The sequence below is a fragment of the Cannabis sativa genome, chromosome 7 (genome assembly GCF_029168945.1).
Source record: "Cannabis sativa cultivar Pink pepper isolate KNU-18-1 chromosome 7, ASM2916894v1, whole genome shotgun sequence".
Taxonomy (NCBI): Eukaryota; Viridiplantae; Streptophyta; class Magnoliopsida; order Rosales; family Cannabaceae; genus Cannabis; species Cannabis sativa.
Genome location: NC_083607.1, coordinates 11,408,109 through 11,476,391, shown reverse-complemented (window position 1 = coordinate 11,476,391; position 68,283 = coordinate 11,408,109). Strand labels below are relative to the sequence as shown.

Here is a 68,283-nt window from a genome sequence, read left to right as displayed (position 1 = left end):
CAAAGCACATTCAAGTATTGCACCTTCGTGGTGGTAGACTGTCCAACAGCCTACAACGCAATCTTAGGCCGACCGGCCCTCGTCGACTTTGGTGCAATAACTTCAATCCGACATCTATGCCTAAAATTCCCTACCCAGGAAGCCGGAGTCGGAACGGTGAGGGGAAATCAAGGAGAGGCCAGGCAATGTTACAATGTTGCCACCCACTTGCCAGTACTCATGGTCCGGGGGCCCCCTGAGATAGAGAAGGCTGAAGAGGACGAGTTGGATCCTCGCATAGGGTCTGAAAGGGTCGTGGAACCAATGGAGGACGTCGAAGAAATACCAGTGTGCGACGACGACTCCACAAAAGTACTCCGGATAGGGAGGAGCCTGGATCCGGAGGAAAAAGATAAAATAATAAAAACACTGAAGGGCGCCATCGACATTTTCGCGTGGCGCCAAGAAGACATGACCGGCATCAGCCCTCATGTCATCACCCATGTACTCAATGTCAACCCGGACATGCCCCCTGTACAGCAAAAGAGACGCCCGCTCGACTCGGTGAAAGCCGAGGCCTAAGAGAAAGAGGTGGACAAACTTTTGTCCAACGGCATGATCCGCGACGTATACTATCCGGAATGGCTGGCCAATCCGGTCCTGGTGCCCAAGCCGAACGGGACTTGGCGGGTTTGTATAGATTTCACAGATCTAAACAAAGCCTGCCCAAAGGACTGCTTTCCGCTGCCCAGGATCGACCAGATGGTAGACGCCACGTCCGGATTTAAGCTGTTGTCTTTCATGGATGCCTATGCTGGGTACAATCAAATAAAAATGCATACGGCAGACCAGGAGTGCACTAGCTTCAGGACCGATAAGGGGGTATACTGTTACCTAGTCATGCCTTTCGGACTGAAAAACGCCGGAGCAACCTATCAAAGAATGGTTAACCGGATGTTTAAAAGCCTCCTGGGACGAAACATGGAAGTATATGTAGACGACATGCTCCTCAAATCCAAAGCATGCAACAGCCATGCAAGCGACTTAGAGGAATGTTTCGAAGTCGTCCGGAGATACGGCATGAAGCTCAATCCGAAAAAATGCACCTTCGGGGTCAAGTCGGGGAAATTCCTGGGCTTCATAGTCAGCCAAAGGGGGATCGAGGCGAACCCGGAAAAAATCCAAGCTCTCCTAGACATGACATCCCCCAAGAAACATAAGGACGTGCAGAGTTTGACCGGAAAGGTAGCCGCACTGAGCCGCTTTATCTCACGATCCACGGACAAGTGCATACCCTTCTTCAACATACTGAAGAAATGCCAAAAGTTCGAATGGACAGATGAATGCGAGGAGGCATTCAAAAGGTTAAAAGACCACATGGCCAAACCTCCTGTCCTATCAAAACCCGTCCTCGGAGAAGACTTGTTCCTTTACTTGGCCGTCTCCGAGCATGCAGTCAGTGCTGCACTGGTCCGGGAGGAAGAAAAAATTCAGCACCCCGTGTACTATGTTAGTAAGCGCATGGTAGGGGCCGAGACAAGGTACCCGGTTATTGAAAAATTAGTATTCTGCCTCCTGATGGCATCAAGGAAGTTGAGACCATACTTCCAAGCCCATCCGATCAGAATCTTGACCAATCATCCACTCCGGCAAGTTCTCCAGAAGCCTGAAGCATCCGGAAGGCTCCTCAAGTGGGCGATGGAGCTGAGTCAGTTCGACTTACATTACGTGCCCCGGATTTCCATAAAAGGCCAAGCCTTGGCGGACTTCATCACCGAATGTAATGAAGCCGAGGCGACAGCCAATACACCGGAGCCACCAATCCCCACTTGGAGAGTATTTGTGGACGGAGCTTCTAATGAGAACGGTTCAGAAGCCGGAGTGGCTATGATATCACCTACTGGATTGCGGCTCCAGGCAGCACTCCGATTCAACTTCACAGCTTCGAATAATGAAGCCGAATATGAGGCCCTGATAACAGGGCTAAAGTTGGCTAAAGCTGTAGGAGCCAAGAGGGTGGAAGTCTACAGTGATTCTCAACTGGTCGTAAACCAAGTTTCCGGAGAATACCAAACTCGCGGCGAAAGGATGGCCGCGTACGTAACAATAGTCCGAGAACTACTCCACGAATTCACGGACTATAAAATAGAAAGAATCCCCCGAGAAAAGAACGCTCACGCGGACTGTCTGGCTAAGTTAGCCTCGGACAGCGAAATCGAAGAGCTGGGGGTAGTACCAGTGGAACGCTTGGCAGAGCCAAGCATCAAAATAAAAGAGACCACACAAACGGTTGGGCAAGAACCCAGCTGGATGGTCCCCATCATAAAGTACATAACCACAGGTGAGTTGCCCCAAGAGAGGGCACTGTCTCGAAAGATTCAGTATCAGGCTCATCGTTATGTAATGATGGACCAAATTCTCTACCGGAGAGGACTCAGCATGCCTTATTTAAGGTGTGTATCGGACCCTGAAGCTAGACAAATCATGCTGGAGGTCCATGAAGGGTTCTGTGGAGATCATACGGGGGGACCCAGCCTCTCAAAGAAAATATTGAGGCAAGGGTACTTCTGGCCAACAATGAAAAAAGATTGTATAGACTATGTCCAAAAGTGTGACTCGTGCCAAAGGTACGCGAACATACCGAGAGCTCCTCCAAATGAGATCACTTTGATGACCAGCCCCTGGCCCTTCGCGGTCTGGGGAATAGATCTCATCGGGTCTCTACCTACGGGAAAAGGAGGGGTAAAGTATGCAATAGTAGCAGTAGACTACTTCACCAAGTGGACAGAGGCTGAGCCTATGAAGACAATAACTGCTAAGAAGGCGTTAGACTTTGTTATCAAAAACATAGTGTGTCGATACGGCTTGCCCCACAAAATAGTCTCAGACAATGGAAAGCAATTTGATTGCGAGGAATTTACTGACTTCTGCAACCAACACGGAGTGGTAAAGAGCTTCTCCGCGGTAGCCCGGCCTCAAACAAACGGCCAGGCGGAAGCAGTCAATAAAATCCTAAAGGTCACCTTGAAAAAGAAGCTGCTGGCCTGTAAAAATAACTGGCCTGAAGAATTGCCAAGGGTATTGTGGGCCTACCGGACGACCCCCAGAACCACAACCGGTCACTCGCCGTTCTCAATGGCGTACGGTTGTGAAGCAATGGTCCCGGTGGAAACATTATTCCCATCCCACAGGAGGACGACTTATGATCCGGCCACCAATCAGGCCCTGCTCCAAGAGGCTCTGGATCAAGTCGAAGAACTCCGGGATGAGTCCCAAATACGGATGGCTGCTTATCAAAAGAAGGTGACCAAGTATTTTAACTCCAAGGTTAAAAACAGAAAATTCGCTATTGGGGATATGGTCCTAAGAAGGGTTTTTCCAGCCACCCAAGAACCCGGAGTGGGGGTACTTGGACCAAATTGGGAAGGACCATATGAAATCGAGGACGAAATCGGTTCTGGCACTTACAAACTGAAAAGAATGGACGGAACTACTGTCCCAAGAGCCTGGAATGCCGATCACCTCAGAAAATATTACCAGTAGCGAATTAAACTTAGATTTTGTTCAAAGGGTTTGTACCGTCCAAATGTATGCCTCCTCTATATTAAATAAAACTGAGTGCCTTAAAAACAAAGTTTCTATGCCACTCAGGGGGGTACTAGGGTATACCGCACGGACAAACAAAAACAAACTAAGTAAAATATCCTGACCCAAAGGGCAGGTCAATCTAAGTAAAATATCCTGACCCAAAGGGCAGGTCAAAAAATATGCGCAAAAATAAAGAGCATAAGTATAAAAACCCTGAGCCAAAGGACAGGTTAAAACATATAAGTGTGACAAATAAAGATCGCATATATAAAAATATCCTAGCCCAAAGGGCAGGTCATATACATGTAAATGGCCCGGGGACAGGCCTTAGAATATAACTGTCTCCCCTTCAAATAAAAGCTGTCGCCTATATGTAAATTGTTCTAAGGCAGCAGCAAATATGTACAAACAAAAAAAAAAGAGTTATAAGAAGAACGGGTAGAATCTGGGTCAATAATACGGCAGCTCAGTCAGCCCGCGGAGGAAGACGAGGTCCAATCCGTGCCTCAAGCGCAGCATCAAGCTTCTTCTTCTTTTCCCGGAATCTGGCAATCATTTCCTCGGGTTTGGGATAAAAAGTAAGCTTGATACTCTGATCATTGGTGGCCCAAGCCATGTAGACACCATCATCAAAGCGCTTCGGGCACCGGGCGCAGGAAACAGGAGAAAGGAGCTCGGCCCTCTTGGCCTTCCTGGTAGACTGATCTTTGTAATCCCTAAGCTCCTTCAACTCCGCAGCTAGAGCGGCCTTGGATTCGATATCCGACTGGTGAGTCTCCTCTAGAGACCTCACCTTGGCGGCCATTTCATCCAAAGCCTCCCTGGCCTCCCGGAGATCTCGCCTGGCCTTCTCGACAGCCTCGGTTTGAGCCCTTAGTTCCTCCTGGTGGTGGGCCTCCATCCTGTCTCTCCGCTGGGCCTCGTCCCGGATCATGGCCTCCGCCTGAGCCTCCCTCCGTTTGGCCTCCTCTTCCTTGGCCTTGGCCGCTGCCTCCTGGCGCTCGGCAGCCTCCTGGTAGATCTGCCTCTCCGCTGTGAGGTCCTGGAGGACCTTCCTGACGTCGTTCATGTCCCCAAAGTCGGACAGAGCGAAGCCATGGTTTATGATGTTCCTGGAGAGGCGGCCAGCCTCAGCAGCAAGCTGAACCATAACGAAGTATAAGGAAAAATTTCTCAAAGGAAGAAAACAAAATACAAACAACAAAAAGGAAACGCAAAAAAAATTGCAAAGTACTTACCACTGTGAGAGAATGGCTGAGGTCCTGGACCTGGAAGATGGAGTTCAGGGAAGCACAAGTGGCAAACCGCTTGGGCGCACAGCGTGTAAGCTGGGAAGCGAACTCACCGGTCATCTCCGCGGCGAAGGGAGCCAAGGTAGGCCCTAGGAGGGGGCGGAACCAGTCCGTTAAGGGGTCCAGATTGAGGTTCCACGGATCATGGTAGTCCGGGTGGTTGATGCTCGCCTCAACCTCAGCTCGCAGAATCCTCCTAAGAGCCTCCACTTCAGCATACCCCCGGGAGTACTCGTCCATAGCATAGTTGTGTTTGGCTATGCGAAGCTCCTGCCTCACCTCATCCCCCGGAATCGGGGTAAGATCAATGTGGGGAGGAGCAGGATTTTCCTCCATCGGGGAGACCCCGCCGTCTAGGCCATGGGCAGGAGTGTCGGCCCTCCGAGGCCTCTTCGGCTCGTCCTGGGCAATCATCTTGCCCTTACGCTTGCGAATCAGAGTCGCTTCAGGCTCCTCCTCGTCCTCCTCTGCTACCACTGGAGGGGCTTGAGGCTCTCCAATACCCTCAACGGCTTCCTCCGAGAAGTCCCACCCTTTCCCTTGGCCTTCTCCCGGAAGCACCTCCTCGTCATCCACTAAGTCAATGGTTTCGGGGGGAGCGCCGGAAGGAACCTTCAAGGAAGGAGCCGGGGGAGAGGGGGTGAAAGCCGGAGGAGCCACGGGAGTATGAACCCCGGCAAGCTGTTCCAGGATGGCATCCATGGAGGTACCTGTTCCAAAAAATAAGCAAGTGTTAGAAGTTCGTGAGGAACCGCTTATAAAAGATGCAGCAAATAAGCTACTCCTACCCGAACTTCCTAATTCGGCCCTAGCAAAGTCCCGAACTTTAATGCTGGCAGCATCATCTCCAAGATAACTGTCCGAGGGCCGAAACCAGCTGGACGCTATGTAAGCCGATGGACATAAGGGAATAGGTTCCGGAGGGCCGGAGCCCATCCGGGACCGACCTAGGTAATCTCCTAAGTTCGTAAAATAAAATTCCTTCAAATGATCCCCCCACCGGGTCGACGGCATCTTAAACCTACAGAGACGCTCGTCGAACCCTACGGGTCTATGACTGGTATATTCATCAACGGAAGGAACATAGCGAATTATCAAGGGAGACTTACCACCGGCACCGGAAGTGCTAGCACCGGGAGCACCCGAGTTTGGTTCGGGGGCTGAAGGCTGAGGCCGGGAAGTCTGATTCTCAGAAGAATCTTCAAGACGAAGGGGCCTCTCGGCGGAAGGACCCCCAATCTCTTCTTGAAGTATCTTGTCAAAAAATTTAGCCTCGGACTTCCCGCCAATGGCTTGGCTCCTTCGCACCACCGGACTCCCCACGCGAAGCCCTCTCCCAGAGGCGGCCTGGGCCTTAGAGTACGCCTTCTCCTGGGCCTTCCGGTAGAGATAATCTTGGTACTTCTTCTCTGCCGTAGCAATGAGCTCATCCCGGAAGGCCTTCTCCGCAACCGGTGCCCTCACATTGGGGCAGATGACCCGTGAGAGGTTGGAGTCATCCACGGATTGATGAGAAAGGATAAGTTTGGCCTTCCTACAATTCTCCGTGGTGACCAGGCCCCCGACATCAAGATCGGCGTGGTCGTAAGAGGCGAAGGCTTGGGCCCTTCGAAGGAAAGCCTGAGTGGGAAGCGTCCGCTGGTAAGGTGGGATCCGCACCCACTCCGTGAGAAGCTCCGGGTGGTCCACGGCCCTGAACCCGGACGAGAAGAAAAAGCGGTGGCGGTACTCCTTAACATGAGTCTGCCTATTATATGGAACCACCCCCTCGGTAGCAGGGTGGATCCGGAACCCATAAAAACCATCCTTAAGTTTGTCCCCTTTCTTGGGGACGGATACAAGTTCATAAAAATATAAAATTTCTGCCGGGCTGGGAGACCCCCAGCCACGGGCGGTGTAAAAAATGAATAAGCCTGAGAGCAGGCGGTAGGCTTGAGGAATAAGTTGGTATGGCGCAAGGCCGACAAATACAAGAAAATTCACAAAGTAATCTTGGAGCGGGAGCATGGCACCGGCCATCAAATGGGTCTGACTCCAAGCCCCGAAGCCGTCATAGTTGTGATTAGGCGTCTCCGAGTCACGAGGAGGCCGGTGGAAGGTCCCCGAGGTGGAGGGTTTGATCCCAGCCACATTAATAATGTTCTCCAGCTGGTGAGGACAAGTCAGGGTCGATCGAAGCTCGACCGCTTCCCAACCAGTTGCACGGGACTTGTACCCCTCCTGGGCAACGGGTCCCAAAGAAACCTCCTCCAGCGTGGCCATACTTTTCCCTTTCTTCTTAGAAGATTTTGAGCCAGAAGTAGACATTTTGTGTTCTGAGAAAAACAAAAGGGAAAGAGAAAAGCCCAGCAGTTAGGTCCCATACCAAACCCTAAATCAAGAAAAAGGGAGTGGGGGTCCCCTAACCGCTGGAAAGAGGCCCCCTCCGGACACGTGTCACCTGGGAAACTCTGGAGAGAATCCCTCAACAAGTGTCGGGTGCAATGAAATCGCAGAAAGTGGTTTCGCAAAAAGAAAAAAAAAAGAAAAGCCATCTTATGCCCTAAGCAACTGTTAAACGAAGAACACATGGCCCTCTTCAAACAGAACTGTATAACTACAGCAGGGGCATGATAAATGGCGATTCTACAACTAATGCAGTAAACATAAAAAAGAACTCGAAGAACTTAAACACTCACACACCCAGAAGCCTCTAAGTGCGAACCCAGAAAACGAATGAAGTAAATATAAGCATGTTATTATCTAAGGATGCAAGAAACTTACAGTTGATCGTTGAACTGGAGGTACTGAAGGTGGTCGAGTGAGAGTTGAGAAGCACTGGCAAAATCAAACACTGGAAAATTGAATGAAGTGTCTGGGTATTAAGACAGTTCGTGCTACTTTGAGGAATTTTCTCTCTAGGAAATTCGAGCAGAAATGGCAAGGAATGGAAAGTAACCGAAATGAAGGAAAGGTGGTGGCTTTTATAGGCAAAAGTGCATGAGGAACGGGCGTCTTCACCTACCAATCGCACGGTGGGGGAAACGCACGATTCGAATTCCCAAAGATCAACGGACCAGATCAATCTACCATTAAGGCGGTGGAAACGTTTGAGTATCCGTCTGACACCATCAATGCGCCGCATCAATCATGGGGCGCGAAACGAATCGACCTCTGCAAAAGCGAATCGCTGCATTTAATGCCACTATCAGACGCACCTCCACGCGCCCCCAGGTCGTATCAGAAGACCGAGGAGGCGACTGGGAACATTCCTGCAAAAAGCAAATCGCTGCATTAAATGACATCATTTAATTTGCCCCCACGCGCTCGAGGCTCGAGCTAGGGAAACGAAGAGTCAACCGGAGACACTTGAACAAGCCTTGGTTTATTTTTACTAAGTAAACAAGGCTTGGGGGGTAAATGTTGCTCCAGTATTCGCCCAAAATACGTGGACCAGTCGAGAGGGGACACGTGGATCAGATAGCTTGGAAAGATTTGCTAAGTCTTTTTATGCCACTAGGAAGCGCTATTAGCATGGGTCCCGGAGGAGACACCCGGAGTACAAGGTACTCCAGGAAGCTAGTATAGCATGAAGGCTCTCCGGGATGTGTCAGGTCTCTCCCGAGAAATCAAGTCGCATTTAATGCTGCATGGGAGGAAGCGTGTTGGGACTGTAACACGCAATAAAGTCTGACGGCACAACCCCCAAACAAAGAAATACACAAGAATGATCATTTAAGTCTAGCGACGGCTACTCTGCGAAGAGTCACGTCAATCACAAGACAAAAAGGACATTCTCCATAAAAACCCTACAGCACCTAGGGATTTGACCATGCATCACCCATGGTATATTCATCGGAAATGCCCAACTTTATGGATACTTACAGACACATGTGTAAGAACAATTCTAGGGATTACCCCACCAAAACACTATAAATACCCCCTCAAAGCTCATTTAATGGGGTCGAGAATCTTGGTTGCAAAAGAGCAAGAAGAGAAATAACTCACCAAGAACATTCTCTGTATTTAAGAGAAAAACATTCTCTCAAGTGTAGAATCTGTATTAAATACATCCATTAATAGCAGTGGCTCGTGGACTAAGGCTCATTAACGCCCCAACCACGTAAAAAATCTTCATCTCACTTTCTTACAGCTCCTTATTATAATTATATTTTAATAGTTGCCGAAAACCTCGGTCAACAATACAAAAGTTAATAATTAATAATAAAACAATAATTAATAAATAATACAAATTCATAATTAATAATTAATAATTAGTAAAATATTAATAAATAATAACACAATACAAATTAAAACAATAATTAATAATTAATAATAAAATGATAATTAATAATTAATAACTAATAATTAGTAAAAAATAATAAATAATAACACAATACAAATTACTACAATAATTAATACTAAAACATTAATTAATAATTAATAAAAATACAATAATTAATAAAAAAATAAAAAATAAAACAAAAATTAATAATTAATAATAAAACAATAATTAATAAATAATACTAAAACAATAATTACTAATTAATACTAAAACAATAATTAATAAAACAATAAAAATTAAAACAATAATTAATAATTAATAATAAATTAAAAATTATTACTTACCAATAATTAATTAAAAAATACTTATTAAGTCATTAAAAATAAATTAATACCTAAAACAATCACTAAATAATATAATAATAAATTAATACCTAAAACAATTACTAAATCATTAATATTAAAAAAAAAAAAATTAATATCGGGTCCGATTGGTCCGATTGGCCCGATTGGGTACCCATCGGACCCATCGGTCCAATCGGACCCATCGGTCCAATCTCCCTGCCCATACAGCATAACAGTCCGACCCAACATCGGACCCATACACGAACACCCCAATCGGACCCGACCCACACCCCAATCGGACCATCGGACCCACCCCAATCGGACCATCGGACCGATGTCACACCATCGGGCCGGTCTTCTTCCCCAGATCCAAAGCCCATTTTTCAGTCGGAATCCGAACCCCATCTTCACAGTCGGAATCCGAATCCCATTTTCACAAAAAAACCTAAATCTAACCAATAATATCTCACAAACAATCTCAAACATAAGTAATCTTTAAATCCTTTCTAAAAAAACAAAAAAAAAACATACCTTTGACATTGTCGATGTTGGCAGTTCGTCGAAGGGTGTCACGGGTCCGGCGAGCAGCGAAGAGAGAGGAAGAGAGAGGGTCCGACTGTGTGGGTTTGGTGTGGGAAGTGTGGGTTTGGTGTGGGAAGTGTGGGTTTGGTGTTGGAATGGGAAAGGGATCGGCTGGTGGGGAAGAGAGACGAAGAGAGAGGAAGAGAGCTGATTAGAAATGAGAGGGGTAGTTTAGGAAAATTGATAAAATGGTCATATATTACCAATTTTTATAACTTTGCATTTAGGAGACAAATTTTTAGGTTATTTAAGCATGAAAATTCAAATTTCCCTATGAGAATTTATATACACTTGTTATATATATTTATTTGGGGAGCATAGGACAATCTTTAATGAATGATGTAGAATTTGTGCTAAATTTGGCTAATAAATGAGCTAATATTATATTTAAGAGCATTTCTTTTGAACACTAGTGGTGCTTAATACTTTCTATATAGTGGCGTCCCACGATTAGTTAGAGATATTCTCTAAAAGTTATTTTCTTAAGTTATATGAGACTCGATACTTAATTATACTAATAGCGGTATGGCACTGAGGAGAGTGTTAAATACTAATGATGCCTTTTAGCAACTCTACTTTAATGTAAATTAACTTTATTTTTAATAAAAATATGTAAAAAAAAATCAACAAATACATTAAATTTTAATTAAAAGTGTATAAAAATCTTACTAAATATATAAATAAAATGTAAAAGTTTATTAAAACCATTCATGACTAGCAAATTAAAAAATAAAAAATAATACTTATTATGATTTAATATTTAGCGTATGCTATATTTTGTATCAAATTCTGTTTAATTTTTAGTATGTGTAAAATTTAGACAATATTATATTATTATTGGAATTTAATTTTATTAACATAATCCAAAAAATAAATAGAGCAATTTATGGTGAAATTCTTTATGTTTTAATTTTTATATACTTAATTTCATTTTTTTTTTTTTTGTGACAAAACCCCCTTATGTTTATTTCTTTTTTGTAAAATTTGACATGTCAGTTAAATATTACCGTTAAATATTAACTGGATAATCACAGTTTACACTTGTGTATATATAACAGTAAAACCTCGAAGTAAATACAATAGTAATCCAGTTGGTATTTAATGGTAATATCTAATTGAAATCTTAAATTTACAAAAAAAAAATAAACTTAAGGAGATTTTGCCACAAAAAAAAATTAAGAAAATTAAGTGTATAAAAATTAAAACATAAGAAGATTTTGCACAAATTACTCAAATAAATGTACACAATATTTGTAACACTTAATTGAAGATGCTCAAACATCCTTGGCCGGCGATGGAGACCAAAGAGCAGCCGCATTGGTGTGGATATACATAAATAAGTTCTTGACTTTTATGTTTGCCAACTACTACTTCATTTCATGGTTGCCCCACAGAATTAGGACAGAAGAAAAGAGATTATTACAAACAGATTGATGAATTTAGTAAACAAATGATGAAAATGTCAATACGTTTGAATGAGAGAAAATTCAACTAAATTCAAAGAATGAGTTGATTGAATTGAAGTGAGAAGGAACCCACATATCACCATCTGTTTCTTCAATATGTTGATGAATTAAATGCCATTAAAAATAGTATTTACAAATAATTATACAGTACAATAATATTTTAAAAGATTAATAAAAACTTTAATATTTTAAAATAATTGATTAAATATTTCCCATAATTTTTCTTTCCCACAAATATATTTTTTATGGAGTTTTTCCACAAATATCGAATGTGTACTATTTACTAAGTGAGTACCAAGCAAGCAAGCCCTCCATGCGCTCGCCCAGTATCAAGTGAGTTGTCTGTACGCTAGCTTGCTTGGTAGCAAACCCTCCACACGCTCTCTGGCCATAGTGGTTGTCTCATTGATTAGGCCCTTCCTTGACCCTCGAGGTAGGCTCCACCAATGAGGCATACTCACATACTTCAATGGTAGATGTGTCAAAAGTACGACCACACCATCTTTGAAACATGAGGAAACATAGTGGTTGTAAGAGAAATAAGGGGCATTTGGTATGAAGTGTTGCCTAGGCCGACCCTAAAAGTGTTGGGTTTTATGCCCTAAATAAAACTCTATTTTAATATAATCCATTTTATTCAATATCAATAAAGAAACAGAAGTATTTTTTCATTCATTTGTATGTTTTGGTTCATCTTATCAATTGCTTGTCTATTTGATTTATAAATTCATCCAAACCCTTTTCACATACTTGATCCTGTTTATTGTGTTGTCAACACAGTGGAAAGTAAACATGACTATGTGAATAAAGATTCCTAGATTTATCAGAACACTGGGGTTTTACTGATATGACAATCTACAACAGAGTTTACTTGCATTTGGAAAATTACTATGTTCTTTCCAGAGCATTGGTTAAAGTAAAGCTTGGGTTGGGTGCATGGAGTATGCATCGGAAGGGACCGATATTGAACTTTGACATAGATTTATTAAACTTACCGTAATATCTATTCAAGTCAATATCGCCTAGTTGATCCTAGATCAAATGATCTTAATCCTCATATGATTAGGTTCAATCTCAAGAGTGTTATTCGTGTTCTTTGATTTGTTAGTTAAGCCTACTTTTGGGTCAGGGTGATACGTACATTTTGGGAACACGGTAGTGCAATTGAGTGGGAGCGCTAACATAAATATGGAATCTATAGCTTCTATCTGGCAAATAGAAAGTAAAGGATGATTTCCTTTGAGCTTGACCAAACGAAAATAAATGGTGGAGTACTCATTTCACTTAGCTGAAATATCATTTATACGGGGTTAAGTGTTTTAAGGATAAAATACATTGTAGGGTGTTACGGTAATCTAATCCCTTTACAGTGTAGATCATCTATATAGAGGATCATTGATCAAATTAAGATTATAACAATGGATAACTAATGACGTGTCTATATGGTGGAACATATAGAGCGTTTTTTATACTGAGAGTGCAATTCTAAGTTCTATGCGTGGATTCAACGAAGAATTAATAAGTCAGTGAATTTAGGATGTAAATTCTTGATCTGCTTATTGGAAGCTCGGATATATAGACCCATGGTCCCCCCACTAGTTGAGACAATATTACTTGTAAGACTCATTTAATTGGTTTTGATTTATCAATTATAATTCTCAAATTAGACTATGTCTATTTGTGAATTTTTTCACTAAGCAAGGGCAAAATAGTAAAGAAAGAGTTTTTAGGGGCATATTTGTTAATTAAGATACTTTGTTTGGTCTAATTAATAAATATGATAAATGACAATATTATTTATAATTATTAAATAGTTGAAATTGACATTTAAATGGTTGAATTTGAAAATTGGCGTTTTTGAGAAAATGAGATACAGAAATGATAAAACAGTAAAATTGCAAAAGTGAAGCCCAAATCCACTAGCCATGGCCGGCCACCTTTGTAGGGTTTATCATTTAATATTTTCATTATTTTAATGCCAAATAATTCAAACCTAACCCTATGTGGCATGCTATAAATAGATAGTGATGGCTTCAGGAAAAAGTGACTTTTGCATCTTGTTTCCTTCAAAGAAAAACCTGAGCCTTTCACTCGAACGTAGCCGCTACTCTCCTTTCTTCTTCTTCATTGAATATTTCAAACCTCTTAGTGATAGAGTAGTGCCTACACACAGCAAGTAGTACCTCAATCATAGTGAGGAAGATCGTGAAGAAAGACATTCAACAAGAAGGACATCCGGGCTCAGATCTTGATAATACTCTGCGACAGAAAGGATACAAGGGTTAGAGATCTGAGTGGAAGGAGATATATTATTCCGCTGCACCCAATGTAAGGTTTCTCATACTTTATATGTGTTTATTTATAATCGTTTTATAAGTTCATATTTAGGGTGTTAATCAACATACTTGTGAGTAGATCTAAGATCCTGGTAAAATAATTTCTAACAACTGGCCTCAGAGCCATGGTAATTGATTTGCTTGCAAGAAATTTGGACTTAAAACGATTTGTTTGTGATTTGGATGGTATCATGTTGTTTTGTGTGTTGTATGATGATTGATTGATGTTTGTGAATTTTCGTGAACAATAATTGAAAATCTGTTTCTGGAATTATTTTATTGGATAGTTTGGGAAAAATTAAGCAATTTACTTTTTTACAGAACTCAATTTCGATTTTATTTGAATTAGTTATGAATTTTTGAAAATCGGAAAAATATGAGGGAGGTGTCACTCACCTACGCGCGGATGAGGGGCATCCCTCGGACAACACGCGCTCAGACATGATTTCGTGTCTGAAATCTCCCCTTGTGCGCGCGGAAAGGCTGCATGCAGCCTCCTGCGCCGAGGTTTCTCGGTTAGACCCCCTGTTGCACGCCCATGGACAGTATGCAATGCATACTGTCCGTACAGCTCGCAAATTTTTTCGTTTTCTTCGATTTTTCATGCTATTTCATGGAATTAACTTCTGATTTTTTGTGTAGTTTTGTATTTTGATTTTTACTTTTCAATTTTCAAATCTAATTATCAGAAATAAATGAATTTGAATTTTTAAAATTAATTTTAGATATTAGTGTAATTTGAATTTGAAAAGAGGTAAAAATCTATCTTTTTTGCTTGATTTTATATCTTATTTTTTAAATTTGATTATTTTGTCTTATTTTTAAATTTAAAGGTCAGATATTAAATATTTTCAAATTATTTTTTTTTAAATAATTTGACCTTATTTAAATCTAAAATAAGATTACTATAATCATGTAATTTTAAATAGAAATAAGATATTTTGCTAACTTTTAAATTATGTTATATTTATTTAAATTAAATTATAAAATCTGAAAAATATTTATTTTTTTTTTATTTTATATTTAATTTATAAAATAACTTTAAAAATTTAAAAGGTGGTTAGCAATTATTTTTGAAATGATATTTAAGTTAGTTGAAACCTATTTTTTCAAAAATAGTAGGTTTAATTTTTAAAATTTTTTTAATTATTTTATTTCTTTTAAAATACCGAAAATATTTTTTATTTATTAATTATTTTTGAAAATTATTATTTAAAATTAAATAATTTCTACATCCAACTATCCAATTCATTTTGTTGCAGGAGTACGTGTTTTAGCTTGTGTGTAAGTTTTGTAAAACCTATTATTGCTTGATCTAAATTGCCATGGTTAACTTGTTGACAAATCTAATGATCTGATTTTAACCCATGGTCCAATTGTCAATAGATCAAGTAAATAATTTGTAACAGGTAAATTTTACAATCTTCTTTCATCTGTGTATGACCTAGTAACATGATAGGATCCATCCAAATGTGTGTCTGTGTGAGCCTATATGTTTACTTTTGTTATAGATGCATATAGGTTATTGTTGCTAAATAAAATGTCATAGATTTTGATAGATTTTATCTAGGCCCATTTAGTTTTGGGGCCTATTCAATTAATAACAGTTGTTCATTTTAAGGTTAAATTCCTCTCTTTTAGGCCTTGTGTGAGAGTTGGGGGGCAATAGAAGTGGGTACGACATACTGAACCCAGCTCCCCCTCACATGAACTACCCCAATTGTGAAGGCCCATTTGCCTGATTTGGATAACTGTACTAGGTTAATTAAATTAGTTTAACCTAATAAAATTGATTAGCAACATAATTAATTTCATTTATTTTAAAATTAATTTAAGAAAACATAGTTTAATGAATTATATTCTAAGCTAAACTATATGTATTTTCTTGTTTTAATTAAATGTAAAATTATAACCAACTAGATTCTTTCTGAAACTTAATTTAAATTATTTCATTAAATATTCCTATTTAAGTTGAAAATTAGTTTTTTTTTTTCTAACTAATCAACTTAAATTTGAATATCTTTTGAATATTAAATTTCAAAATTAAGTTGAGGAATTACAGGAATTGGTTATTAAGATTCTTTAAATATTTTTTAAGTTGATATTTTTTTCAAATATAAACTTAAAATGGAATATTTTCAAATTAAGTGGTTACAACTTAATTTTTATATTTAATTAAATCTATTTTGAAAAATATTTAAGTTGGATATTTTAGATTCTTCTAAACAACTTAAACAAGATATTTTTTTCAAATTTATTCTATTTTAAATTTCGAATTTATTTTTCGAATTTAAATAGTAAAATGGCATCTATATTATTTATTAATTAGACCATACAAAGTCTCTTAATTAATATTAATCCCAAAACCTCTTTTCTTCAAAATTAAGCCCTTGCTTAGTGCAAATTCATAAATAAGACATAGTCTAATTTTAGAATTATAAATGATTAACTAAAATCAATTGACTGAGTCTGAAAGCAGTATTATCTCAACTAGTGAGCGGACCATGGGCCTATATAACCGAGCTTCCAATAAGTAGATCTAGAATTTACCAGGTAAATTCCTTAACTTATTAATTTCGCCTTGTGCCACTATAGATTTGGAATTAAATAGCGCGCACTCTCAATTATATAGAACGCTATAGAACGCTCTATATGTACCACGATATAGATACGTTATGATTATCCATTGTTACAATCCTAATAGTCAAAGATCCTTTGTAGATGATCTACATCGAAAAGGGACAAATTTACCGTTCTACCCTTCAATGTATTTTATCCTTAAAACACTTAGCTACCTATGAATGATATTTCAGTAAACTAATATAATTACTGAAATGAGATCTCAATCATTTATCTCTATTTAGCCAAGCTCGAAGGAAATCATCGCTTCACTTCAAAATACTTATAGAAGCTATAGATACCATATCTATGATTAGCGCTCCCACTCAATTGAACTACCATGCTCCCAATATGTAAATATTTGCTAGAACTATTTGTTAGCTTCCACGAACACCTCAAAGAATATAAACAATACAACTAAGTTGGACCTAACCATATCAGGATTAAGATCCATAGACCTAAGATCAACCATTGATATTGACTTAGAAAGATATAATGGTAAGTATATGATATCTTATCCAAGATCAATATCGGTCCCTTCCAATATATACTCCATACATTCAATACTAGTAAACTTTGCCAATACCTTAGAAATGACATAACACTTATCAAAGGTGTAAGTATACCTTATTGCCAATTATCATGTGAGTCTAAATCCAGTGAACTGACAAATCACGGGAATTAAACTTTTCAACATATAATCATGATTATATTCCACTGTGCTGATGATAGTATAATCATGAACCAATATATATTTATATATGTTCTGGACTTAATAGAATTTATACATTAAACATAATCATGAAATAAATCATATGAACCATGCAACATAAAAGCGATTTCTAATCTTTTATTAATTAGTAAATCTGAATATATTGAAATGGGTTTTATTTAGGGCAGACGACCCTGGCCACTGATGATAACGCTGGAGAGAAGAACCCGCTTGACGAGTCAGACCCCGTGGTCATCATGGCTAAATAACTTCAACTTGCAGAAAGCAACTTGACTCGACAAGATCAATTCAACGAGGTACTGCTCTCAAATAGCCCAAATAGAGGTCGTAATGAATGCCTTGACTAAAATAGTTCCTAATGTATAAGCTTCGCCAACAACTGATGCTCTAGAGAAAGTAGATCCAAAAGATCCTACAACCTCAAGCGTTCAAAAGGACAAAGGCAAAGGGATAGTTGTTGAAGAGCCAAAGAAGACTTTTTCCACCAAGCAACATAAAAAGTCTAAAGCTACAAACAAACCTTAACAAAAGAAGAAAGGAAACCATGCTTCAGGGCATATTGACCAGACTAATTCTAGAGGCAGAGTCACGCAAAAAAATAAGACTGATGCTAGAGTCCGGAAGCTTGAGTTTGAGAAGGAGAAGCGTCAACTTAGTGATTCTAGTAACCACGATGATGACATCGATGAGGTGTACCCTGTATCGGACGGTAATAGTGGAAGTCTCTCCACAACTGATCTTCTAAGAAGACTAAATGAGAAAAAAGAGAGAGATAAAGCAGAAAAATCTAGACTCCGTGGGAACAATCTGAGAAACCACATCAATGATCGCGCTCGCAGAAGAGAATCTTAAGTGACAAGAGTCAATGCTTGGAATGCAAGGTCAAGGAGTTGATGAAGATCATGGAAAAGATTTCTAGAAAACAAAGTAGCACTGTGTTAGCTTCTGAGGAAGAAGACACGGAGCCCTGTGTGAAGAGGATCATTAAAGTGCCACTGCTAGAGTGCTTCATAATACCACGGATGGAGTTGTATGACGGACGAACGGACCCCAAGGACCACTTGTCCAAATACAACCGCATTATGCAAGTCGCCAAGGCCAGTGACGATGCAAAGTGTTTATGTTTTTACTAACATTAAGCAAGTCTGCAGAGGACTAGTGGAAGAGGTTGTCTCTGGGATCAATCCACAACTTCTGAGACCCACAAGCAATGTTCAAAAAGAAGTTTATAGTAGCCAAAGAATATGAACTAGAAGCAAGTTATTTGACCAGTGCCAAGCAACAACCAAGAGAAAGTCTGAAGAAATTCATTCAACGTGATGGATGTGGCTGCTAAAACTAAAGTTGCCGATGACATGAAAATGGTGGCCTTAACATCAGGGCTGGCAACTCGATCCTTATTGTGGGGAGTCTTTAGCGCAAGAGGGCAGACACTTTGATTGAATTCTTGACAAGGGCCTAGGGATTCATAAACTTGGAAGAAGCCTACGCCCAAGCTTCCGAAGTACTTTTAGCACCTTCCACCGATGTAACAAATGCCTAAAACTTTGTAGATGACTACTCCATCCATTTACCCTCTACCAATTACTTTTACTACTCCAACGGTATATGGACCAATTACTTTCGTGAAGCCAACTGCATAGGCTAGTTTTTCTGGGTTTAGAGCTTCGTAAACTGGATACAGTGTTGCTCCCGAACAAACGAACAAAAAAGCAAAAGTAGACAAGCTAACAAACATCGACTTCCTCAGGGAAGCTCTGTATCCCATATGGCTTGCCAATCCAATTTTGGTCCCAAAGCCTAATGGGACATGGAGAATGTGTATAGATTTCACAAGTTTGAATAATGCTTGTCCTAAGGACTATTTTCTGCTTCCGCACATTGATCAAATGGTTGATGCAACCTCGGGATACCAAATTCTAACCTTCATGGATGCATACTCTAGCTACAATCAAATTAAGATGCACGTAGCTGACCAAAAACACAAAAGTTTTCAGACTGACAAGGGAATCTACTATTACAGGGTCATGCCATTTAGGATGAAGAATGCTAGAGCTACTTACCAACGAATGGTGAATAAGATTTTTAAAAATGTTCTGGGACATAATATGGAGGTTTATGTCAATGACATGCTAGTAAAATAAAAAAACCTCCAAGAGCCACCACAAAAATCTTGAAGAAGCATTTGCCATCATCTGAGAGTACGCAATGAAGCTGAACCCAATGAAATGCACTTTTAGAGTTTCTTTAGGGAAATTCTTGGGTTTCATAGTTAGTTCTTGAGGCGTAGAGGCAAACCCAAAGAAGATCAAAGCTCTTCTAGACATGCCCTAACCCAGAAAACATAAGGATGTTCAAAAATTAACTTGGAGAATAACATGTTGGAAATATTTTACCAGGATCTAGATTTACTAACAAGTATGTTTCATTGACACCCTAATATGAATTTATAAAACAATAAAATAAACACATAAGGGTTTAAGGAAACCTTACATTGGGTCCAGCAGAATATAATGACTCCTTCCGTTCAGATCTCTAGCCCTTGATTCCTTTCTGTAGCAGAGCATCACCAAGATGTGAACCTAGATCTCTTTCTCTCCTTCCTTGAGCCCGATTCTCCTTCTTGTTGATTGGATTCTTCACAGTCTTCCACACTATGATTGAGATACCACTTGATGTGTGTGGGCACTCACTCTATCACTAATGGCTGAAATTATTTAGTGTGAAGAAAGGCTTAGTGTTTCAAATTGAAGAAGAAAGAAGAAGGAAGAGGTCTCATCTAGGTTTTTAGCTTTGGAGGCATTAGAGGAAAAATTTGCATTAGTTGGATGATGAGACCATAGCCTTCCTTTTATACTATTCTTCAATAGGGTTAGGGTTGAATTATATGGATTAAAAAAGAATAAAATATTGGGCAAAAATTCAACCTTGGCCGTACAAGGTAGTGGACCAATCTCTAGTTACAATTTTGCCACTTTATTTCAACCACTTATTCTTCTTTTTAATAATACCATATTTTCCAATTCAAACCTATAATTGCCAAAACTATTTATTTAATAATTAAAATAACTATCAAATAAAATTGTCATTTATGATATTTATTAATAGACTCCATAAAGTCTCTTAATTAACAAATAAACCCCAAAACACTATTTCTTCATAATCAAGCCATAACATAGTGAAAATTTCATAAACTAGACATAGTCTAATTTTAGAATTATAATTGATTAACCAAAATCATTTAACTGAGTCTTACAAGCAGTATGGTCTCAACTAGTATGGGGACCATGGGCCTATATAACCGAGCTTCCAATAAGCAGACCTAGAACTTACAAAGTAAATTCACTGACTTATTAATTCCTTGTTGCATCCACGCATAGAACTTGGAATTGCACTCTCAGTCATATAGAACGCTCTATATGTTCCACGATATAGATACGCTATTAATTATCCATTGTTATAATCCCAATAATCAATGACCCTCTATAGATGATCTACATTACATAGGGATAAAATTACCATTACACCCTTTCAATGTATTTTATCCTTAAAACACTTGCCACCTATGAATGATATTTTAATGAATTAATATAAACACTAAAATGAGATCTCAACCATTTATCTCTATTTAGCAAGCTCGAAGAAAATCATCGTTTCACTTCTAAATACCTATAGAAGCTATAGATTCCATATCTATGATTAGCGCTCCCACTCAATTATATTATCATGTTCCCAAAATGTACGTATCACCCTGACCAAAAAGTAGGCTAAACTAACAAATCAAAGAACACAAATAACACTCTTGAGATCGAACCTAATCATGGCAGGATTAAGATCATTTGATCTAGGATCAACTAGGTGATATTGAATTGAATAGATATTACGGTAAATTTATCATATCTAATCAAAGTTCAATATTGATCCCTTCCAATGTATACTCCATACATTTGATACTAGTAAACTTTGCCAATGACCTGGAAAGGACATAACACTTATCCAAGGTGTAAGAATACCTATCGCTGATTATCATGCCAGTCTAAATCCAGTGAACTGACACATCAGGGAATTAAACTTTTGAACATATAATCATGATTATATTCCACTGTTCTGACAACACTATAATCATGTACAAAAAAATATGTTCCGGACTTAATAGAATTTATACATTAAACAATCATGAAATAAATCATGTGAACCATGCAACATAAATGTTATTTCTGATCTTTATTAATTAGTAAATCTGACTATATTGAAATGGGTTTTATTTAGGGCACAAAACCCAACATAATAGTACTTAGAAAATTCATCTCCAAATCCACAAATAAGTGTATATCATTCTTCAACGTGCTTCGAGGAAATAACAAATTTGAATGGACAGCCGAATGTGAAGTAGCCTTCCAACAATTGAAAGAACATCTAATAAAGGCTCCAATACTGTCCAAACTAGTTGATGGAGAGCCATTGTTCCTGTACCTGACAGTGTCAGATCATGCTATAAGTACCGCCTTAGTGCGAGAAGAAGGAAAAGTAAAACTTCTAGTATATTAGTAAGCAAAAAACTACCGGGCGCAGAGTCTAAATACCCGATGATTGAGAAACTTTCTTTTTGCTTACTAATTGCTTCACAGAAGTTAAAACAATACTTTCAAGCTCACGCCATAAGGGTACTGACCAACCACCCTCTTCGTCAAGTATGTTGATGAGTAAAAAGAGAGAAAAAAGATTATGTGTAATAAAATAAAATAATAATAGCAAAATAAGTAAAATAGTAAATAACTGTCTATAAAAAAATGAATGGTAGCTGCACAAAACCTGATATGAATATACATCTGGGTTTATGTGTGAATGCACAAATGTAAAAGCAACTACCAATTGATTTTTTTACGAAGATAAGGTTCACCTTGAGGAGGCACGACAAGCTACCTCTATAAATACAGTCACTGAAGCTATTAGTTAGGGAGGGACATAGATAAGAGAGGAGGAAAAAAAGGCGTGTAGTCCCATTAAACTTGTCTCATCAATCTTCAAAGAATTATCCTTTCTTTCTCTTCCTTTACACAGACTGCTTGTAAGCTTCAAAGCATAACATCATACTTGTATACAAGCTACCAACTTCATCTAAATTCAATAAATCCTCCACCTCAAATCCTTCAGAAAGACAAACTTCAAACCAGTGTGCTTCCATGCACCCTCTTTGTTTATTATGTCTTTTCTTTTCCTCTTCATCTAATTTCTCTCTACACAAGCAAAGTTACATTAATATCGTCTCTATTCACTAAAATACCTATTTACACAATAATAACAATAATACTAATCTAACGAACATGGATGAGGTTGTGTTAGCTAGATTTGGAAAGCTTCAAAAGGCCCAACACAACATGATGTAACTGCTGAGTTTGCTTCTACCACAGACACACTAAAAAGCATCTGTCAAAAGGAGTGGCTTACCTAAAGAACGTGCGATAAATGAATCTTTGATAAGGCAAGTACATACTGTTGAACAACAAACTCAGGCAACACATGATAATGTTAGAGGAATCCGAACTTCTGAGATTATTGAAAGGATTGGTGAAGAGGCGTGGTCTTCCTCAAAGTTGATCATAAAAGAAGAGTTTATTGGTCTCCTTAAAGCCAAAACGGGTAAATCATCATCATCGGTAACTTCCCTCGACTTTCATCCACCCCACCCTGTGGAAGTTGCAGTCAAACCTTACCTTCAAGGTTACATGAGTTCAGTTTTCAAAAATACAATGGCAAATTTTGCAATGCCAAAGAACGTATCATTCAATTAATTAATGATTTGGGTGTTTATGAGCATGATTTTTAATTAAGAATCTAATTTTCAAAGTCTCTCACTGATCGAGCATACTCTTGGTATACGAGTTTGCCATCATGGAGTAGTTGGAACAACACGGTCGCTCAATTTTATGCAAAGTTCTTTATGATTGAAGATAAATGGAGCATAGCTAACTTATTAGGAGAAAGAAAAATCTTTGGAGAAAGACTCGTTAATTTCGCTCAAAAGTTTTAGGAAAAAGCTCTTGAATGTGCTGAGACCATGGTTGAAAAGGATTTGGTCAAAATGTGTATCAAAAGAATGTTACATGAATATCACTTACACATTGAAAACCATGCCATATACAATTTTGCAAAGCTTATAGCTAAATCAAGAAATACTAAAGCCACTATTTTCTATTTGACCAAGTCGTCCAACTAAAATGACAAAACACATTGTTGACCATAAAACGTGGCCAATTGACAGTAAGGTCGTATTAATCTGATGTTTGCCACGTGTTACACAATTAGAGCCTGAAAAATAAAGAACACACACAATTTTATAAAGGTTCGACCCCCTTAGTTAGCGGGTAATGACCTACTCTCCTTTTAGTCATATTGATACCGAGAGACAATGCTATTCAGATCACTATAGGTGGGATCTAATATAACTTTCTTTAAGGTGACAAAGTATGAATCAGTAGGCAAATCTCTAATGAGACAGAGATGGAGCATCGAAGGTGTGTGTGTGTGTGTGTGTGTGTGTGTGTGTGAGAGAGAGAGAGAGAGAGAGAGAGAGAGAGAGAGAGAGAGGACTAGGGTTTCAGACTTAGAGCTTTATGTCTTAAATAAGACTTAGCCTTTTAGGGTTTAATTAAGGCTCTTTATATAGGAGAGCTCAAACCCTAATTAGCCAATAAAATAAGAGATATTTACATATTAAACTAATAAATACAAATGATCAAATCGCCCCTTGAAAGTAGATATTTTTGTAGCATCTTAATGGGCTATCTGTTGGGATTTATTATACCAGGATCTAGATTTACTAACAAGTATATTTCATTAACATCCTAAATATGAATTCTCTAATACGATGAAATTAAACACATAAGAGTTTAGAAAACCTTACATTCATTGCAGTAAAATAATATGACTCCTTCCGCTCAGATCTCTAACCCTTGTTCCTTTCTATCGCAGAGTATTATCAATATCTGAGCCTGGATCTCTTTCTCCCCTTCGGGTTGGTTACCACGACCATCTTCCACACTATGATTGAGTACTTGACTTGCTATGTGTGGGCATGGCACTATATCACTATGGCTCGATTAATGAAGAACAATAATGGAGGTTCGAAATCACTATAGAAGGTGTCTCTCATCTACTTGTTGTCGGAGAATGAAAACTAGGTTTAGTTTGGTTGAAGTGAATAGTTGGATGAGATGAGAGCATCATGTTCCTTTTATAGTATTTCAACTAAGGTTTAGGATTGAATTATATGCATTAAAAAGAATAAAATAATGGGAAAAAATCCATCACTAGTGGCCGGCCATACATGGGCTTTACTAGTTATAATTTTGCCACTTTATTTCAACCACTTATTCTTCTTTCAATAATACCATATCTTTCAATTTCAGTCCTATAAATATAAAAATTATTTATTTAATAATTATAATTATTAATCAAATAAAATTTTCATTTATATTATTTATTAATTAGACCATACAAAGTCTCTTAATTAACAAATAAACCCCAAAACCTCTTTTCTTCACAATTAAGCCCTTGCTTAGTGAAAATTCATAAATAAGACATAGTCTAATTTTAAAATTATAATTGATTAATTAAAATCAATTAACTAAGCTTGCAAGCAGTATTATCTCAACTAGTGTGGGGACCATGCGTCTGTATAATCAAGCTTCCAATTTATTAGAACTAGAATTTACAAAGTAAATTCTCTAACTTATTAATTTCTCCTTGCACCACTATAAATTCGGAATTACACTCTTAATTATATGGAATGCTCTATATGCACCAAGATATAGATATGTAGGATTATCCATTGTTACAGTCCAAATAGTCAAAGATCCTCTATAGAAGATTGTTGGGAATATTTTACCAGGATCTAGATTTACTAACAAGTATGTTGAATTAACATCCTAAATATGAATTCTCTAAAATAATGAAATAAACACATAAGGGTTTAAAAAAACCTTACATTGATTGCAGCGAAATATAATGACTCCTTTCGTTCAAGATCTCTAGCCCTTGATTCCTTTCTGTAGCAGAGCATTATCAAGATCTGAACCTGGATCTCTTTCTCTCCTTCGGGCTTGGTTACCACCGTCTTACTCACTATGATTGAGTACTTGACTTGCTATGTGTGGGCATGGCACTCATTCACTCAAGGTTCGAAGTAAGAAGAATAATGAAGGAGGTGAAATCTCTATAGAAGGAACTCTCTCATCTCGGTTTGGTTGAATAGTCAAGTTGACAAAAGTTTTAGTCTGAATGAGATGAGAATCATGTTCCTTTTATAGTGTTTCAACTAGGGCTTAGGGTTGAATTATATGGATTAAAAAAGAATAAAATATTTGGCAAAAAAAACATATGTGGTCGTACACTTCAAAGGGACCCAACTCTAGTTACAATTTTGCCACTTTATTTCAACCACTTATTCTTCTTTTCAATAATACTATATTTTCCAATTCAAACCTATAAATGTCAAAACTATTTATTCAATAATTATAATTAATTACTAAATAAAATTGCCATTTATGTAATTTATTAATTAGATCATACAAAGTCTCTTAATTAACAAATTGACCCCAAAACCTCTTTTCTTCACAATTAAACCCTTACTTAGTGAAAATTCTTAAATAAGACATAGTCTAACTTTAGAATTATAATTGATTAACTAAAATCAATTAACTGAGTCTACAAGCAGTATTATCTCAACTAGTGAGGGGACCATGGGCCTATATAACCGAGCTTTCAATAAGTAAATCTAGAATTCACTAAGTAAATTCTCAACTTATTAATTCCTCATTGAACCACTATAGAACTTGGAATTGAATACACTCTCAGTTATATAGAACGCTCTATATGTACCATGATATAGATACGTTATGATTATCCATTGTTACAATTCTAATAGTCAAGGATCCTCTATAGATGATCTTCACTGAATAAGGACAAATTTATAGTTCTACCCTTCAATGTATTTTATCCTTAAAACACTTAGCTACCTATAAATGATACTTCAGTAAAGTAATATAATTACTGAAATGAGGCCTCAATCATTTATCTCTATTCAGCCAAGCTCGAAGGAGATAATCGTTTCACTTCTAAATACCTATAGAAGCTATAGATTCTATATCTATGATTAGCGCTCCCACTCAATTGTACTATCATGTTCTTAAAATGTACGTATCACCCAAACCAAAAAGTAGGCTTAACTAACAAATCAAATAACGCAAATAACACTATTGAGATTGAACCTAACCATGTCAGGATTAAAATCCGTAGACCTAAGATCAACCATTGATATTGATTTAGAAAGATATAACGGTAAGTTTAGGATATCTTATCTAAGATCAATATCGGTCACTTCCAATGTATACTCCATACATCCGATACTAGTAAACTTTGCCAATGTCCTGGAAAGGACATAACACTTATCCAAGGTGTAAGTATACCTATCGCTGATTATCATGCCAGTCTAAATCTAGTTAACTAACAAATCAGGGAATTCAACTTTTGAACATATAGTCATGATTATATTCTACTGTGCTGACAACACTATAATCATGAACAAATACACATGTTCTGGACTTAATAGAATTTATACATTAAACAATCATGAAATAAATCATGTGAACCATGCAACATAAAATGTAGTTTCTGATCTTTATTAATTAATAAATCTGACTATTTTGAAATGGGTTTTATCTAGGGCACAAAACCCAACAAAGATCTACATTGAATAGGGACAAATTTACTATTCTACCCTTCAAGTTTGTCTCTGACTTGATCTAAACAGAACCATAAGTGGGTATACTCTTTCCAGGTCTGAATATGTACACATGTGTTACCCTACTGAGTGTCATGTCACGTTGTGCAAAATTTGAGATAACATTTACCTTCTAAGTCTGCATGGAAAGCTCATGTTCATACGTGGACTTCTTTGGATTTCACATTTCTCAGATGGGTGACATGCATCTGTACCCACGTGCCATCCTGGACTTGATGTAACTTCTACCTAAAGTATGCATATCTTCCATTATCGCTTCAGTATCTCCAGCATTAAATGCTCGTCTTGGAAATCATTGTTGATCTATATTTTATCTTTTTTGTGAATTAGAGATTTTATCTAAATATTTTAATGGCTACGTTAATTTAACGTTGTTTATAAGTTGTTTTATAGTTGCTTCATCTTTTAATTTTTTTTATTGTTGTTGTTTCACCAAGTCATCCATTGAAGAGGCTTTTCAGGGAAAAATGTGAGATAATGATGATGATGTTGTAACTTTAAAGATTAATGTATTAGTGTTTGTTGTCTTTGTCTGGTTTCAAAGACTTGTTTTGTTATGTTTATATTTTTTTTCTAATGTATTTAGTCAGAAGAATTGTTCAACTTTAAATGGTTTATGTCTCTCACTTTTTTCTACTTCTAATTAGTTATTTTTTAGTTTTAAGTTAGTTATTATACAATTCTTATTCTAAGGTTCTAAAGCTTTTTTTTTTATTTTTTTTTAAAAACTAGATCATTAGGTTAGGTCTTACATTTATCAATCATATTTGAGTTTTAATTGGAATTGTTTTAGTTGCATGTTTATTAAGTTTTATAATAATTTTAAGTTGTTATATTGTTGTTTTAATGTTGTTCAGTACATGATATACTTGCAGTATTGTATAACTATTAATCGTATTTTTATTGTTACATTATTTTATTAATTTCGTCATTCTAATATTTTTAGGTGTGTGATAAGACCTCTGATGTTGTTGACAAGTTGAAGCTTCCAAAGAAAAATATTGTCAAGGTTTATAATTTACTTTTTTTGATTTGTCTTGTATGAAATGTTCTCTGATTGTTGTTAATTTATTTGAAGAAAAAAAATCATACTAGAAAGTTATTTTATAGTTTGTTTAATGTTGTTTTGATGTTGTTTTAACTAGCTGTATGACTTGATTTCTAGTGATGATGAACTTCAAAGTTGATCAGAATAGACTTGTTCATTTCTATTCCTTTGGTAGAATGAAGTGAGTTGCATGCATTCAAAGTGTACAAGAAAATATTTTAAAGTCTTTGAAGAAAGTTGAAGTTCATTTCTATTCCTTTGGTAGAATGAAATGAGTTGCATACATTGAAAGCGTACAAGAAAATATTTCAAAGTCTTTTAAGAAAGTTGAAGCTACTGTACATGAATTAATGATTGAGAAGTGTATTTAGTTTTGGTTGTATGCGCTGAAGAGCAATATTTTTTAAGAAACTTTACTTTTATAATTTTTTAAATATTTTTCTATTTAATTTCACATATATCTTGCATAGAATATTGAATATAATAATTTTTTTATTTGTTTATATTTTTTAGTACAATGAAAAAGTACTATTCACTATAAGAAATGTCACTTTTACCAGCACAGTTCGCTACTGCGCTGGTAAAAGTAATTTTTACCAGTGCATTTCGCAAACTGCGCTGGCAAAGAGGTCAGAGTTTTACCAACGCATATTTACAATGGCTAAAATCTAACTTTTACCAGCACATTTACGCGCTGGAAAAAGTCATTTTTGACAGCGCTTTGCATTTTATATTGACAAAAATTCTAATACCAACATTGATTTGCCAACCCCTTTTGCCAACACATCACAAGTAAATTCTATTTTACCACAGCAACACCAACTTTTGCCAGCACAAAAATGTCCTGGCAAAAGTGACATTTCTTGTAGTGATTATTGTATTTTTAATTTCTACCTCAAGTATTGATATAATTATATTTTCAAAAAAAAAAAAATAATAGTTAAGAGTAGCTTTTTAAAATTGTTAACACCCATTTACCAACGATATAAAAGCATAAAAACAATTGTATATATAATTTAGAAGATCTACAGATTTTAACTACTGAAACTCAACGTACAAACAACGTAAAAGCAACATACTCAAAAAGTAACAAAATCAAATAACGTATTTACAACTTTAAAACAACGGTAAAATAACGAATAATGTTATTACTAAATATAAGTAATTTTTCTTCATATTTACAATCTCTTCCTATAAATCCCTCCACTTTATTAAAAATAAATATAATGTGTGATCTCTTATTATTTTACATTTCTTAATGTAAGAGATAAGATACATTTTTATTTTGACATGTAAAATTCTATTTTTTTACTTGTTGAACAACTAGTGTAGTGTATACTAATTCATAACAAACTTTAAAACAACACGAAAATAACTTAATTTTATGTAATATTTTCATGTTGCAAAAACAACACAAAAATAACTTCACAATAATACGAAAATAATTTAATTATTCTTTTGTAAATATTGTGTAGTTTTTATTGCTTTCAGCCAAAACAATATCGATTGATGAACAAATAATTATAGCAAACAAACAAAACAACTCAAAATCAACTACTAATGTTGTTATTGCATCAGTATATATAAATTTTCTTCATATTTACAATATCTTCTTGTCACATTCAGTTATATTTGTGTTGTTATTGTATTGCCTGTACATTTAACTTTTAATTTTAGGAGGATGAAAAAACAGCGTAAATGAAACTTAAAAATAACGTAAACACAATATATTTTTGTATTAAAATTTTAACACACACACTCATTGTTCTTTTTATATTTCTCATAAATTCAATGTTGCAGTTTTCTTCCAGATTTTCGAAAATCATAAAAAAAAAATAGTAAAATATATGTAAATCAATCAAACAACAACAAATAATTAAGAAAAACACACTAAACAACATCAATTTTTTTATTCAAAAAAAATTAGATTTGTTTTTTTTAAAGAAAACCCAAAACGTCCGGGTATGAAAATTCTAGGAGATCTCCCTCAATCGTTGATATTCAATAGTTCCACTAGATCTTTTCCTCGATTGTTGATCCTTTCTCGTCGGCTTCATGGAGATCTCCCCACGGTGATCCTACTGCCATGACAGTATATCGAAGAAAAACTTCTTGCCGGTGTTCATGGAGATCAGCCCAAAGTTCTTAGTCAGTATTCATGGAGACCACAAAAAGCTTTTATAACTCTGGTGACTATTAATTTCAGATCTCCATCACTTGATTGTTTGGTGAAGTGTTGCCTACAATAGAGAGCAACTCACTTTATTTTATTCTGTCAAGAAGGAGAAGTTTTTTGGAAAAAAAGACTCCCGTATTTTTGAAGAAAAAAAACTTTAATTTTTTTAATTTAGTTTATTTTCTCTAATAGTAATAAAAATATAAAATTTAACTCTAATAAAGCTATATATGAAGAAATTCTTAAATTAAAAAACAAAAATAATTACAAAACACATTACACATTTTTATTTTCTACATTTTTAAAATTTACTAGTGGAGTCTCACGTGCTTCGCACGTGTAGCTCATTTAAGCACAATTATTTTAAAAAAATAATTAATATTTTATCTACAAAATTTATAACACTATCAAATTGTATACTCTAAAATATACATTATGGTGATAAAATTTTGTGAACTCTTCAATTTACAAACATATAGTACTTTTGTTAACTTTTGTTCTTTTTTATCATTTCAGAGTTCATATGTCGTTGTAAATTAATTACTTTTCTCATGAACATTGACCACTACTAAATTATGCCTCTTCTTAAAAAAATTAATTAAATATTTTTTTCTAATAATTAAAAAAATTCAACCTAAAATATATTATTGTTGATTCATATAAGAAATTTCCACCTTCAATTCTTATGTTTTGAGAATAGCAATTTAGTATGTAAAGAATATGAATATGATTGGTAAATATGAAAAAAATTAAATCTGATTTGTTTAAGTGAACTTAAGTTTTGAAAGAAAGAATTTTAAATATTTAATATTACTTTTTAAAATAATAGTTATTAGATATAATAGTATTATTTTTAAAATCTAATATTATTTCTAATACTAAAAGGAAAAATAGGCTTTTAAAAAAAATATTTATAAATCACAAAATATATATGTGTTATCAATTTAATTATATATACACATATATAATTCTCTTTTATTATATTATATGCTTATTAATATATAGGCATGGTTTCATTCAAAATATATATATAGGCATGGTTATATAAATAATAATTATTAGTAAAATTAGCTTAACAAATAAAGAGGCATTATTTATTTGAAAATATACTTATTGATAGCAACAAAAAAAAAACATAAGACAAAATAATCATTTTTTTTTTTTTTTTGAAAAAACTTGTGCTTTATTAAAAACAAGGAACAGTACAAGCAAATAAAGCTACAAGTTATATGGAAGGTAAAGAACCATTCCAAATTAACTCGTTATCTAATCCAAGACCAAACTTAGCTAATTTGTGAGCAAGAACATTGTTTTCCCTAGGAACATAGGAAATAGCTAGTCTTGGACTGAAGGATAACAAGTTCTGAATATTAGACAAAACATCATCCAAAACACTATTATTCCGGTTACAAGAAGAAAGCTTATCTACAATTGATTTACAGTCTGTTAGCAAGACATCTACAGGGAGAGAAATCATTTGAGCCCATTGAATTGCCTGAAAAATAGCCTTAGCTTCAGCCACAGCAGGAGGAACCAATCCAGAGAAGGGAGCAGAAAAACCAGCTTTAACTGCATTATCAGCATCTAAGACCACCACTCCAATACTATGCTTTCGATTGACTGAATCTATGGCTGCATCTGTAAAAATTCTAAACCTTGTAGAGGGAGGTATCTGTGTAGGCTGAGCCGAATTGGATGCAAATTGAGAACCTGTAACATGTTGTTGCTGTGCATCCAAAAACTTAAAAAAATAATTAAGACTCCAATCATACACTTCTTTTGGAGGCAAAGTGTACTGATTATATACAATATTGTTCCTTTGATTCCATAAAGCCCATATAAAACAAAATAAAATACCAACATCATTTTTATCCAGCGTGTTAAAAAGACCAAGAAAAAATTCAGCAATATCCAAAGTTTTAAAAGTATGAAAATAATTAGCAAACCTGGAATGTCGCCAAGCTTTCCTGGCCCTGGAGCAATCTAGCAAAGCATGTTGAATAGTCTCATTTTCCATCTTACAAATAGGACATAATGGAGAATCAATTACACATTTTTTAAACAAAGAAAAAGCAACCGGGATTGCATTGGATAACAAACGCCAGATAAAGAGCTTGACCTTAGGAGGAGCAGGAGAAGACCAGACTCTTTTCCAAAACTTTTTAGAATCAGAAAAAGAAGAAGAAGAAGGGAGATCTTGATTAGAAAAGGCCAAATGATAGGCAGACTTTATAGTAAAACACCCAGAGCTCTCTTTTTCCCAAATTTGCTTGTCATGACCATAATGGCCAGAAATAGGGACAGCAAGGATGTCTTTGACCATGGACTCATCAAAGCAAGATTGTAATTTTCCCACATCCCAGGTGCCCGAGTCAGAGATAAAAAAAGAGAGTAAGTGGGAAGAAAGGGGAGGGTTATTTGAAGTAAAAAACTTAAACTTATTGTTTGGGAGCCAGTGATCACCCAGTGTTTTAATCCCAGACCCATTACCCACTTTCCAAATTAGCCCAGATGCCATCAGGTCCCTACCCCATAAAATGCTTCGCCAAGAAAACGAAGGACTGTGACCAGGGACAGCCTCAAGTATAGAAGATTGAGGAAAATATCTTGCTTTAAGAATCAAACTCAGTAAAGAGTTGGGGTTTTGGAAAATACGCCAAGCTTGTTTTGCAAGCATAGCTTGGTTAAAATGCACAAGGGACCTAAAACCCAAACCACCCCTGAATTTGGACTGACACAGAGACTTCCAAGATTTCCAGTGAACTTTCCTAGCTTCCCCAGAAGAACCCCACCAGAATCTAGCCATCGCAGCCTCAATTCCTTTACAGATTTTAACAGGAATCCTAAAACAGGCCATAGCATAAGCTGGGAAAGCTTGGATAACAGCCCTCAAGAGAACTTCTTTTCCTGCCCTAGAGAAACATTTAGAAGACCAACTTCTGAGAACAGAAGCAACTTTATCACTCAAAAAAGTAAAAGAATGGTATTTAGAGCGAGAGAGACACTGAGGAAGACCTAAATATTTGCAGCCAAAAGGGCGATCCTCAAGATTAAAAGTTTGGAAAAATAAAGCGCGAATATTAGGATCAGTATTAGGGGAGAAAAGAATAGAGGACTTAGAGAAATTAATAGCTTTCCCAGAAGCCTTAGAGTAAATATTAAACACATCCTGAAGCGCCAGACAAGAATTCCTATCAGCAGTACAAAATAAGAGACTGTCATCCGCAAAAAATAAATGAGAAATAGCAGGGGCATGACGAGAGATAGCAATACCATTAAGAATATGAGCTTCCTGCCGATTTCTAAAAAGAGATGATAAACCTTCAGCACAAAGGATGAAGAGGTAGGGGGACAAAGGATCCCCCTGTCTTAGACCTCTCGAGGGTTTAAGGGAACCATAAACTGCACCATTAAGGATAAAAGAGAGATTGGTGGTGGAAATACATTTCATAATTAAACTAACAAAACTGGGAGGGAAATTAAAATGGAACATAAGACTTTCCAAAAAAGGCCATTCAACACGGTCAAAAGCTTTAGCCATGTCGAGCTTAAGGGCAGCCCAGCCACGCTTACCATTTTTTCTATTATTGATTGTATGAACTATTTCTTGGGCAATAAGAATATTATCAAAAATAATACGCCCAGAAACTAAAGCACTTTGGAAAGGGGAGATTATTTTATCTAGTACTAATTTAAGCCGATTAGCGAGGACTTTAGAAATGACTTTATACATAGTAGTACAAAGACTTATAGGTCGAAAATCTTTTAGAGAATTAGCATGCTGCTTTTTAGGAATTAAAACTACAAGAGTAGTATTAATATCAGAAAAATCAATTCCCTTATTTAAGCAATCTAAAGTCGCATTAACAAAACTAGCTCCTAACGTATTCCAATTTTTTTGATAGAAAAAAGCATTTAATCCATCCAAACCAGGAGCTCTATCCCCAGAGAGACTAAAGACAGCTTTCTTCACTTCTTGAGCAGTATACGGGCTAGCCAAATATTCAACATCAGACTCATCTAAAGGGGGCCCTAAACAGTCAAGGATTTGACTAGTTGCCTCAGCATCACAACCCTCAGAACTGAAAAGAGTAGTGAAAAAAGAGGAAACTATACTAAACATAGCCTCAGGGTTATTAGTACTATTGCCAAGATCATCCTTTAAATATTTAATAGTATTATTCTTTTTCCTATGAGAAGCAAACCTATGGAAAAACTTTGTATTTTTATCCCCAGCTCTAAGCCAATTAACCCTAGATCGTTGCTTCCAATAGACCTCTTCTTTGTAAAGAAGAGCATCCAGTTGGGACTGTAAATTCTGGATTCTCAGAGCAGATTCACTACTATAAGAAGTAGAAGCTTGAAGCCTAGCAATTTCCTTTTGAGTATCCTGAATTCTAGAATGAAACATGACCATATTGGACTTATTCCAAGACTTAAGAGCTGAAATACAACCTTCTTGGCAGAAAAGGAACTCATTAAAAGCATTTGGACAAGAAGAGACTCTGGAAGAATTAGTCCAAGAGTCCTAGACAGTGGAATAAAAAGCAGGACTTTGGAGCCAGATATTTTCAAATTGAAACCGCTTCCTAAATGAGTGAGTTCTAGACACATTCGGTTCAGTAAGACAAACCTTAAGAGGACGATGATCCGATCCATAAAATGGTAAATGGTACAAAGTAGCATTAGGAAAAAGATTCTTCCAAGACTCAGATTCTAAAGCCCAATCAAGTCGTTCATGCACAGACCGTTTATGCCAAGTATACTTATCCCCCTCAAAAGAGAGAGTAGAAAGACAGTACTTATCAAGAAAGTGAGAAAAATTTTCCATATCACTATAATTATAATAGCTACTCCCTATTTTATCATCAAATGACAAAAACTATTGAAATCACCCATTATAAGCCAAGGAAGATTAGGAGCATTAGAGAAAGTTTTTTCCAAAAGATTCCAAGTAAAGGGACGATTAGAAGCAACAGGAGAACCGTAATAACCAGTAAAATGAAACATTTCATTATCATTAAAACTTATATTACAATCTATATGGTTACTAGAGTAAGATAAAATATTTACATAAACAGTAGCTTTCCACAAAAGGAGAAGTCCACCACCAAAATATTTCCTAAGGACTTCAAAACCATTATCAAAACCTAAAGCTACTCTAACACGATCCACAGCCATAATAGGCAATCGGGTTTCCATCAAAAAGACAACATCAGGGCACTGATCTTTGACAAGCAGGGAGAGCCTCCGGAATGCACGTGTACTCCCCAAACCACGTGCATTCCAACTTAACACGCTCATTTTTCTGGGCGGGTGTGCACAGTAACACCCGCCTGTTCCAAATTGTCAGCAGCAAGAGAAGACTCATCTTCTCTATCACCAGCACGAGCGCGTTTCAGTTGGGACCTTACAGAGCCTCCAACCACAACACTATGTGGCTGGAAAGAAGGTCTCTTCACTCCAGAGGCAGAAGCTAACCCCTTCCCACGAACAGCAGGATCAGGAATACTTGGGGAAGAGCTAACTCCCATAACAAAGTCACCACCAGAAGATGAAATCTCAGAACAAGAGATCGGATTATTAAGGCCAGTGGGGGAAGCATGCATGGGATCAGTTGACTTGTCAGCTACAATTAAGGAATCAGTGGAATAAGATATAAAAGCTGAAGGCCTCAAAGATATGTCAAAGTTAGGCCTAGTGGGTTGTGAGGAAGCAACAGGGAAGTTGGGGTTTGATGGGGTTGGCATCATAAGCACTCCAGTAGAGGTAGGAGAGGCAAAAGGTCTAGTAAAATGATCATTTAGGCTGAGGAAGGAAGGGAAATTGATAGTCTGAGCAGAAAAATGCTCTGGAGGCATATTGAGGTTGACTGGTTGGTAGTTCACCATAGTGATGGCAGGGGGATGGGGATATTGGAAAGGTTGTGTTTTGTCAGTGATCTTTTCTTTGCCCCTAAGAAGGATGTTATAAGGACACAAAGGTTCAGTTAGAAGCTCATCACACCTCTGTAAAAAAGCCACACAGAATTTTTTTTTGTGATCCAATTTCCCACAGAAAAAACAGAAATCAGGCAGGCGCTCATACTTGAAATCAATCCACTTAACAAACTCACGCCCCATCCTAATTAACTTAATGTTCATACCCCTCCTAATAGGCAAATTAACATCCATGAGAACTCTCAAACGCAAATAGGGACCAGTACCCTCTTTGATAGTGTCCTTATCCACCTCAATAAGATCACCAATCTCCATTGCTATAAACCTAGCAAGGTCATAAGACTTACACATGAAAGGAATACCATAAACTTGGATCCAAAAAGGGACATAGTGGAGATTGTCAGGAGTAAGGGGGAAGGAACTATCAGGAGCAGCAAAGATAGTAAGAGATTGGGCAAAATGCCACGATTGACCCTCTAAAATTCTACCCTTGTCCCCTTCACAGCCAAAGGAGACCATAAACATGCCATCGACATGCTCAGACACGGTAACAGGAAAACGGCACTGCGATGACCAGATACCCGATAGAGTTTTCATTAGAGAAGGTCGATTATAAGGACGTATTGTATGCAATTTAAGAAGAAGACTAATGGGAGTTGGTTCAGAATTGGAAGAACCAGTATCATAAGTAAAGACAGTGGATTCTTCAGGAGGGAGAACAAGGGCATTTGAAACATTGTTTAAAAACTCATCCATAACGACACAAGAAGAAAACACAAAAGTAAAAACAAGAATAAACCAGATGAGAGGATGGAGATGAAGAAAAAGATACCTGGGCTTGGAGATATATATGAAGAACCAAAAGCCACGGAGAATACACCTGAGAACCGCCCTAGTCACGTCCGAAGTCGCATCCATAGCAGCCATATTAATGAGGGGAACCTGAAGGACATTGGGAACACAGGCACCCGCCTCCAATTTACGATAATCAAGGGGGTTTTTCTGATTATAGATACGGGAAATCAAGAGTAAATGGCGAGAAGACAAAAGGGAATGATGGGAAAAATTAATTAGGGGAGACAGAGGGAAGTGTTTTGAGCAATTAATGCTATGATCAGAGTTAATGAGATGGGAAATAAACTCATAATAACCCCTAGAGCATTTATTACATAGGGGAGATGAGAGAGTAGGCCAAAGAGGAGAAACGCAAAAGGTCAAATCACCACTGTACCAGTTAGGGTGGACGAGATCCTCAGTTTGAGGAACCAGACTCAAGGGGAACATGAAGATGGATGACATACCTCCTAGAAGGCTCCAGAGAGCACCGGCTTTAGCTTAAAATAATTATTTTCACAAATATTCACAAAAGATAAGTAAATAGTGTACATGTTTCAATTGTTTAGTTAAATTTTTTTATAATTGAATATATAGTAAAGACTAATTATATAATTCAATTAGTGAAAGTCCAAAAAATTATTCTCATAGGTTATAGAAAAACATATAATTAGGAAACACATTTTTATTATTTTAAAAGTGTGTCCTAATTAAATGAAAGGTGGCAAGCAATAGGACAGCCTTGATTACGGGGAAGTAATGCACTTCTTTTTTCCCGAAAGTTCTAGCTCACTCGTGACTTCACAAAAACAATCCTTCTGTGCGGTCAACATGTCGCCACGTGTCACTATCCAACGTGGCATCTGATGTGGCATCCGTTATATGCCTGCAATTGATTCGGCTCGGCCCCATTTTTGTTCGTCCAAAGTATTCTCTTTAGTAAAAAACCAACAAAAACATTTTTTTTTTTAATTTTTTTAATTATTATTTTCTAGAGAGAAAAAGAAGATAGAGATCCGAGCTTCTTCTTCGTTTCAAAGCTTTGATTTTCAGTCTTTGGAGTTTAGAGAGAGTGAGAAGAACAATAAGCTTCTGGTGCTGCTGCGAATTCGAGGTCAGAACGAGAGATGAATGGTAATGAAGTAGATGGAGGAGAAGAAGTCGTAAAAATGGAGGAATGTAAGGAAGATATTATGGTGTATATGTGGGGTTATCTACCCGGAGCTTCGCCGGAGAAATCTCCGATACTATCTCCGGTACCGGTCCGGTTACCTGGAAATGGAGATTCTTGGAAAGACGTTTGTGGTGGAGGTTGTGGATTTGCCATGGCTATCTCTGGTTGAGTCTTTATCTCTATTCTAATTTCTGCAATTTTTTATTTTTATTTTTATAAAAATGGTTAATTAGGTATGAGTAACTTTTTATTTATTTTTTCCTTGAATCTCGACAAACTTTAATGAGCAGTGATAAAAAGTTATTTGGATCTAATCCAAGCAAAATATAAAGGTAAAAGTATATGTTCATAAGACCAATGAAATTTAGAATAAATGGTATATAAAAAGTTCATAATAAAATCTAGATTTAAGTTCTGAATTGTTTCTAACATATAATATGACCTCTGTTTGGGTAGAGTAAAAGTTCTATGCTTTTTGTATCTTACAAATAAAATTTCATCAGCTACTTCTTTCATTATGCTGGTCATGTAGTTTTCTGACTTATGAGGATTCACTGCGCTTTTATGTTCTGTTGCTCTTTCAAAATAATGCCGGTATGATGGTGATTGACATAGGTTTTTATTAACTGTGATTGTATGTGGATTTAGTGAATGGGAAACTTATAACGTGGGGTTCTGTGGAGGACGAAACCCAAATCTATCTGACTTCAGGGAAGCATTCGGTAACTTAGAGACCCTTTAATTTGTCAGGTTTTTGATAAGTATAAAGTGTGGGAATTGATTTTGGATATTTTATGTGCTTCGCTTTTGTTAAGGAAACTCCAGAACCCTTTCCCCTGCCAACTGAGGCTTCGGTAGTTAAGGCGGCTGCTGCTGGCTGGGCCCATTGCGTTTCAGTTACAGGTAATCTTTGGTTTTTAAGTTAGTAGTATTTTTTTGGTTGCATGCTTTGCATACGAGCAGCAGTTCATTTGTATTTTATTTGAAAATTTGGACAATGTATAGATGGCACAGTGCTATTTTTGTAATGGCTAGATCTATTTATTGCCTTCTAACATTTTTTACCCATTCCATGTAAATAATGGTTTCATCTCAATTTTCAGAGACAGGTGAAGTATTCACATGGGGCTGGAAAGAATGCATTCCATCTGGGAAAATTATCTGTGATTTGGCTACTGTAGGATGTTTGCAGAAGGATACAGTAGGTAAACAAAGCTCAATAATACCAGAACAAGGTAGATTTCCCCTTCATTTTGTTTTTGTTTTTTATGTTTTTCTGAAACATTAATTGTTTTAGAGAGTCATTCATGAATGCCAGCTAGTTGTAGGAGACAAATATGTTTGAGACTTTAATGTCTTACAGGTAACTTAAGGTCTCAAGGCTCTAGTTTGACAGCTGGAGCAGGTTCTCATGAGAATAAAAAGGCTGGAGAAGAAGTTGTGAAGAAAAGAAAAATTACGCAAGCGAAACAAGAATCTGAAAACTTGATGTCTAGTGAAGAGTTCTTCGCTGTTTCACCCAGTATTGTAACACTGGGTGCTGGAATAAGGATAATCACAGTTGCTGCTGGTGGCAGGCACACTTTAGCGTTGTCAGGTAATCCACAATGTCACGGCTCATGGGTCAGCAGAGGCCGTATTTCAGGATAGTTGCGTCTTCTTTGTGGTCTCCCCATATAGTTTTGTAGGTTGCATGAAGTACGAAGCTTTGGAAGATTTTTGATGTAGGGGGAGACATGATGAATCATAATATTAATAAAAGTTTCAGATATGGGACAGGTGTGGGGTTGGGGCTATGGAGGCGAAGGACAGCTAGGCTTGGGTTCTCGGGTAAAGATGGTGTCTACCCCTCATCTCATACCTTGCATTGACCCAACTCTTCCTGGGAAAGATAGATCTTCAGCATTTTCACAAGATAGCAAGATTTTTTCAGCCCAATCTTCTAAAGTTCCCGGAAGTTTTATCAAGGCAATTGCTTGTGGAGGTCGGCACAGTGCTGTAATAACTGGTAGGTTCTTCATGGCTTGCTTTGAGTGGAAATAGCTGGAAGAACTAGATGGAGACTGCTATCTGTTTTATTGGATGGCTTTTTGTATTTTAGGTATGTATATTTTTTTTTTCCATTAACAAAAACTCTAATTTGCAGATGCTGGGGCATTGCTCACTTTTGGCTGGGGCCTGTACGGACAGGTAAATCTCCTTGGATTTAGTCATAGAATGTGATTTTATTGCCTGCATTGGATGAAAAGCTTTTCCCTTTTTTTGGTACCCTAATAAAATCCATGGCCGGGAACATGACTTATCCAAATTCTAGATAGTGTACGCATCTTAGAAACTCAACTCACTGGACAGTTATTTCCAGCATAGCATCACACTTAATGCATGGAGACATGGGTATTTGGGCCAGTTAAATACCTATAATTGAATTTTATTTCATATGCATGAGTACTTTTTGTTAGTTATTTCTTATTTTATGATTGGCATCTTCGATTCAGTGTGGTCAAGGTGGTACATATGATCAGTTAAGGCCAACATATGTGAATTCGTTATCAACTGTTCGAGTTGAAAAGGTAGCTGCGGGACTATGGCATACTCTCTGTGTATCTGATGAGGGTCTGGTATATGCTTTTGGGGGTAATCAGTTTGGACAGTTGGGAACTGGCACCGACCAAATTGAGGTATTTACAGTAACTTGTTCCATGCCATTTTCCTCTTTGATAACATTCTAGGGTAATTCAATTATGAAGCTGCTAGATGATTGCCTATTTAGTTGTGCACCATATATATTCAACAAAAGCTAATGAAGAGAAAATAAAAAAAAATTTAAAAAAAAAAGAAAAGAAAAGACCTTTGATTTTTATTATAGAGAACGAGATATGTATCGTAATTGATTTCTGTCAAAAACAGTTTGTCAATGACAATTAACAAACCCAAAAAAATAGTATTTCTTTTGAAAGAGACTCTGCTGGTTTCAATTTTGTTTAATTATTAAATGTTCAGTGCTTAAAATTTGGCTTGGCGTCTCTTTCTTGTCTAAACTTTTATTGTCAAATATAGTTCGGAATTGTAGAAACTGACCATAGAGTTTTTTTAACATTCACTTTCACTTTCTCAAGACTGTACCCAAGCTTTTGGATTCTTCATGCTTGGAAGGGAAGAATGCTAAAATGGTATCATGTGGAGCTCGTCACAGTATCATAAGCACAGGTAAGCATTTGGTAGATGAATCTGTGCTTTCCTTTGATATTGTGGTTCAGTTAAATATCACTTGATGACTTTAGTGGATGTAAATACTAAATAGCTTTATGTTTTCAAAATAGCTCAATCTCTTGAAAGTTTAGGGGCTTATTTAAGTTCCTTCAATTATTATGCTTTTTAGATATTAGGGAAATTTGAAGATCTTTGCTTGGACTTCATTATAAAACTATCCCCTACATGTGAAACATTTGAATAATATGGTTGAAAGTTTGTCTTGGACTAAAATAAGCCTTCTTTGACTATTCTTATCCTCAGTCAAACTAAACCTTAGATCCCCTACACCTGCAAATCTAAAACTCCTTAAAAAAAAACACACAAATATTCAAGTATCCTATCTTAAAATGCAAAATTAAGAAACATAGGCTCATGAAAACCCAACATTTTACGTGCTTCTTCAAAGGGGGAAAAAAACCATGTATAAGTAATTCCAGATTTCATGTACTATTGATAAATATGGCCTTAAAGTAATGACAACACACATTTTGAGTAGTTTTAGTCTTAATTATGTGTTACTTTTGTACAATTATTTTGATGGTTTTGACCCATGGAAATACACATTTGACCTAAGAAGGTAGCTCAAATGATCAAGCATGTGGTTTGCTCCTGCAAGTTATGAGGTTCGAGTCCATTTAGGGTTACCTAAATAGAAATTGTTATAGTTTTCTGGTCCTGGTTTTAAAAGTATAATATGTATTTTGATGGTTTTTGGTTCTGTTTTCACATTACAATTTGTTGCTAATTTGATGGATGTTTATTGCCAAATGAGTTTCCATGCTCAGTGTGTAAGTGATCTTTTTTTTTTTTTCCCATAACATTTAAATAGCAGTTCTATTAATGTTTTAGGTACAACTATGCTAATTATCGAAAGTTGTTGGATTGATCATACACTAAGAACATCGAAACCAATTTAGCATCAAATCACCATCGAACTAATCATCAAACATCTATTATATTTGCATTGAAATTTTGCACATAATAAGGAATTCAATAACAATTGGCAAGAGTAACACAAAAATAGGAAGAAAACTGGACCAAATGTTTATTGTTGTACTTTGAAGCTATACTCGTCAATGCATTAGTTCCAGAGGTATAACTCGTGAATTTTCCCTTAAAGTACAATTTGGCATTTTAATGGGTTTGCTAAATTTTGCGTTCTTAGTTATGCTATTTGAATTTTTTTGTTACTTTGTGTGGGAGATTTCAGGTTATAGCTTGAGAGAGGACAAGAATAATATAATAGGGATATTTTAGTCCAAAACAAACTTTCCCCTTGAAACAAAGATCTTCAAATTTCCCAAATAAAAAGTCAATATTGTATTCAGAAAAAAGGCATGGGTCAAATCTAGCTGGGAATAATAAGCTAGGGTAATATTAGGGACACTTTTAATTCACACACAAAATGTACACTATGATTTTTGCCGTTGATATCAATTGTTTAATATTTGGATATGGAACTCCCACTTTCAATTGTTTAAATCCAAGCAACTTTTCTTAATGTTGACCTTATTGCTATGGTGGTTGCAGAAGACGGTGAGTTATTTAGCTGGGGGTGGAACAAATATGGCCAAGTATGACCCTTTAACTATTCTCTCCCACCTTTGTTGAATGAAAACATTAAAAATGAGTCCACAAAAAGAAAATTGCAAATAGTCCTACATTTTATTACCCATTTTGGCACACCAAATCTTTAAAAAGGCTCAAATAAAGTTCTAAGAAGCAGTTTACTCAATCTAACATTAAGTTTTTACATATTGAAATATATCCAAGAGAGACCAAACTATTCCTCTTTAGATCTCTAATTTTACCAAGTTTCTAATAAGAGTTTGATCCCTTCTAAAAATCTATGTCATTCTATTTGGATGTAGCTTGGCTTGGGGGATTCAGTTGACCGGGGTACCCCATCGCAAGTTACAAGAATCTCCGGTGTTGTGCCGATAAACATTGCATGTGGTTGGTGGCACACCTTGATGCTGGCTGAAACACCCAACTGAGCTACAGTTGATGATGCTAAAGAGAAAAAAACACATGACATAACGTGACAGTTTTGCTAGAAATAGAAGACACATTACTCAGATTGGTTTGTCAGATTCTCTCCCTCTCTCGCACACTTTTAGTCCTGTGTAACACCAACATTGTACATACTATTATTCTTCTCAGGAAAGCTTAGTTTTTTTCTCTCATTCAAACGACACACTGGAAATGATCTGATTTGTACACTAAGCTTATAAAAAGTACAGCTAAAGATTTAGCCTCTCCTTTTGCCGTGTCTTATGATGATGGATCAAATCTTGTTGGAGATGCGATTTCTTGCATGCTGTAGAAGATGCAACAAAGGTAAAAATACCTCCATTCTGTGAAAACCCTTGGTAGCCTGGATTAAATTCCAATGAAACAGAAATTTTAGAAAATTGTAATTTTAGTAAGCTTTTTAACTTGATTGTACTATTATTATTAGTTTTATTAAAGTTAAGAACAGTGATAATGATAATTAAGTTCTCAGTGTTGTTTGTGAAGTTGGAGTTGGATTGCATTCTCCCTATTTCTTCTACATTTTCTGAAAAATCAACGATTTAAACAGAGAAAAAATATGTAGTAGTAAAATTTTACCTCAACAACAAAATGAGCGTACGAGTCACCTGAGTGATTTTCCATCACACCTTTCAAGATAGTCAAATCTAATCGCTTGATAAGTTGAGTGATCTCCAGAAAAAGGCCGTGGTCATCACAAGGAACCTGCAATTGAAATAAGTTAATAAATTTTAATGGAAGCTGTTTCGTTGAAAAACCAAAATGAAGAAAATTCTAGCTGTCAAAACCTCAATAAGCATTTGCCCTTGCTTTTCCAGATCTTTCACGACTATGGGACAAGCTCGGAGCTCGTTTCCTAATTCAAAACCCCAGCTTGTGCCATTTTGGGTGCTCTCAGTTTTATTGTATAATTTACTGTTATTGTCTCTGGTCACCTGTAAAATAAGTATTCGATTTAGCTGAGAAAAATAATCGAAATAATAGGATTCAACTACCTTATCAATTGATTAATTTATATCCCAACAAAGCAACAAGCACTGTCATCGAATTTTATAATATTTAAGATTTTAACAATACTAGATTTTATGTACGCACAAAGAGTGGCTCCCATAAGAAAATTACTTCTAATTCTACATGTAAAACTTATTATTTTATTTTAACCTCCGTAAATGTAATCTTCTTTTAATAATATCTCATCAGTATTATTTTCTATTTTGCTTTCAGTCTAATTTTACTTTTGCATTTGTCCCAATTACAAATAATTCTGTCTGTTCGATCATTGTAATTTGTATCCAAAAGAGATTTGAACCTCAGGCCGCAAACGACATGTCTAGATATTCATTTAGAGCATCTTTCAAGGCCTAACTATTTTTTTATTATAAAACAGAAGACATTAACTCGACGAATCTAAAACCCAGGTCGAGTCGATAGAGAACTATTATTAGATCTTGTTAGAAGCTTCTGATGTTACATGTTTAGGGACTCAAAACGTTTTGGTTGATACTAGACCTGACTTCTTTATAAAATTTTATACAACTCTGAAGTTTTTATTGTTGCTATACCTCTTGTTGTGGAAAGCTCTTTAATTTCTCTGCTTGGTCGGCCACGTTTCTTAGATGCAGCATATGCTTTACGGTACGATCTAAAAGGCCATCAATGCTACACTGAACTCGCCATAAAATACCAAATATAGTTGTGTCAGTGAAGAGAAAGGAATGGAACTACATTTTAAAATGTAGCAAGAACATTGTTATTGGACACCGATGTTGCCCAACACCTTCCATAAGTGTCACCCTACGATTGGTTAATGATATTCTTAATTAAACCAATAGCGGTATGACAGAAAGGAGGGTGCTAGGCACCAGTAGTACCTTTTAGCAATTCTCGCATAGCAACTACTGAAGCAAAAAAGAAACCCCACCTTAGCACCATTTGGGACGAGTTCCCGCAGTTCCTTGACTCGATCCTGGATCAGCTGTCTATCCCTTGGCCTTTGCTTTTGGATGTTGCCACTTCTACCGCGGGTACTTTTTAAATTAGACAGCTTTCTTCCCTTACCAGATTGAACACGAACTTGATCTTTCTGACCTTCATCGGTCAATGAGCTGGTCATGCCATCGAGAGAAGTTGAACTATCGACTTTGGCAAGAAACACAGGTGTGGTAAGATTCTGTTGCACAGAAAGATTGCTCATCCGAGAATCTACTTTTGATCTTACTTGTGGCTGAAGAAAAGGAGAGGACTGTCTTGTTGTGCATGAGCGTACACTGTCAGATGCACTAGATAAAGCATCATCTGAGAAGGTACATAGGTTGGTTACCACAGCTTCTGACATTTGCCCTGCATCAGTTCCTCTGGTAAACCATGATGGTTCAACGATGTCCATGAGATCTTTATTGTAGAGCAAACTTGAGTTATTGATGAATGGATCCTCACTAAATTCAGATGAGTTCCAAAATTGCTCATGAGTTCTTTTACGACTAGTTGACGGAAGTGAACTATTTAGTCCATAGTCTTCAGAAAATCTGAAGAAACTGTTCATTTCTTCGCAAGTGCCATTATAAATATGATTGTCTCCAAATAATTGTGCTGCCATGGCTCCATCATAGACTGAATTAAGTTCGCTCAAGGATTTTCCGAAGAGCTCCACATTGTCACCACTAGATAAAGAATAAGCTAGTAGTTCTTCTTCTATACAGGACGATCCAAACATCTTAGTGTCTATGATATCCAAATTGTTTGTATTGATAGTTTGACTAGGAAAAGTTGACGCATAGGGAAAATGGATTCCATCTTCACTTGTAGTTTCAATAAAATCCGTCACACCTTTTCCCATAATAGGCAGATGCTGAACAGTATGCAGGGGGCCATACTCATTTGAAGCAGACAAACTGTATTTCTTCATTCTCATATCGTCGAAATTGTCCACTTTCTCAGTTTTCAGTTGGCTAATGATAAGACCTGTACTCTCTCTTATGTTCTCCATTTGGCCAGAGAATTGTGATAATGATGAATGGTCCTGAGTATTCTGTGTTAACGTAAAAGGCCAACTCTCATCCATCATGGTATGAAAAGCATCATATCTGTCTCTGATTAAACCAACTGCTGCCATCTCTTCAGCAACCTGAAATGTTGAAGAAAATGGATGCCAGACGTAAGTAGAATGAAATGTCAAGAACCAATGGATGCCACCATCATGACTGCCAAAATGCGTACTTGTCAACTGTTTAATTTTTATGAGATGCACAAAGACAACAAAACAAACCACCACCATGGTGGTATCAGTCTAAGTTACAACAAAACACACACCGTTTCCAATGAGCCAAGTTGCAACACCCCATCAGGGACAGGTACAAGCAAGACTGTCTGCATCACAAAAAAAAATAATATTTGAGTAAATAAGTATACATGTCTACTTTGAATAATTATACAAAACTTATTAAAGAGCCACAGACATGATCTACTACAATCACTTTACCTTGACACCCAATGAAATCTGGAGAAGCCATTCCTCTGTCCACTGTCAATTGAAAGAATTGCATTTATTAGATACAAATTTCAGTACTTGAAGAACCAACTTTAACAGTTTGTAGTTAACTATCATGATTAGATTCTTACTTCAGGAACCAACTTGCTGTAGACATATCCGGTGGATAAATCGTTGAGGAAAACCCAAGCATGGTTCCCTGTGTAAGCCACCTCACCAACCAACCTGATAATTATTTAAAAGTTCATGGTCAGCCACTTCTTATAGTTCGAAGAAATATAAGAATCTAATTAGCTGACTCACTGTTTAACAGTATAGCTGCAGATTACTGATGGCCAACCATTATTTTACAAAATCATGGTGGCGTGAGGCGATTAAGGAGTCTAAAGGAAGTTGCCTTTAAGATCAAATCCTTGAGGCTCCATCCTCATACCTCCCATAAAAAATATCTACAGATCAGATCAAAAAACTACTTTTTCTCATTTTCCCATAAAAAGTATCTACATATCAGAGAGTTATGTTTTTTCACATTTTTTATTGGTGAAAACATTATCTAAACAAATCCTAAAATTTCCTGGGAATAAGGTTAAGGTATGTGAAAAGCCAAAGATTAAAAGCTCTACCCTTCGCCTAAAGCATACTGAAGACACGATAAATTAGCCACTGCAAGTTCGATTGGACATCCCCTGGATCCAATATCACGCATGGTTATTTCAAAGCCTGAAAATGATAATGCCTCTGTTCCATTGAAATAACTGTCATCTGACTTCCTTTCTGCTGGTTTTGTAATATCACAATACCCATCCTCCCAAGTCAAAATCCTAAAGATTAAAACATAATTATACAGAAAGCTTAAAATTTAATTCAATGGTTGAGAAAAGGGGAAACAATTCATGCTAAACTAATTTATGTCAACCAATATTTCTTTTTCCAAAAAAAAAAAAACATCAGTATGCTTAAGATTGTTTGAAAATGCTAAGTAGCTAATACCAGTTAAGAGAACTTGGTCATCTCATGAGAACGGTACTAACAAAATTTAGATTATTATTTAATTAGGAAAAATAAAAAAAAAAAGGAGAGGGACACAATAAAAAAAAAGTTGATATTATTCTCAGGTAACTGTGATGAAATAGTGATAAAGTACTACATCATATGACACTGTTCAGCACAAAACTAAGAAAAGTGAACTATGTCTCTTAAAGCAACGCCTAAGGCAACTTTCACAATTCAGCAAGAGATTTTTATGTTCTTTCAAATTGAAAAAACCAGTGTACCTGATCATGCAGCTTAACACAAAATAAAAATGTTTAGGTGAATGGTGAAAAATAACCAATAATATTCTATATTGCTTGTTACACGATCACACCAAGTTGTACACATTAACGAAATCGATTATTGGTCAAGATTTTAGAAGTTGAACAGTGTATAAGAAGTACAATCAATTTCTATAAGCACAATCAAAACATGCATGAATAAATAAATAGCAGCATAGTATTAAATAAAAACTCACAGAGGAACATGGTGATTGAGTTTCCAGAAAACAGCATATTTCCAGTGGGAATGATCACAAAGGCTCATCAGAAACTGCCTCAAAGTTTGATGAGTCCCCATTCGCTAACTTTTGAGGTCACAAACTCACAAATTCGTAGTTATTAACAAAATTCAAAGCCCAAATTGCAAACACAAAACCTTCTCTAACTGCCCCTATATGAGCCTCTCCCAGCTTGTTTGATCCTTAGTCCTGCTCTCCGTTTAATCGGTGGCCCCTTAGAACAAAGCAACAAAAACATCATGGTTGAAACCTCTCTCCTTAGTCTACTATGAGTACACTGCTCAACCTAACAAGTCTTTGTAATATGTTCAAAAGAGCTATCAAATGCCACGAGCTTCATATCCTGGACCAAATGAAGTAAAATTTCCATCAACTTTCTAGGAACAGCAACTCAGAATAATCAGACTATACTTTCCTTTATCCCCGCGAAACGATGATTCTCCTTGAAAATGCAAATTCAAATCACAAAGCTCCCACAACTTTCGAAATCTCGTAGCTGCTTCGATAAAAAAAAAACAACATAAAACAAACCAAAACTTAGCTTACTCGCACGTAAAAATCAGTCAACGAAGAAAAATCAAAGGAAGCTTAATTTTCATTTTCTCGGCAACCAAACAGAAACTCTAAAAATATACATTTAGAACAATCAAAATTCAACAGTAAAGTAAGCTCCAAACTATCCACACCTTTTTTGCTAAAACACAAACACACATACAAAAACAAACTAATAACAATATCTGATTTTCTCGGCAACCAAACAGAAAACCTACAGTCAAAAAGTCAATAACAAGCTTTAGAAAAAGCTCCACACATACCTTCACTGAAAGAAGAAAACACTTGGTTTTTATGAACACTGCTCCTCGTGATCGAATTCGTTGGCCTCCATCTCCGAGCTGCGGAGAAATGAGAAAATCAGTTCGGTTGAGATGAGAGGGAGTGAGTAGTGAGAGAAATGTGGCCTTTTTCGCTCTCCAAAGTCCAAAATAAGCGCACAAAACGGCTTTTCTCTGAGAACCATCCACTTTCTATATATATATATATATACACACACCCGCCCTCACCCTTTCATACGACCAATTTATTACTATTACTTTTTTAATTAAATAAACAATAAATATTTATAGTTAGCAGCGAGTAATGCCTTTCCACATTCCATTCTTCTTCGGAATCCAAAATCCTACAAAGTCAGATTTCATAACTCCCGTATATGCACTACGATTCCGGTCCCACCACTAATTTTATATTTTTAACCTTTTTCATAAAACAATTATAATTTTTTGACAAAAAATTTTTATTTTATTTTACTTTTTTAGGTGCCCAAAAAATCTTCCTCTTAAAATATATAATTAAATCTTAAATAAAAATTAAAAAGAGATGTGTTCTAAAACTTTAGTCATACTAATCTCTCTTTTCTTTCTTTTTTTATGTGTGTAATGATGTTTCAAAATGCCTAATACTAAAATCAAAATAATAAACTGTTTTCAAGAAATTAAAATATTAAATATTTAAACTAAATGTATAAATCCATGTGACATCACATAATTTTCTTCTCTAAATAAATAGGATTTATTTTTTGAATTATGATTATTGTAGAGTTTGGACTGTTAAATTTTTATTTGAGCTTACATTAATTTTTAGTGGAAATTGCATTGTATATTCATTTTACTTTATTTGATTTTATTTTTACCTTCATTTTCATATTCTTAAAAATATACCTACTTTTATGAACGATGTCCTATTATATCCTTTAAATTAATATAATATTATATTATTTAATATAATAAATAATATGTAGATTTAATATAATAATATGTTATTATGTGAATAATATATATTAAGTGTTTCGTAAATAAATTGTGTAACATATGATTCATTTAACCTAAAATTATAACTTACACTTTGTAACATGGAGAGGAGTTACAAAGTTAATTGCTTTTGTAACTTCTTTTGGTTAATCATATTTTTGTGTAATAAAAGATATGTTACACAAAATTGATGATGGGATTCAAATATTATGAAATATAATTGTTACAATTATATAATGCTCATTATATGAGAGAAATGAGATGGCGTGTTTGAATTCTAAGTGTGATCACCAAAACACTATATTAAGGAGTCTAATGTGCTCATTTAGATGAGAAGTTTTCTATATAAAAAAAGCACTTTGCTAGAAAACTCTAAGGCTTAATAATTCCTAAAGCTATTTCCATGAGAGTTCCTTTAGTACTTAGAGATAGGGGAAAATAAGCTTTTAGACAAAGGTGTAATACCTTGTTCAACTCGTGGTGATCACCACTATTCTACACTCAAAGTTGTGAGTGAGTGATCTTTTTTTTCTTCATATTATATATATGTTATATAATATTGTGTAATCTATATATATCTTCTTCTACCTTTCTTACATAGTGTATATATATATTATATATTATATATTGTATATTATATATTGTAACATTTATTTAATCTCTTTGTTGATCCTTGTATTATATTGTAATAGAGTTGTAATGTAACACCCTAACTAGCAAAGGCGTATTACGTGATTTTTAAACATACTGTGCAGCTCGTTGCTAATCAACGAGGTTTATGGAAATCGTGATTAATTAAAATTTTTGTTTTTTAATTAAACTTATAAAATATTTCATACAAAATACTGTGGGATCCCATTTACAAAAAGCTTTACAAAAGTTCACTGTCTAATACAAAATACTTGTCGCCTAGAGACTAATTACAAAAGCACTGTTGTCCCGAGGATCGTACGCTCTAGGCCTAACCGCCCCGACATGTACAATCTTCATCGGCTCGTCCTCACAGTTCCTCAGCTTTGGCCTTGCCCTTACCTACACATAAACATAGCACTGTGAGTCGACAGACTCAGTAAGAAAAGCATAAATCACAATCATACATAAATCCCGGGTTATGATCAGACGCCCATACCCCTGACCATAACCCTAACTGCCGTGTCCCACACGATACCGAGTCCCGAATATTCGTACGACGGTACGGTACTATTGACAAGTAACAGCCTATACTCGGTTCACTGGTCATACTCCAGCTGCTAGTCATACTCTAGCCTAACCGATGTGTTACAAGACGCCTATACTCTCAATCGGTCATACCCCAGCTGCTAGTCATACTCTAGCCTAACCGATGTGATACGGTCAAATAGCACAGTACCACCAACCCTAGAATTAGCCTAAACTTGGTATACTGGTCATACTCCAATTGCTAGTCATACTCTAGCCTAATCTAGGTGATATGGTCGGATGGTACGAAGCCAACATACATATCTAATGTAATCTAACAGGTTTCCTAACATGCACGCTAAACATGTATATATATGCATACTGTTATACTAATCTTACCTCAATTCCGAATTCAGGTGTGCCGGTCAACCTGATTGGAACGTACTGCGCGGAGGTTTACAGGCTCCTAAACCATAACAATCACAACACTATTAAGTGATACGCTAAATCACTTCCCGGGGACTTAAACTAGACACTAAAAGTTTCCCTATCGATAAAAAGCATGACAATACCCCAAATAACATAAAAGCGAGAAAAATTAGGGTTCCTGAAAATCCCCCAACCGGTAGACCGGTTCTGGGAATTCCTGAACCTCATCGGGAATTCCGGTTGCACATTCGGAATTACGGTTCCTTGCAGGATTCAAACAAAAATTCATAACTCCCTCAAATCAAACCCAATTTAAACCAAACCTTCCAGACCTGTTCTAAATACCCCAAAGAACATCTCTAAAGAAATAACACAGCCCAGAAAACACAGAATCAAAAATCACCATTAAAGCTCCAAGCTTTGAGTTCAAAACTCAAACTTGGTTAAACATCAATAACATGCATTCAAACCAGTTCAAATCTTCCTAAATAAGCATATAATAACCTCTGAAAACTACAGCAAGCATCAACAACAAGTGCAGCAACAAATTTCATCATTTTTCTTTGAAAGCTATAGTTTTGAGTAAGAATTCCATATTTTGATAAAACCAACTAATCACCAACACAATCTTGCTTGAATCAACATTTTTAATCATAATTACACTTCAGAAATCAAAAGCAATCACAAACAATAACCACAGCCACAAACTCTCAAGCATGCAACACTCAACTTTCTTAAAAACCAAGAAAACTAAAAGAGAAGCTACAAGGATCTTACCAAGCACTTGAACAACACTTAGATTGGATGAATAATGCTTGAAAAATCAAGAAGAATTCCCAGCCCTAGCAATCCACACCAGTCGAGAGAGAGAGAGAGAGAGAGAGAGAGAGAGAGAGAGAGAGAGAGAGAGAGAGAGAGAGAGAGAGAGAGAGAGAGAGAGAGAGAGAGAGAGAGAGAGAGAGAGAGAGAGAGAGAGAGAGAGAGAGAGAGAGAGAGAGAGGAAAAGAGCTTGAGTTTTTTCTAATTTTTTTCTAAGTTTTCCAATTTTGAAATAAAGGATAAAATGTAATATTCCAACTCTTTATTCAGCCAACAAATATCAATTAAAATCAAGTATTTTCACCACATAAAGTCCACTAAAGGACAAAATATCATTGGGGCGAAATGACCATTTTTCCCCTCCACACTAAAAATAACATAAAGGGCACTAAAGGGTATTCTGGGAAATTCTAAATTCCCGACCACTCCCGACATTCCCAATGTCTAAATAATCGTCCCCTAATACTAACATACTAAGTTGTGATTTTACTAAGCCAAACACCGAGTTCCATGTTGCCGGGCACCGGAAACGCAAAATTATGAAATTCACTATATGACATAAAACGCATTTCAAAATTCAATAATAACAGCATAAATAATTATTTAAATATCTATAAATAATTTTCCATAATTAAACATAATTAACTGCTAATTTCCAAATTAAACTAAGCAGTCTTTACAACTATTCCCCCCTTAAAAGGATTTCGTCCCCGAAATCTAACCTGAACAACTCTGGATATTGATCTCTCATATCTGACTCTAGCTCCCAGGTGGCTTCCTCCACCTTGCTGTTTCTCCAGAGTACCTTGACCAATGCTATGGTCTTATTCCGAAGGACTTTATCCTTTCTATCCAGGATCTGCACTGGTTGTTCTTCGTATGTCATATCTAGCTGCAGCTCTAGGCTCTCATAACTGAGTATATGAGAAGGATCTGAAACGTATTTTCTCAACATGGAGACATGGAATACATTTGTCACTGTTGAAAGAGCTGGAGGCAACGCTAACCGGTATGCCACTTGACCTACCTTCTCGAGAATCTCGAAAGGTCCTGTAAACCTAGGGCATAACTTGCCTCTTTTCCCGAAACGTTTAATCCCCTTCATTGGAGATACCCGTAAAAACACATGGTCCCCTACTCGGAACTCAACATCTCTGCGTTTCGGATCTGCATAACTTTTCTGTCTACTCTGTGAGGCAATCATTCTAGCTTTTATTTTCTCAATTGCCTCATTGGTCCGCTGCATTGACTCCGGACCTAGGTATTTCCTCTCCCCTGTCTCATCCCAGTGGATGGGAGATCTACACTGTTGGGTTTTATGCCCTAAATAAAACTCTGTTTCAATGTAATCCAGATTATTCTATATCAATAAAGTAACAGAAGTAATTTTTCATTCACTTGTGTATGTTTTGGTTCACTTAATCAATTGCTTGTCTATTTGATTTATAAATTCATCCAAACCCTTTTCACATACTTGAACATGTTTATTGTGTTGTCAACACAGTGGAAAATAAACATGACTATGTGAATAAAGTATTCCTAGATTTATCAGAACACTGGGTTTCACTGATATGACAATCTACAACAGAGTTTACTTACATTTGGAGAAATGTTATGTTCTTTCCAGAACATAGGTTAAAGTAAAGCTCAGGTTGGATGCATGGAGTATGCATTGGAATGGACCGATATTGAACTTTGAATTAGATTTTGAAACTTACCGTAAACATCTATTCAATTCAATATCATAAGTTGATCCTAGATCACATGATCTAAATCCTGATATGGTTAGGCTTAATTTCAAGAGTGTTATTCGTGTTCTTTGATTTGTTAGTTAAGCCTAAAACTTTAGTCTGGGCAATACATACATTTTGGGAACACGGTAGTGCGATTGAGTGGGAGCGCTAACATAAATATGGAATCTATAGCTTCTATCTGGCGAATAGTAAGCAAAGGGTGATTTCCTTCGAGCTTAACCAAACGAGATAAATGATTGAGTACTCATTTCACTTAGTTGAAATATCATTTATACAGGGTTAAGTGTTTTAAGGATAAAATACATTGTAGGGTGTTACGGTAATTTAAGTCCCTTTACAGTGTAGATCATCCATATAGAGGATCATTGATCACATTAGGATTATAACAATGGATAACTAATAATGTGTCTATATGGTGGAACATATAGAGCATTCTATATACTGAGAGTGCAATTCTGAGTTCTATGTGTGGATTCAACGAAGAATTAATAAGTCAGTGAATTTAAGTGGTAAATTCTAGATCTGCTTATTGGAAGCTCGGATATATAGACCCATGGTCCCCTCACTAGTTGAGATGATATTACTTGTAGGACTCATTTAATTGATTTTAATTAATCAATTAAAAATTCTCAAGATAGACTTGTCAGTTTGAGAATTTAGCACTTATTAAGGGCAAAACAGTAAATAGAGATTTTGAAGGGCATATTTATTAATTAGGAAACTTTAATTAGTTTCATTATTAATAAAATAAATGATAATATATTATTTGATAATTATTTTGTAATTATTAAATAATTAGATTCATCATTAATATGGTTGAACAATGGAATTGGCAATTTTTCACAAAAAAAGGAAAACTATCAAGTGTAGGAAAAGGAAAGTTGGAAAAGAGGCAAGCCTTGTTTCCACATTGCCTAGGCCGGCCCCTTTACCTTCCTTTTCCCTTTGATTTTCTCAATTCAAAATGTGAATCATAGCCCTTGGTGGTCTTCTATAAATAGAAGGCAAAGGCTTCAGAGTTTCACACATCTGTACAACCTTTTCACAGCATTATTCTGAAAGAATTTTCTCTCAGAAAATTCTCTCTGAGCCGCCACCCTCTCTCTCTCTCTATTCCTTCACTGTTTCGAAATGTATGAGTGCTAGAGTAGTGCCCACACACATCAAGTAATACCTCAATCATACTGAGGAAGGCTGTGTAGATTTCAGAGATAACAAAGAAGGACTATCGGGCTCAGATCTTGATTATACTCTGCTACAGAAAGGAATCAAGGGTTAGAGATCTGAGTGGGAGGAGACATATATATTCCGCTGCAATCACTGTAAGATTTCTGATACTCTTATGTGTTTAATTTCATATCGTTTTAGAAGTTCATATTTAGGTTGTTAAATCAACATACTTGTGAGTAGATCTAAGTTCCTGGTAAAATAACTTCCAACAACTGGTATCAGAGCCATGGTAATTGATTTGCTTGCAAGAAATTTGGACTTAAAACGATTTGCTTTTTTTTTGGATGGTATCATGTTGCTTTGAGTGTCATATTGATGTTTGAATGTTGTTTGTGAATTCTGGGAAAAATGGTTACTGTTTTTATTCTGTAATTATTTTTGTTGGATAGTTTGGAAAATTCTAAGCAATTTACTTTTTTACAGAACTCGATTTCGATTTAATTTGAATTAGTTATGAATTTTTGAAAATTGGAAAAATCGGGGTGACGAGCAACCTCATCACGCGCGCGGAATGGCTGCTTGCAGCCTTCCTGCGCCGTGATTTCTCGGCCAAGCACCCCAGATCCGCGCGCGGATGGCCATGCACAGCATGCCATCCGTACAGTTCATCCAATTTTCCAATTTTTTCGATTTTTCATGCTATTTCATGGAATTAAATTCCGATTTTTTGTGTAGTTTTGTATGTTGATTTTTGTTTTTCAAATTTCAAATCTAATTATCAGAAATAAATTAATTTTAGATATTAGTGTAATTTGATTTTGAAAATAGGAAAAAATCAAGTTTTGCTTACCTTTTTCTTATTTCCTTTAAAATTTGATTTTTTTTTTTTTAAGGTCAGATATTAATTTTTTTTTGGTAACTTGACCTTAATTAAAATAAGATCACAATAATCATGATAATTTTAAAAGAGGAAATAAGGTATTTTTGTTAACTTTTAAATTTTGTTATTTTTTAATTAAATTAAATTGTAAAACAAGGAAAGGGTATGTATTTACCTTTTTCTATTTTATTATTTAATTTATTAAATAACATGAAATTTAAAAGGAAAGTTAGCAATTTATTTTGAAATGACATTTAGGTTACCCAAAACCTAATTTTTCAAAATAGTAGGTTTAATTTTATTTTATTTTTCGAAATAAATGATTAAAATTAAATAAATCCTACATCCAACTATCCAAATCTAACCTTGTTGCAGGAGTATGTGTTTTAGATTGTTTGTAAGTTTTCTAAAACCTATTATTGCTTGATCTAAATTGCCTTGGTTAACTTGATGATAGATCAAATGATCTAGTTTTAACCAAAGGTTCAATTGACGATAGATCAAGTAAATAATTTGTAACAGGTAATTTTTACAAACTTCTTTCATCTGTGTATGACCTAGCAACATGATAGGATCCATCCAAATGTGTTTGCCTGTGTGAGCCTATATGTTTAATTTCTATTATAGATACATATAGGTGGTTGTTGCTAAATAAAATATCATAACTGATAGATTTTATTTAGGCTCATTTAGTTGTGAGCCTATTCAATTAATAACAGTTATTCATTGTAAGGTTAAATTCCTCTCTTTTGGGCCTTGTGTGAGAGTTGGTAGCCTTAGAAGTGGGTGCGACATACTGGACCCAGCTCCCCCTCACATGAACAACCCCAATTGTGAAGGCCCATTTGCCTGATTTGGATAACTGTTCTAGGTTAATTATATTAGTTTGACCTAATAAAAGATTGATTAGCAACATAATTAATTTCATTGTTCCTTGAAATTAATTTAAGAAAAACATAGTTTGAATAGTCATATTCTGGAAAGCTATATGTATTTTTCTTGTTTTAATTAAATATGGAATTATAACCATATAAATTCTTTCTGAATCTTAATTTTATAATTTCATTAAATATTCCTATTTATGTTGAGATTTAGTTAAATCTATCAAATCAACTTGGATTTGAATATTTTTGAATTACCTATTATAAATTAAGTTGAGGAATTTTGACAATTGGTTATTAAGATTCTTTAGATATTTGTTAAGTTGATATTTTCTAAATATGGGAACTTAAAATGGAATATCTTCTAAATTAAGTGGTTACTACTTAATTGGTAATATTTAATTAAGTCATTGTTTGAAGAATATTTTAAGTTGGGTATTTAGATTTTCTAAACAACTTAAATAAGATATTTTTCAGAATTATTCCATTTTTGAAATTTAATTAAAGTTTTTACTTTAATTTGTAATATTTCATTATTGAGATATGGAATATAAATGATTAAACAAAATACATGTTTAAATAATGAGCTTTAATCAAAGAGAAATTCGATCTCCATTGTTGGTTTTACATAGCTATTGTTTTAGTGAGTAATCCTCCCTAATGGAGGAACGTTCATTAGCAAGTTAGCGCCGTTTAATCTCGAAAGATAAGTATTCTTATAGGTTTATTTATATGGTTCATGACCACCCTAATGGTGGCGACTATGTAAGACTTATAAGAATGCGAAACAATGGTAGAAGCTCATAAGATAGAATTGCCTTGACTCTCGCCTAAACGGGACAACGCTGAATTCCAATCTTGATCGAATAAAAGGTTGCTAGAATGTTTGACATTTTAGATGAATTGACAACTCTATTCAATGGATGATGCTTTGACTCTCGCCTAAACGGGACACTGTATCAGTTCGTTGGAAACCTTGGAAAATAAACTATGTTAGATTTAGTATTTTTATAACATAAGTGATTATTTGTTTTCTGAACCTGTGTATGAATTTATAGAACCAAAACCTTACTTCTGTTTATTGATATGTTGTAGTGCCAATATGAATAACCCTCATCCCGATCCACTCCTAGTTAGTATCTTTGCAAAAGAACTCAATAGTGTGAAAATGCATCCTGGTAGTTGCATTAACTCGCACCTATTGTTGATGAATCTGAAATTCCAAAAGGCAAATCTACTAGGAATTGATTTATCAAAGGAACAATGGGTAAAACTCATACTTTATAGTCTTCCTCAGGAGTATAACAGTTTTGTTCTATATTACTTATTGAACAATCCTAACTCCTCCGACATGGACAAACTCGAGTCTGAGTTGAGGGCCCATGAGCGGGATCTGATTGCAATGAGACCTCCTAGCATTGCAAGCTTTAATCAGAGGAAGAAGATTAAGCATGAGGGCTCCAACAAAGCTGCTTCTTCAAGTACAATTATCAGACATCATGTTCTATGTGCGAATTGTAATGGAAAGGGACATAAAGAAGAACAATGTCCTAGGCTTCTAGACAATTCAAACGAAGGTGATGCTTTTGTATTTGAATCATGTGTTTTAGAGAACGACAAATCCTCCCGGATTGTTGATTACCGGATCTACTAACCATGTATGTTCTTCATTACGGTTGCTTGAAACTTGGGAGAATCTTCACCCGGATGAGTTAAAGCTTAAAGTTGGAAATGGCGAGTTGGTATCGGTTAAAGCAAGAGGAATGTACTCGAATCAAGTTTAATTCTAAGAAGTTTTTACTTTTAGAGAATGTTTTATATATTCCTAATTTTAGTAGAAACTTGATTAGTGTTTCATGTTTACAGACACAATTTTATATATTGAATTTTTCGAGTTCAAATTGTTCAATTTCTCGTAATGGATTTCATATATGTGTTGCAAACATGGAACGAGGGCTTTATGTTTTAAGACCTGATACTCAAATCTCACTAAATACTGAACTTTTCAATGTAGCTAAACCTAGAAGCCTTAAGAGAAAAGAGATTGATAATGATGATCAAACTTATCTATGGCATTTACGTTTAGGTCATATAGGCTTTGATAGACTCAATAGGCTAACCAAAGACGGTCCATTGAAAAATGTCGTCTTAGGAGAACTGGCAGTCTGCGAGTCTTGCCTAGAAGGAAAAATGACCAAACGTTCTTTCTCTGCAAAGGGAGAGCGTGCCAAAGAACCCCTAGGGTTAGTACATTCAGATGTTTGCGGACCGCTGAATGTAAAAGCCAGAGGAGGTTATGAGTATTTCGTCACTTTCATTGATGATTTCTCTAGATATAGTTTTCTTTACCTAATGCAAAAGAAATCTGAAACGTTTGAAAAGTTTCAGGAATTTCATGCTTTGGCTCAAAACCAATTAGGTAAAACATTAAAGATCTTGCAAACTGATAGGGGTGGAGAATATATGGATATGCAGTTCAAAGATCATTTAATTGAACTTGGAATTGAATCCCAATATACTGCCCCTAGCACTCCACAGCAGAATGGAGTTGCAGAAAGAAGAAATCGCACTCTCTTAGAAATGGTTAGGTCTATGCTGAGTTACTCAACTCTGTCTACGTCCTTCTGGGGATATGCTATTCAAATGGCAAACGATATTTTAAATGTTGTTCCATCTAAAGCAGTCCCTAAGACACCCGTCGAACTATGGAATGGTCGCACACCTAGTTTGCGCCATTATAGGATTTGGGGGTGCCCTGCTCACGTCTTAAGAAAGAAAGAAGGCAAACTGGAATCGCGAACTGAGGTTTGCATGTTTGTCGGAAATTCTAAAGAGACTAGGGGTGGACTATTCTATAGTCACAAGGATAACAAAGTGTTTGTTTCTACAAATGCTACTTTCCTTGAAGAGAACTATATGAAAGACAACAAACCGAAAAGTGAAATTGTATTAGAGGAAATGCTAACAGATACTGTTCCTTCAAATGTACCATCTTCTTCTACTCAAGAAGAGGAACATCCCACTCCCTCAGTTGTAGCAACTGAGAAAACTACTACTAAAGCTCCTGTTCAGAAGGTCACCGCTCCTCGTCGTAGTGGGAGGGTTACTACGAAACCGTCTCGTTATGGCTTGGATGGTGAAATCAATATGGTCGTTGGTGACGGTATTGATGACGACCCATTGACCTATAAACAGGCAATGGCAAGTGCACAACGGAAGCGATGGTTAGCCGATATGGATTCAGAAATGGATTCCATGAAAAAGAACAAAGTCTGGGAATATGTAGAACCACCTGAAGATTTTCGTCCAATTGGATGTAAATGGGTCTACAAGAAGAAAAGAGGTGCTGGAGGCGAAGTCGAAACTTTCAAAGCTAGACTGGTCGCCAAGGGTTATACCCAAAGAGAAGGTGTGGACTATGAGGAAACTTTTAGTCCTGTTGCCATGCTCAAATCCATCCGAATTCTTCTCTCCATAGCTGCTGCTTTAGATTGTGAAATCTGGCAAATGGATGTCAAGACAGCCTTTCTTAATGGGCTTCTTGAAGAAACCATTTATATGGAGCAACCAGAAGGTTATGTTCTTCCTGGGCAGGAGAATAAAGTTTGCAAATTAAATAGGTCCATATATGGGCTTAAGCAAGCTTCTCGCTCATGGAACAAAAGGTTTGATGAGATCGTCAAGACCTACGGCTTTCATCAGAATGAAGATGAACCTTGTGTTTACCAACTCAAGGAAAACCAAGTAGTAGTATTCCTGGTCCTTTATGTTGATGACATTTTGATCATTGGAAACAATGTCAAGAAAATGACTCACATCAAGGAATGGCTTGACACTCAATTCGACATGAAAGACTTGGGTGAGGCAGCCTATGTTCTTGGTATTCGATTGTCGAAACCGGAAGAACAGATCCCTTGCTCTCTCTCAAACAGCTTACATTGACAAAGTACTTGAGAGATTTTCCATGACCAATACCAAAGGGGCAAACATGCCCTCTAGACATGGTATCCGTCTATCTAAGGAACAGTGTCCTACTGATCCTCAAGAGATAGAAGACATGGCAAAAATTCCTTATGCTTCTGCAGTTGGAAGTCTAATGTATGCTATGCTATGCACTAGACCTGACATCTGCTATGCAGTTGGAATCGTGAGCGGTATCGATCAAATCCAGGTAGGGTACATTGGAATGCTGTTAAGTATATTTTGAAATACTTAAAGAGTACAAGAGATTATGTATTAGTCTACAAGGGTGGTGCTTTGAATCCCTTAGGCTATACAGACTCAGATTTCCAGGGATGTCTTGAAGACAGGAAATCTACATCTGGGATGGTGTTTACTCTTGGGGGTGGAGCAGTGGTTTGGAGAAGTGCTAAACAAACTGCGATTTCGGATTCTACCATGGAGGCAGAATACATAGGCTGCGGTGAAGCGGCTAAAGAGGTTGTACGGCTTAGGAAGTTCTTCACCGATCTTGGTGTAGTTCCTGGAATGGAAAGGCCTCTAGTCCTGCTTTGTGATAACACTGGAGCTATAGCCAACAGTGAGGAACCTCGGAGCCACAAGAGAAGTAAGCACATAGAAAGAAAGTATCATATTATCAGAGAATATGTGGCAAGAGGGGATGTACTGGTGGAGAAAGTGGATACGCAGGATAACTTGGCTGATCCATTCACCAAAGTCTTGGCAGTAACTTCATTCGAAAAGCACCGTCAAAATTTAGGATTAATTGAAATGTACTGATTTGTTTTATATTAGTGCAAGTGGGAGTTTGTTGGGTTTTATGCCCTAAATAAAACTCTGTTTCAATGTAATCCAGATTATTCTATATCAATAAAGTAACAGAAGTAATTTTTCATTCACTTGTGTATGTTTTGGTTCACTTAATCAATTGCTTGTCTATTTGATTTATAAATTCATCCAAACCCTTTTCACATACTTGAACATGTTTATTGTGTTGTCAACACAATGGAAAATAAACATGACTATGTGAATAAAGTATTCCTAGATTTATCAGAACACTGGGTTTCACTGATATGACAATCTACAACAGAGTTTACTTACATTTGGAGAAATGTTATGTTCTTTCCAGAACATAGGTTAAAGTAAAGCTCAGGTTGGATGCATGGAGTATGCATTGGAATGGACCGATATTGAACTTTGAATTAGATTTTGAAACTTACCGTAAACATCTATTCAATTCAATATCATAAGTTGATCCTAGATCACATGATCTAAATCCTGATATGGTTAGGCTTAATTTCAAGAGTGTTATTCGTGTTCTTTGATTTGTTAGTTAAGCCTAAAACTTTAGTCTGGGCAATACATACATTTTGGGAACACGGTAGTGCGATTGAGTGGGAGCGCTAACATAAATATGGAATCTATAGCTTCTATCTGGCGAATAGTAAGCAAAGGGTGATTTCCTTCGAGCTTAACCAAACGAGATAAATGATTGAGTACTCATTTCACTTAGTTGAAATATCATTTATACGGGGTTAAGTGTTTTAAGGATAAAATACATTGTAGGGTGTTACGGTAATTTAAGTCCCTTTACGGTAGATCATCCATATAGAGGATCATTGATCACATTAGGATTATAACAATGGATAACTAATAATGTGTCTATATGGTGGAACATATAGAGCATTCTATATACTGAGAGTGCAATTCTGAGTTCTATGTGTGGATTCAACGAAGAATTAATAAGTCAGTGAATTTAAGTGGTAAATTCTAGATTTGCTTATTGGAAGCTCGGATATATAGACCCATGGTCCCCTCACTAGTTGAGATGATATTACTTGTAGGACTCATTTAATTGATTTTAATTAATCAATTAAAAATTCTCAAGATAGACTTGTCTTTGAGAATTTAGCACTTATTAAGGGCAAAACAGTAAATAGAGATTTTGAAGGGCATATTTATTAATTAGGAAACTTTAATTAGTTTCATTATTAATAAAATAAATGATAATATATTATTTGATAATTATTTTGTAATTATTAAATAATTAGATTTATCATTAATATGGTTGAACAATGGAATTGGCAATTTTTCACAAAAAAAGGAAAACTATCAAGTGTAGGAAAAGGAAAGTTGGAAAAGAGGCAAGCCTTGTTTCCACATTGCCTAGGCCGGCCCCTTTACCTTCCTTTTCCCTTTGATTTTCTCAGTTCAAAATGTCAATCATAGCCCTTGGTGGTCTTCTATAAATAGAAGGCAAAGGCTTCAGAGTTTCACACATCTGTACAACCTTTTCACAAAGATTATTCGAAAGAATTTTCTCTCAGAAAATTCTCTCTGAGCCGCCACCCTCTCTCTCTCTCTATTCCTTCACTGTTTCGAAATGTATGAGTGCTAGAGTAGTGCCCACACACATCAAGTAATACCTCAATCATACTGAGGAAGGCTGTGTAGATTTCAGAGATAACAAAGAAGGACTATCGGGCTCAGATCTTGATTATACTCTGCTACAGAAAGGAATCAAGGGTTAGAGATCTGAGTGGGAGGAGACATATATATTCCGCTGCAATCACTGTAAGATTTCTGATACTCTTATGTGTTTAATTTCATATCGTTTTAGAAGTTCATATTTAGGTTGTTAAATCAACATACTTGTGAGTAGATCTAAGTTCCTGGTAAAATAACTTCCAACAACTGGTATCAGAGCCATGGTAATTGATTTGCTTGCAAGAAATTTGGACTTAAAACGATTTGCTTGTTTTTTGGATGGTATCATGTTGCTTTGAGTGTCATATTGATGTTTGAATGTTGTTTGTGAATTCTGGGAAAAATGGTTACTGTTTTTATTCTGTAATTATTTTTGTTGGATAGTTTGGAAAATTCTAAGCAATTTACTTTTTTACAGAACTCGATTTCGATTTAATTTGAATTAGTTATGAATTTTTGAAAATTGGAAAAATCGGGGTGACGAGCAACCTCATCACGCGCGCGGAATGGCTGCTTGCAGCCTTCCTGCGCCGTGATTTCTCGGCCAAGCACCCCAGATCCGCGCGCGGATGGCCATGCACAGCATGCCATCCGTACAGTTCATCCAATTTTCCAATTTTTTCGATTTTTCATGCTATTTCATGGAATTAAATTCCGATTTTTTGTGTAGTTTTGTATGTTGATTTTTGTTTTTCAAATTTCAAATCTAATTATCAGAAATAAATTAATTTTAGATATTAGTGTAATTTGATTTTGAAAATAGGAAAAAATCAAGTTTTGCTTACCTTTTTCTTATTTCCTTTAAAATTTGATTATTTTTTTTTTTTTAAGGTCAGATATTAATTTTTTTTTGGTAACTTGACCTTAATTAAAATAAGATCACAATAATCATGATAATTTTAAAAGAGGAAATAAGGTATTTTTGTTAACTTTTAAATTTTGTTATTTTTTAATTAAATTAAATTGTAAAACAAGGAAAGGGTATGTATTTACCTTTTTCTATTTTATTATTTAATTTATTAAATAACATGAAATTTAAAAGGAAAGTTAGCAATTTATTTTGAAATGACATTTAGGTTACCCAAAACCTAATTTTTCAAAATAGTAGGTTTAATTTTATTTTATTTTTCGAAATAAATGATTAAAATTAAATAAATCCTACATCCAACTATCCAAATCTAACCTTGTTGCAGGAGTATGTGTTTTAGATTGTTTGTAAGTTTTCTAAAACCTATTATTGCTTGATCTAAATTGCCTTGGTTAACTTGATGATAGATCAAATGATCTAGTTTTAACCAAAGGTTCAATTGACGATAGATCAAGTAAATAATTTGTAACAGGTAATTTTTACAAACTTCTTTCATCTGTGTATGACCTAGCAACATGATAGGATCCATCCAAATGTGTTTGCCTGTGTGAGCCTATATGTTTAATTTCTATTATAGATACATATAGGTGGTTGTTGCTAAATAAAATATCATAACTGATAGATTTTATTTAGGCTCATTTAGTTGTGAGCCTATTCAATTAATAACAGTTATTCATTGTAAGGTTAAATTCCTCTCTTTTGGGCCTTGTGTGAGAGTTGGTAGCCTTAGAAGTGGGTGCGACATACTGGACCCAGCTCCCCCTCACATGAACAACCCCAATTGTGAAGGCCCATTTGCCTGATTTGGATAACTGTTCTAGGTTAATTATATTAGTTTGACCTAATAAAAGATTGATTAGCAACATAATTAATTTCATTGTTCCTTGAAATTAATTTAAGAAAAACATAGTTTGAATAGTCATATTCTGGAAAGCTATATGTATTTTTCTTGTTTTAATTAAATATGGAATTATAACCATATAAATTCTTTCTGAATCTTAATTTTATAATTTCATTAAATATTCCTATTTATGTTGAGATTTAGTTAAATCTATCAAATCAACTTGGATTTGAATATTTTTGAATTACCTATTATAAATTAAGTTGAGGAATTTTGACAATTGGTTATTAAGATTCTTTAGATATTTGTTAAGTTGATATTTTCTAAATATGGGAACTTAAAATGGAATATCTTCTAAATTAAGTGGTTACTACTTAATTGGTAATATTTAATTAAGTCATTGTTTGAAGAATATTTTAAGTTGGGTATTTAGATTTTCTAAACAACTTAAATAAGATATTTTTCAAAATTATTCCATTTTTGAAATTTAATTAAAGTTTTTACTTTAATTTGTAATATTTCATTATTGAGATATGGAATATAAATGATTAAACAAAATACATGTTTAAATAATGAGCTTTAATCAAAGAGAAATTCGATCTCCATTGTTGGTTTTACATAGCTATTGTTTTAGTGAGTAATCCTCCCTAATGGAGGAACGTTCATTAGCAAGTTAGCGCCGTTTAATCTCGAAAGATAAGTATTCTTATAGGTTTATTTATATGGTTCATGACCACCCTAATGGTGGCGACTATGTAAGACTTATAAGAATGCGAAACAATGGTAGAAGCTCATAAGATAGAATTGCCTTGACTCTCGCCTAAACGGGACAACGCTGAATTCCAATCTTGATCGAATAAAAGGTTGCTAGAATGTTTGACATTTTAGATGAATTGACAACTCTATTCAATGGATGATGCTTTGACTCTCGCCTAAACGGGACACTGTATCAGTTCGTTGGAAACCTTGGAAAATAAACTATGTTAGATTTAGTATTTTTATAACATAAGTGATTATTTGTTTTCTGAACCTGTGTATGAATTTATAGAACCAAAACCTTACTTCTGTTTATTGATATGTTGTAGTGCCAATATGAATAACCCTCATCCCGATCCACTCCTAGTTAGTATCTTTGCAAAAGAACTCAATAGTGTGAAAATGCTTCCTCGTAGTTGCATTAACTCGCACCTATTGTTGATGAATCGAAATTCCAAAAGGAAAATCTAGTAGGAATTGATTTATCAAAGGAACAATGGGTAAAACTCATACTTTATAGTCTTCCTCAGGAGTATAACAGTTTTGTTCTATATTATTTATTGAACAATCCTAACTCCTCCGACATGGACAAACTCGAGTCCGAGTTGAGGGCCCATGAGCGGGATACTCGATTGCAATGAGACCTCCTAGCATTGCAAGCTTTAATCGGAAGGAAGAAGATTAAGCATGAGGGCTTTAACAAAGCTGCTTCTTCAAGTACAAATATCAGACATCATGTTCTATGTGCGAATTGTAATGGAAAGGGACATAAAGAAGAACAATGACCCAGGCTTCTAGACAATTCAAACGAAGGTGATGCTTTTGTATTTGAATCATGTGTTTTAGAGAACGACAAATCCTCCCGGATTGTTGATTACCGGATCTACTAACCATGTATGTTCTTCATTACCTGCTTGAAACTTGGGAGAATCTTCACCCGGATGAGTTAAAGCTTAAAGTTGGAAATGGCGAGTTGGTATCGGTTAAAGCAAGAGGAACGGCCGAATCAAGTTTAATTCTAAGAAGTTTTTACTTTTAGAGAATGTTTTATATATTCCTAATTTTAGTAGAAACTTGATTAGTGTTTCATGTTTACAGACACAATTTTATATATTGAATTTTTCGAGTTCAAATTGTTCAATTTCTCGTAATGGATTTCATATATGTGTTGCAAACATGGAACGAGGGCTTTATGTTTTAAGACCTGATACTCAAATCTCACTAAATACTGAACTTTTCAATGTAGCTAAACCTAGAAGCCTTAAGAGAAAAGAGATTGATAATGATGATCAAACTTATCTATGGCATTTACGTTTAGGTCATATAGGCTTTGATAGACTCAATAGGCTAACCAAAGACGGTCCATTGAAAAATGTCGTCTTAGGAGAAGCGCCCGATCTGCGAGTCTTGCCTAGAAGGAAAAATGACCAAACGTTCTTTCTCCGCAAAGGGAGAGCGTGCCAAAGAACCCCTAGGGTTAGTACATTCAGATGTTTGCGGACCGCTGAATGTAAAAGCCAGAGGAGGTTATGAGTATTTCGTCACTTTCATTGATGATTTCTCTAGATATAGTTTTCTTTACCTAATGCAAAAGAAATCTGAAACGTTTGAAAAGTTTCAGGAATTTCATGCTTTGGCTCAAAACCAATTAGGTAAAACATTAAAGATCTTGCAAACTGATAGGGGTGGAGAATATATGGATATGCAGTTCAAAGATCATTTAATTGAACTTGGAATTGAATCCCAATATATCGCCCTAGCACTCCACGGCGAATGGAGTTGCAGAAAGAAGAAATCGCACTCTCTTAGAAATGGTTAGGTCTATGCTGAGTTACTCAACTCTGTCTACGTCCTTCTGGGGATATGCTATTCAAATGGCAAACGATATTTTAAATGTTGTTCCATCTAAAGCAGTCCCTAAGACACCCGTCGAACTATGGAATGGTCGCACACCTAGTTTGCGCCATTATAGGA

The 68,283-nt window shown here is 35.8% G+C and overlaps 3 protein-coding genes across 15 annotated transcripts; 1 reads left to right on the top strand and 2 right to left on the bottom strand.

Moving 5' to 3' along the window:
• Positions 1 to 31,454: 31,454 nt before the first annotated feature.
• Positions 31,455 to 35,533, bottom strand: LOC115696415 (uncharacterized). The gene is made up of 3 exons (XM_030623317.1): positions 35,303 to 35,533; positions 34,863 to 35,111; positions 31,455 to 34,757 (listed from the first exon to the last, which is right to left on the bottom strand). Exons 1-3 carry the CDS (start codon positions 35,531 to 35,533, stop codon positions 31,455 to 31,457), a joined length of 3,783 nt encoding a protein of 1,260 aa, XP_030479177.1.
• Positions 35,534 to 37,906: 2,373 nt separating this feature from the next.
• On the top strand, positions 37,907 to 43,947 carry LOC115697797 (ultraviolet-B receptor UVR8). Of its 11 annotated transcripts, none has more exons than XM_030624925.2 (11): positions 37,908 to 38,340; positions 38,825 to 38,898; positions 38,992 to 39,079; positions 39,280 to 39,381; positions 39,540 to 39,773; positions 39,945 to 40,184; positions 40,323 to 40,366; positions 40,672 to 40,854; positions 41,293 to 41,383; positions 42,959 to 43,002; positions 43,300 to 43,947. In XM_030624925.2, the coding sequence occupies exons 1-11, from the start codon at positions 38,130 to 38,132 to the stop codon at positions 43,423 to 43,425; spliced, it is 1,437 nt and encodes a 478-aa protein (XP_030480785.1). In that variant the 5' UTR covers positions 37,908 to 38,129; the 3' UTR covers positions 43,426 to 43,947. The 11 variants fall into 11 exon arrangements, with proteins under 11 accessions (XP_060957814.1, XP_060957811.1, XP_060957812.1 ...); XM_061101827.1 differs by having other exon boundaries at positions 38,992 to 39,097; XM_061101826.1 differs by having other exon boundaries at positions 38,992 to 39,097; positions 39,280 to 39,411; positions 42,962 to 43,002.
• On the bottom strand, positions 43,075 to 49,680 carry LOC115697795 (transcription factor bHLH155). 3 transcript variants are annotated; one of them, XM_030624921.2, is made up of 11 exons: positions 49,317 to 49,680; positions 48,460 to 48,997; positions 47,573 to 47,770; positions 47,081 to 47,174; positions 46,941 to 46,982; positions 46,772 to 46,828; positions 45,384 to 46,586; positions 45,025 to 45,126; positions 44,251 to 44,397; positions 44,042 to 44,167; positions 43,075 to 43,805 (listed from the first exon to the last, which is right to left on the bottom strand). In XM_030624921.2, exons 2-11 carry the CDS (start codon positions 48,558 to 48,560, stop codon positions 43,716 to 43,718), a joined length of 2,160 nt encoding a protein of 719 aa, XP_030480781.1. In that variant the 5' UTR covers positions 48,561 to 48,997; positions 49,317 to 49,680; the 3' UTR covers positions 43,075 to 43,715. The 3 variants fall into 3 exon arrangements, with proteins under 3 accessions (XP_030480781.1, XP_060957807.1, XP_030480782.1); XM_061101824.1 differs by lacking the exon at positions 45,025 to 45,126 and having other exon boundaries at positions 49,317 to 49,572; XM_030624922.2 differs by lacking the exon at positions 47,573 to 47,770 and having other exon boundaries at positions 49,317 to 49,571.
• Between the last annotated feature and the right edge of the window lie 18,603 nt (positions 49,681 to 68,283).

Coding starts and splice junctions, on each gene's coding strand:
- LOC115696415 (XM_030623317.1), bottom strand. CDS start 35,533: ATGAGCGTGTTAAGTTGGAATGCACGTGGTTTGGGGAGTACACGTGCA. Junction 35,112..35,302: donor TGTGGAAAGCTACTGTTTAT/GTAAATATTTTA, acceptor TGATTTCAATAG/TTTTTGTCATTTGATGATAA. Junction 34,758..34,862: donor CGGATCATCGTCCTCTTAAG/GTTTGTCTTACT, acceptor TCCACTGTCTAG/GACTCTTGGACTAATTCTTC.
- LOC115697797 (XM_061101825.1), top strand. CDS start 38,130: ATGAATGGTAATGAAGTAGATGGAGGAGAAGAAGTCGTAAAAATGGAG. Junction 39,098..39,279: donor AGGTAATCTTTGGTTTTTAA/GTTAGTAGTATT, acceptor CTCAATTTTCAG/AGACAGGTGAAGTATTCACA. Junction 40,855..41,292: donor CTGGCACCGACCAAATTGAG/GTATTTACAGTA, acceptor CACTTTCTCAAG/ACTGTACCCAAGCTTTTGGA.
- LOC115697795 (XM_030624921.2), bottom strand. CDS start 48,560: ATGGGGACTCATCAAACTTTGAGGCAGTTTCTGATGAGCCTTTGTGAT. Junction 47,771..48,459: donor CTCAATCACCATGTTCCTCT/GTGAGTTTTTAT, acceptor TTTAATCTTTAG/GATTTTGACTTGGGAGGATG. Junction 46,983..47,080: donor ACAGCAAGTTGGTTCCTGAA/GTAAGAATCTAA, acceptor TTCAATTGACAG/TGGACAGAGGAATGGCTTCT.